Source organism: Prosopis cineraria, unplaced genomic scaffold (genome assembly GCF_029017545.1).
Source record: "Prosopis cineraria cultivar Desert tree isolate PC_DT_omini unplaced genomic scaffold, ASM2901754v1 PC2, whole genome shotgun sequence".
Lineage (NCBI taxonomy): Eukaryota > Viridiplantae > Streptophyta > Magnoliopsida > Fabales > Fabaceae > Prosopis > Prosopis cineraria.
The window spans coordinates 3608830-3670608 of record NW_026555333.1 but is presented as its reverse complement, the minus strand read 5'-3'; the positions used below and the strand labels follow the sequence as shown (position 1 = coordinate 3670608).

At 35.6% G+C, this 61779-nt stretch overlaps 5 protein-coding genes and 1 pseudogene across 14 annotated transcripts; 4 read left to right on the top strand and 2 right to left on the bottom strand.

Annotated features, from left to right (window-relative positions):
• Window positions 1–2624: 2624 nt before the first annotated feature.
• Window positions 2625–4909, top strand: LOC129304085 (probable glycerol-3-phosphate acyltransferase 2). 2 transcript variants are annotated; one of them, XM_054943724.1, is made up of 3 exons: window positions 2625–3354; window positions 3480–4372; window positions 4648–4909. In XM_054943724.1, the coding sequence occupies exons 1-2, from the start codon at window positions 2767–2769 to the stop codon at window positions 4365–4367; spliced, it is 1476 nt and encodes a 491-aa protein (XP_054799699.1). In that variant the 5' UTR covers window positions 2625–2766; the 3' UTR covers window positions 4368–4372; window positions 4648–4909. The 2 variants fall into 2 exon arrangements, with proteins under 2 accessions (XP_054799699.1, XP_054799698.1); XM_054943723.1 differs by having other exon boundaries at window positions 2625–3360.
• Window positions 4910–5671: 762 nt separating this feature from the next.
• On the bottom strand, window positions 5672–12388 carry LOC129301920 (uncharacterized; annotated as a pseudogene).
• Window positions 12389–13824: 1436 nt separating this feature from the next.
• On the top strand, window positions 13825–16948 carry LOC129304165 (RHOMBOID-like protein 8). Its single transcript, XM_054943854.1, has 6 exons — window positions 13825–14486; window positions 15397–15560; window positions 15669–15832; window positions 15915–16177; window positions 16294–16417; window positions 16556–16948. Exons 1-6 carry the CDS (start codon window positions 14095–14097, stop codon window positions 16676–16678), a joined length of 1230 nt encoding a protein of 409 aa, XP_054799829.1. The 5' UTR covers window positions 13825–14094; the 3' UTR covers window positions 16679–16948.
• An 8006-nt stretch (window positions 16949–24954) lies between these two features.
• Window positions 24955–27474, top strand: LOC129301962 (uncharacterized). Of its 2 annotated transcripts, XM_054940614.1 has the most exons (3): window positions 24955–26018; window positions 26136–26746; window positions 26847–27474. In XM_054940614.1, the coding sequence occupies exons 1-3, from the start codon at window positions 25662–25664 to the stop codon at window positions 26857–26859; spliced, it is 981 nt and encodes a 326-aa protein (XP_054796589.1). In that variant the 5' UTR covers window positions 24955–25661; the 3' UTR covers window positions 26860–27474. The 2 variants fall into 2 exon arrangements, with proteins under 2 accessions (XP_054796589.1, XP_054796590.1); XM_054940615.1 differs by having other exon boundaries at window positions 24958–26018; window positions 26136–27474.
• A 4623-nt stretch (window positions 27475–32097) lies between these two features.
• LOC129304091 (auxin response factor 17-like) lies at window positions 32098–37418 on the bottom strand. Of its 7 annotated transcripts, XR_008591593.1 has the most exons (4): window positions 35381–37418; window positions 33486–33793; window positions 33227–33369; window positions 32355–32492 (listed from the first exon to the last, which is right to left on the bottom strand). XR_008591593.1 is itself a non-coding variant. In XM_054943734.1 (3 exons), the coding sequence occupies exons 1-3, from the start codon at window positions 36446–36448 to the stop codon at window positions 32292–32294; spliced, it is 1836 nt and encodes a 611-aa protein (XP_054799709.1). In that variant the 5' UTR covers window positions 36449–37417; the 3' UTR covers window positions 32098–32291. The 7 variants fall into 7 exon arrangements, 6 of the variants coding, with proteins under 6 accessions (XP_054799709.1, XP_054799707.1, XP_054799708.1 ...); XM_054943734.1 differs by having other exon boundaries at window positions 32098–32492; window positions 33227–33793; window positions 35381–37417; XM_054943732.1 differs by having other exon boundaries at window positions 32099–32492; window positions 33065–33793; window positions 35381–37417.
• Window positions 37419–47723: 10305 nt separating this feature from the next.
• On the top strand, window positions 47724–59384 carry LOC129303488 (vacuolar protein sorting-associated protein 9A-like). Of its 2 annotated transcripts, none has more exons than XM_054942843.1 (5): window positions 47724–48029; window positions 48463–48610; window positions 50710–50769; window positions 51171–51350; window positions 58363–59384. In XM_054942843.1, exons 1-5 carry the CDS (start codon window positions 47938–47940, stop codon window positions 59170–59172), a joined length of 1290 nt encoding a protein of 429 aa, XP_054798818.1. In that variant the 5' UTR covers window positions 47724–47937; the 3' UTR covers window positions 59173–59384. The 2 variants fall into 2 exon arrangements, with proteins under 2 accessions (XP_054798818.1, XP_054798817.1); XM_054942842.1 differs by having other exon boundaries at window positions 47730–48029; window positions 50599–50769.
• The last annotated feature ends 2395 nt before the right edge of the window (window positions 59385–61779 follow it).

The window sequence follows — 61779 nt, the reverse complement described above, 5'->3', positions numbered from 1 at the left end:
TTCATTTGGTGAAAGTTCATTTGGTGAAAGTCAGTTTAATGAAAGTTAGTTGTTGTAATGAAATTTATGTTTGGATATATTTTTTCAAAAGTCAGTTTGATACATTGAAAGTTGTTTGGTTTGTGATAGTGAAATGTGCTTTTGAATGTACAATTATCAAAAAGGACATTGATTTATAATGATTTATAATTTTTATTATACAAATGTAATATATTGAAAATATTTAAAAAATGTAATAAAGATTATAAATAACATAAATTTTGATCTATAGTGCTAAAAATTTGATCTCTAATTATTTGTATTTTTTAATTTGTAATTTTAAAAGATGTAATAAAGATTTGTAATTTTTATTATACATTAATGCTAAAAATTAATATGATTAATTACTCAATTTATAATACTAAAAAAATTGATACCTAATTATTATTATTAAAAAATAATTATATTTTTAATGAATTAACTATTTTTTAAATAAAAAAATAAGAGATTAAACTTAGAGTAGTATGGTCAAATAACATCCTACTTTTCAAAAGTTTCAAATAGTTACGTTTCAGAAATTCACTTTCAGCTACTGTTTGAATGTACTTTCAGGATGTGCTTTTCTGCAAAATATTCTACCCAAACAACTTTCAACTTTCTGAAAGTGAAATTTTGCTTTCTGAACGTGAAACGGAGAAAAACCAAACGGACCCTTATTTGTACCGTGAAACTTGTAATAATGTGGCTCATATTGCATGTGATTTCATTTGGAATTGACGTTACCTCTAATTTTATTTCAAAAATTAAATATGCACTCCAAAACCACCAGTTGCATGTCCGTAACATATGATCATCGACATCAATCACCGAAAAAAAGAGACGCTATTTATAGGCGTGAGGATTCATATTCATATTATATAGAAGACCCAAAACCCAAGCCGCTATCAATGAATCTTTAACCAAGCATACTGTGTGCATAAATATCACTCGTATGCAGCGACAATTTCATGGCTGGGCCACAAAACCCGCAGTACCACTCGATCCAAACTCAAGTTACCCCCCAACCCCCCTTGTTTCCGTTGGCGGTTACAAACATGCGGAATGATTTTTGATTCAGCCGCTATTTTCTTACGGGTTATAATTCAGCATGCTGTTATGGGATTAAATTCTTGACCTCTTTGATTTTTAACTTTGGGCTAGTTCCCTCCTTTGTGATTAAAAAAAATGCAGGATGAATAATGTAACTTTTATTAGCTCTTGTCTTTGAGTTTAAAAAGTATTTATAGATATTTACATGTCATTTACTAACATTCTTATAACAGCAATAGAATTTGAACTCACAATTTTAGAAATTATGAATTAAATTTTTATCAATTAAATTAGCTTTTGTTAGTAAAATCAAATGAGCATTTATTTTATAGATCATATGGGGGGAAAATCTAGTTAAACTTATTTTGGGCCACTATGTTGAGTTTTATATTATATGGTTTGGTCTAAGACAACCCACAATACTATTTAATTCAAATATTCAAGCATATCCCAATGATAATTAGCAAACAACTCTGTGGCTAGCAGTGGAAGTCGAGAGCGCAAGATAATTTAATTTAAAAATTAATATTTTTTAAAAATAATAATTTAAATAATTTAAAATAATAAATATATTATGGCTAAAATTGTAATAACATAAATAGTTTGATCATCATATTTTGTAGAAAATTATATTAAACATGTTAATAAGGTTTTTTATATATGCTTTTTATATCTTATCCCGTTTATTGAAATATTAAATATTTAATAAGTTTTTAAGCATGAATATTTTTTATTTTAATTCAAAGGGTGCAAAATATTAAGAAAGGGGTGCAAAGTCTCAAAATTTACATACTTTAATTATGATTTTTTCTAAAATGAGGGGATGCACATGTCCACTATTACCCAAATGTGGTTCTGCCCTACACATAAGAGCATATGGTGTGACTTAAATGTTTGATTATGACCTTTGACCGAAAAAATTGAGTGGTAGCTAGAGTCATTAAGGAGAGAAGAAAAAATAAAAATAAAAACGAGAAATCTAAGGGACAACACCAAAACCAAACAGCATTAAAGAGCAACGCGAAAATGAACAATTAGAGGCAGTGTAGCCACCAAAATAATACATATATAAGGTTTTCATTAGGTTTGTTCAATAGCCTTGAACAAACTTAATGGGAAAACGCGCTCGTGCGCCTCGCCATCTTCAAGCGTCTCACAGTACTGATACAAAACAAAAATAGATTCATTTCTTTCAAATTAAATGAATGCCATTATTTGTTTGGTGACTAATAGTAAATTCCAATAGTTGTGAGTCCGTACCATTACTGGTAGAAAAGCTGGACACTTTAATTAGCAGGAAGCAAGAGTTGCGCGTTAGATACCAGCTTTACCCCTCACCCAAAAAGTTGCATTTATGAAAACTTCTTGACGCGCATTGGATTAATCACCTCTCTTTCAAATCCCTTTTTTCTTCTTTTTCATTCGTAAATTGAATTATGAAAAAAATCAGAAAATTGATTATGATTAATTGACAACATTTTTTAGGTGCTGAGAAGTGCATATTTATCTTCCTTACTCTGAAGAGGAAAAGAATTTCCACATAAATTGATGTAATGTTGTGAGATTTATGAAGCAAACTATAGACTTCAATGAGACTCGGGACAGCTGAAGAGTGTGATTAGCATTCATAAATGGGGCAGAAATTTTGTGACAAATTATAAAATCTACCTTCTCTTGGTTTCTATACCTTTCCTGTCAATGTTTTACCATTACACGGAGAACGCTGAGAGCGCCATGGAAACCATTTCCCTTGTTCACGAAACCGGAAAGCTGTCAAAAAGAGTACTAGTGTTCGATTTTCAGGGCACCATGTTGAGATCCGCTTCACTGTTTCCTTACTTCGCGCTCGTAGCTTTTGAAGCGGGCGGTTTATTAAGATATCTCCTTTTATTACTTTCTTACCCTCTGGTGTGGCTGGTTGGAGAAGAAAGCCAGGTGGGGCTGAACATAATGGTTTTCTTGACCTTCTTTGGGATTAAAAAGGACACATTCAGGATTGGATCCTCTGTTCTTCCGAAGTTCTTCTTACAAGATGTTGGGCGTCCAGGTTTTGAAGCTGTTCAGAGTTTTGAGAGAAAGGTGGCGACAAGTAAAATGCCAAGAGTTATGGTTGAATGCGTTCTGAAGGAGTATTTAGGAGTCGATGCTGTAGTAGCGAGAGAGATAAAGTCATTCCATGGGTACTATTTGGGACTGCTTCAGGAGGAGAAAAAACATAACAAATCCCTCCTAGATTCCAGCAGCATTGTTGGCATAGGTAGCCAAACCATGAACGCTGAGCAGGAGGTAAGGGTAATATACTTCTTCAGACGGACATTTATCAGCTCCCTCACTCCCTGTTATATGTATATATATCTATGACCCTCTCTTCTCTTTGGTTCTTGATGACAAGCATTAGATATTACGTGCAGGAGGCGAGTGATGCTGAGAAAACAACTTGGGAAGTCCTTCCAAGGGAGAGATACCCCAAGCCAGTGATCTTCCACGATGGAAGATTAGCCCTCAGGCCAACCCCTCTGTCTTCTTTAGCTTTGTTCATGTGGTTACCACTCGGGCTGGTTCTCTGCATGCTCAGATTCACGGTTGGCATATCACTGCCGTTCAACGTGTCAGGTCCAATATTGTCATTTTTAGGCGCAAGGACCACATTATCGAAATCCCACTACCCTCAATATCTGAACAAAGAAATTGAGCAAAGGGGCACGCTGTACGTGTGCAACCACAGAACTTTACTCGACCCACTTTATATTTCGTATGTTATAAACAAGCCCCTCTCTGCTGTCACATACAGCTTGAGTAGATTCAACGAGCTCGTTTCCCCAATCAGGACAATCCGATTAACCAGAGACAGAGAGAAGGACAGCGAGACAATGGGGAAGATGTTGAGCTCTGGAAGCCTTGTGGTGTGTCCGGAGGGAACCACTTGCAGGGAACCTTATTTGCTACGATTCAGTCCGTTGTTTGCGGAGCTGACCGATGATATTGTCCCTGTTGCTGTGGATGTGCAGGTTAACATGTTCTACGGGACAACAGCTTCTGGGAATAAAGCTCTGGACCCTTTTTACTACTTTCTGAACCCAAAGCCTAACTATTGTGTTAAGATTTTGGCGAGATTGCAGCCATGTAATACGTGTAAGGCAGGTGGGAAATCCAGGATTGAAGTTGCCAATTACGTGCAAAGTCAGATCGGCAAGGCTTTAGGGTTTGCATGCACCAGCTTCACTAGGAAAGACAAGTATATGACTCTTGTGGGACATGACGGCGTCTGCAAGCGCCCTTCAGGGGAGCCAGGTCACTAGACAAGGTCAGCCTCGCCCTCCCCCCCAAACACCCCTCTGGAAATTAAAAATCAACTCCAAGGGCAGGAAACAAAAATGTCATTGTTAAATAACATTTCAATGGATCAATTAACTTCTAGCCTATTTTACTCATCTTTAAACAGACCAAATTTGAATTAAGAAGTAGAGTATAATCTTAAAATAAAGAGTGTTAAATTAATTGTAATTAAATCAAATCGAAGTTAAATATGATCTGTTGGAGCATCCCTTTTTATTTTTTACTCACTTGATGCGAATGCAGGGAAGAATTTCAAAAGTCCAATGGAGTCGGGGCACGGGTTGCTTTTGCTTCATTCGTCTATATACGCCAACTTCAGCATGATATAATTAGTGAATTAGAAATGAAAACCGTGTTATGTGGCTATACCTATAGCTTGTAATGCCAACAGGGGCAACAAGACAATGGAAATTGAAACAAGTGGCCTTTCAGGTTTACACTAGGATGGTCTTTCAACTGCTTTCCTTTTTTATTTTTTAAACCTAAATTAAATTGAACTTTTATGCACTGTTATTGTTTTAGCACTAGATGGGGTTATTTAAAGTTACTTTTGATTACACTTGAAAAAGCAAGGAAAATTGTAAAAATGTCAAGTTATCTTTAATTTTTTAGTACTAATATTTTCACATGATAGATTACCAATTGAATATAAAATAAAAAAAATGAGTATTAAAAAAATAAAAAACTAAATGCTAACATTTTGAAATAAGTATTGACAAAATTAAAGAGAAATTTGATGTTTACGTCAGTAATGCCGGCATCAACAACGGTAGTTTTGCCATAGCAAAGCGGGGCATTTTTATCCACTAAAAATATATGCTATTTTCCACACAAAATCTTGGTCCAACTTTAAAACTTCTAAAATTTACCATTAGTAAGTGTAATTAAAAGTCCCAAAGTTTCCAAATGTCATTTTTTAGTATAGAAAACAACTGGTGGATTGTCTAAAATGATAAATACAACTACATTAGATGCGATTATAAAACACTAGTTTTTAACGTCGGTTGCAAAAGCAGCTGGAGCGCTTAATGGCATTGGCAGCCAGGGTAGATTTGAAAAACCATGAATTGCATTATTTAATTAATATCTACACCGACAACAGATTGTAGATACACAGGAGAGAGTAGAAATAAGTAATGAAGGCACGCGGGAAAAGAAAAAAAAATGGAGCATATGGCATTACGTTTGCATAGATGGATGAATCGGTACGAACCTATTATGTTGTATTGAGTATCGACGAAGTTGAGAGCCCACATTACTGTCCTACCTAGCAGTTCAAACCCCAGTCGTAAGTCTGATAAGCGATCTTCAACTCAGAAGTGGCAAGCAGGTCCATTAACGCTGTGGAGTCAGCTGGATTCATGTAATTGGACACATGCTTCAGCACCTCCGCCTCGTTATCACCAAAATCTGAACTAAACCTGAATCAATAAGCAAAATCATTTCCATAAGCCAAAAAAAAAAAAAAAAATCCCCAATATAACTTAAGATGTCGCTTCCACCTCCCAACACAATCACCTGTTTCGTTTCATAACAACATTGGAAAGATAACGAGAATAGTGAATGAATGCGGGGTAAAGTTTTTTCATACGTTGTATAGAAGTCCATAGATCATGAATATTCACCAAACACATGTGCATTTGAAATTGTCCATGATCCTTTATCCCCTACAAATTTATCGAGATATATTGGCACTCGTCTTACCACAAACGGAAATAATGCATTTGAATTTTGAATTAATTTTTTATACATAGCAAACTAAAAGGACAATTTTTTCTAACCCGCTCACAGTACATGAAGAAAATTCCCCCCCGGAGGGGGGTTTCTGATTTTAAAATAATAAACAAAATCAAGATCATATATAATCGAGTCAAAATAATCATGATTATCTGACTTTAACTTACAGCCAAAAATTTTAATACAAAAAATCTAACTTAGAATTCCCAAATAAAACAGCGGTAAAACTCGTAGAGCAAGATTAGCATTCTTATTACTATCTCAAATCTAATCTCCTTACAACGTAATTTGTCCCCTAAACGTTTTCAAGACTAGCACAAACTCTGTTACTTTTACTTCCTAAGCTTTGCCACCACACACTACACTGAAATAGCTACACTGAATTATACTTGCCTTAAGTCTGGTGCGTCTGCAAATTTTTTTTTTTTAAGTTATACGGGATTCAGGAAAATAAATTGACTATCGAACAAAACTGGAACTTTCAGTAATTACTCTAATTATTATTAGCATTATTTTATTTTCAACACTCACAATGTAATGACATCTCACCAACCCCCTAATGACTTGCACAAGCATATAGCTATTACTTCCACATACGCTCTGCCCCCTCGTGCTACGTGGCCATGCTCAATCTCGTTTACCCGGTCATCCACAGTCATACACGCGGTGGCTTGAACCTTGAAGCCTTTACAGCTAGATTAGACAAAAGGTGGGCAATTCTCATGCTTCACGATTTTTTAGCTTGCTCACGGCCTCTTCTAATAAAATGTTCATGTCCCTTCCGGATATTTCTGGTTGTTTTCATACATTTGTTTTAATCATTTTGCCTTCAGATTTTCAATCCAATTGCAGCAGCTTCATCTCCCTATATTGCTCCTTCTAAAACTTGCTAGAACCTCCTGCTTGATTTAGTGCAAATACATTTATGGAGATGCGTCAAGAGGAGTTGACTTCTAACAGTGGTCGAGGTTCAAAAATGAAATTAAATATGACTATCTAGAGAGAAGCCGTGGGCATGAATCAGGTTATCTGTTCCCAAATCCCAACCTTGTATAATATATACACTACGGGGATTTCTTATTCATATTTTAACGTGTTTTAGCCTAGGAAATGTGTTTTTTCACTAATGTTTTTAACATTTTCCCTCAATTTTTTTGGGTGTGAAACTGGAACAAAGAATATGTTCATAATATCTTTAAAATTTCAATTTAATTGCAACAACGAACAGCAAAATCCAACTTGTCTACTCGGTTATGAAAATTCTGGTATCATGTAAATCTACTTGCTGATATCTCCAAGATATTACTTAAAACATTTCAGCAGTTTGAAAATGTTTCAGCAAAGAAAGTATCTAATTAGTTATGAGGTGTGTGTTTAAAGTCCTACTCCCTACTAAATACCACGTCAAGTCAACAATCATATTCAGAATCTACATATAGAGGGGCTCACCACTTAAGGATCTTACTAGCATATTGTCACCATTCATGATTTTTTATGAGGTTAAGGAGCTCCGGAATGTTCCAAAATCCTCCAGAAGGCTCCCGAATAACCTTAGGAGTGCTAGAAAGTGCAAGAACATTTTAGAGAAGTATACACAACTCTAACATCAATATTTTAATATTGACTCTAGATATTTTCATATAAATATCTAGATATTTGTTGTAAATATCTAGAAGAAGATTCTAAAGAATTAATTGTAACTGTAGAATCGATTTAATCTCCACCGTCCATTAAGAAGGTGAGAACTTTCTAGATCCAAAGGAGAGGTCTATAAATACTTCACCCCTTCTCATTTGTAACCAATCTTAAGTTCTCAAAGCAATACCACTCTCACATTTTTCAAACTTTCTCAAATATCATTTGCTCTCAAGCTTTTCCTTTTCTCAATTTAGCCAAGTATTCTCTTTTTCTACGAGTTAGGTTTACTTGGTAACTTTTAGTGGAGATTGCCTAAATGCTGCAGGGGTCGAAAGACTAGCCCCTGATAGTATGCAACCTTGGTATTCAGGTCAATCGTTAGCCCTCCACTTCTTATGAATTTGCGGCCCGCATCCGTCAATTCTTTGTCTATGTCTCCAAGGGAATAACATCACAGCCCAAGGCCAACTCGGGTACTGCAGACTAAAGTGAAATGAACAAGAGGCTCAGGATAAGGGAGAGCTGCCTGAAACACATTAAAAAGAAGAATAAGAATAGAGCGTCAATTCAGTAGGCTTACTAATCGACGGACATCACGGTAGGAAGATATGGGCAAAAATAAAGCCCTTCATTGACATAGAAATGACCTAAGGCCCTGTTTGGTATGTAGGTTTCAATTTAAAGGGATTGAGATTGGGACTGGTGTTGGTATTGGTAGTAGGAGTGGGAGTAGGAATGAGACTTTAAAATTATGTTTGGTATGAAGTAATATGTGTAGGGAATACTTACTTTTATTTTATTTTAAAATTAAACATAAATTATGAATAGACTAAAATACCCCTTGCATTCAAAAAAAAAACCTAGCTTGTGAGGCCTGGAAGCAGTCGAATACGGCAATCATTATGGCAGCGCAGCTTTAGTTTCAGGTTTGAATGCAACAGATTTGGAAGAAGTCAACAACATCTTTGATTCTGATCTTTCCTTTTCCTCCATCTCCTTCTTCATCGATGTGCTGCGTCTCTCTGACTTTTATTTTTCCTCCTTCACCTGGGTCTCTTCCTCCTTCACAATGTCTTGGCAGCGTATAGATCGGAGCTTAAGGCAACATATAGATCGGAGCTTGAAAAGAGGATTTCATGGCAGCTGGACGGAGTGTACAGATCGGAACGTACAGATCGAAGCTTGCGATTTTGTTGCATGAAGAGAAGAGACACGAGAGAGAGAGATGGGTGCAGACAATTTGGTCAAGATATTTTCATTTCCAATAATGATTTTGCAAACCTAGGGGGTGGGTGGTACTGAATAATCCCATGTAAGGTGGGATTGGAATTGGGTTTAGATTGCTTAAAGATTCATACCAAACATAAAAAGTTGGGTTTTTTTAATCCCAATACCAGTTCTTAGCTTTCAATCTCATGTACCAAATAGGGCCTAATAGTCTAGATAACGACACCAATGATACACTCACGAAAACCTTGATTGAGCCAGTACCATGAGTTAGTTTAAAGAAACATCTCTTTCGAGATTGATAGCATTCAGAATGCGAGCAGGAGCATAACTTACCCTGAAACGTTTGTCTTTTGCACCAAATGGCTACATAAGGTTATATGGCGGTTGCTGGTTTCCTCTCAAAATGCCGTTTTGAATATATGAAAGTGAGTAGGTACACGCAGCTATGACATACTTGAAATCATCAAACATTTACCTTCTTTCAAGTGCTTCGGCTGGATGACCCCATACTAAGATTGCATGGATAGCCATCATATTGTATAGATTAATAAAAAAAAGCAAGCTTCTCTTCTCTAGACATCTCCCATATTTCCACTCTTTGGAGCTCCTCGACTATTCTCAGATACCTAAAGTGATAATTGTAGTCATAATAAATAAATAAGAAAAAAAATCACAGCAGTAATCTGTTGCGTGGTACGGCCAAAAAAAGGTTATGAAAACCTTGCAAATTCCTCACTTCCATGGAGACTTCTGTAATCAATATGACGTCCATCTTCAGAAGCATAAGCTTCAAACATTGCGTGGGATAGAAACCTCAGCCTTGATGCAATTTCTGCTATAGGCTTGGGCTTCACAGTGATTATGCCCCTCTGAATGTTGTGACACTGAGACGCCACAATTGGATCCTCGTCTAAAAATCGATACGAGTGATTACCATCCTCAAATAGATTTTGCTAATTTGCTTGCAAGCTTTCGTGCAAATTGAACAGCCTATACAACCGGATAAGAATTAGAATAGATAACAAACGTGTAATGAAGCTATTAATGGTATGAATCAATTCAGTTAAACTATTCAGTCGATGATTTGATATGTAATGGAATGTGGAAACTTTGAAGATACGACTAATATGCTTAACGGCGTTTAGCAAGGCCCACATTATCATATCCCCTTATAACAGAAATGTCCAACGCCCGAACCAAATGGTGTGCTCAAATTTATGTGAACCTGACTATAAACAGAGCATGCACATATCTGACAGATCAGACATGTCAGTTAATTTCCGGCTTCCGCGATAAGAATTAGTCTAACAGACAATTTTTTTTTTAAGAAGTCATAAAACAATCTGCATCCTTCTTAGTATTATCGGATGTCCCCAAAGGAACATTCAGGCATTAGTTAGTAGCTGAAAAAGAATTCAATATAAAATAATTGAACCAGCACGTGCAATGAAAATAATCACCACTGGAGAGACTCACATAAAACAAAAACAAGTAGGTCTATGACATCAAATTGTACATCAGACACCCTTCATATAACAAGAACCCCCCCTTGGCAACTAATTGAGAAATGGATGAAGAGAAAAACAAAACAGAAAACAAGCCATTATTCAATTATTGAAATCAAAAATCTTAAATAGAACAGAAAGCCGATGCTTGATAATAAAAATATTAAATGGAATTGTCATCCAATAGCTATGATCTTAAAGCTTGGATTAAATGAAACAATGTCGTTTTGCATTCCACATGATTTACAAGACGTCAAGAACTCAACAATTCTCAAGAATAAATTCCATATCCACAATTATTAACAAAGTTGCATATTTCGAGACATGCAATAGGCCATAAATTTTTATCATTGGAAACTATTGTTTTTGACTGCCAATTTATTCAACAAATAATTATGATTCAGGATGGGTAGTGTATTAGTATTAGATACATGGTTGAGAATTAATATCAGACTTGCCCCTCGTCTTTCCAAATATTGATCTTCTGATAAAAAGTCCACAGCTTCCGACCCAAGAAAACAGTTAGTGAACCTGCGCATTCTCCAAAATCGGTGCTTAACAACAATAGATTCTCTCATTTTTCGAACAATTAAAGCCATCTCATCTGGACCTCGACTGCTGGATACATCATCCTCTCCAAAAAGCGGTGGTAATGGTGCTTCAAATGATGGTGCTTCAGTAATGAGAAACTCAATCTTCTCATTAAGCTTGCCTGACTCACCCAAGGCCTTTAGCTCACTCAAGCCTCCAATAAGTACCTCACTGAAAAACACCTTTGGAACAGAAGCATTACCAGAAATCTTCTCCAGCTCCAGCTTTCTAGTAGGGTACGCATCAATGTTGATTTCAACATATCTGAGCCTTTTCATGTACAAAAATAGCCTAACCTCTTTGGACTCCACGCAACCTAATCTTGTGTACAATATAACCCTTGCCTTCATGGCTATGGGTTGTGGAGGCCCTTCAGTTTTGTTCTCCACACTAACATCAGAAGATATCTTAGGAGAATTTATGGGATTCAAAGCATGTCTCTCTGCTGCTTTCTCCAAAACCATTTTTGATTCACTGTCTTTTGGTGATTTTGAAACCCCCTTACCCTCATCACCAGAAATGCTCATAGAACCTTTGTCTCTTTTACCTGAAAGGTAACCCAGAAGAGTGGAGATCGCTATCAGACTCTTCTGACCTACACCGTGATTCCCTCGATCAGCTTCCAAAGGACAAGTAGATTTGCTACTCCTAGCCTCCATTTCAGTATCCTTTCTTCCATCAAATACAACCTCCAAACTTCTATCCTCACTTAGGAAGTCATCTTCCTTTTGCTTCATTTCTGTTGTTTCTAGGTTTCTAGTATCTGCCATCTCTCTAGTCAAGTCATTTTGTAACGACCTTTTATCCACATTTTCTTCTTGGATATCAGACTTCGCTACATTACTATCAACCTTGTAACTAGAGTAATCTTGTCTAACAATGTTGACAAATTCGTTTTGAGTTTCAGTTTTCAGGAAAGCACTCTCAGACACCTTGCAACATGAGTCATCTATAACAGTTCTGGTTTCTAAACTTTCTTCTTGAGATGTACATCGCAAATCCTTAACCTCATCAATTCTCTGAGCAACTTCAGACTTTCCAACCACATTGTCTGCCATTCCTTCAGAAGTTTTAAACTTCAAGTCTGCTATCTCACTTGTCTGAAAAGACATATCATCCTGTCTGTTGTCCAACTCAGGAGGACCATCACAGACAATTATTTGAGTTTTTACCTCATCCATTGGTTTGCCTAAATCTTCATTTTGAATTTTTAAATCATCTGCTTGCTGTTGTCCAACAGCTTGAGATTTTAGTCCATGTGTTTCCCGTGCCTTTTGTTCCATGGGGTGAACAAGAAGAGTTTGTACGTCAGGAAGACAAACCTCAGACCTTTCACATGCTATTCTCTCACACGTAATCCGGAAAATTGAAATAAATAAATGTCTTCCTCTTGATACTAATCATCAGAGCATCCAAACATCATCAAAATCATTCTCTTGACCAATGACAAATGGATCTGCTTTAATGACATTTAGAGCAGCTTTGAATGAGTATGCTGAGTACGAAAGCTTCTATGCAGAAAAAGACGTTCCAAATGTTATAAATGCTAACAAGCATATCCTACAAGAAATGGCACCCCAATTACGTTCCTTACACTTCCATGATCTGTCTTGTTTGTAAATTTGTAAATTAGCCACGAAAGAACAGGCATTGTGAAAGAAAAAAGCTTAAATAACCCTTCCACGTTTATTTAAAGGAGCGTCAAGGAACAGACATTCATACACCATCAGAGCGTTCGAGTAAGCACAGTAAGAACCAAAAGCACACGCTTACTTTTCTAAAGTGTGTACACCTCGTAAGTTGGCAGAATATGTTCAAACGGCCAGTACTTTGTACAGAAGCTGTGTGACAGGACTCGATGTAACTTTACAAGCACGGGAGATATACAGCAAAAAGGTAGTACAAATTAAAGGCGGTAAGATTTCCTTGGTCCATTTCGTCGGGTTTCTCAGAAAGAGACTCTAAGCTGCAGAATTGAAAGAGGGATGGAAAAGAATGTAAGCCGAATTCATCTGCCAAATGCCCCGTAGAGTGTAGAGCGTAATTGTAGACGTCAATGGTACAGAGAGAAAGGAAGTATAAAGCAAGATTTAGGAGAGCAGGAAAAGAAACAAACAATATGAAAATGAGAAGAACTTACGGATGTGACGTTATTTGGCGCTAAATTGAACAGCAAAGTGCAAAGAGAACTTGATCAGGGGAGGAATGGGGGAGAATGTGAAAGGAGTTACGGGAACGGGGTGTAATTGGTTGGAAGTTGTTGAGTTCGTAACTGAAAAAGGAGGGATTTATCGAGAGGTTTTTGTAACGAAGTTGAAACGCCAGCATGGCATGCATTGAATTGAGGACATGGGAGCCGGGGCTTCAGACGAGCGGGAATTTCGTGGGCCGAGTGTGATCATTTTGTACGTATTCCGCACAATACACTATACCATTTTCAATTTGGATTTAGGTTTGGGCCCTTATGCTTCATAGCTAAAGCGTATATGCGGTCTTCTAGCCCAGCCTCAGTATTATCTTTTTTAATTGTCTTTTATTTTATTTTATTTTTTACGGGGATCTGGAAGGGGACTTTGAAAAGGGCGTAGACCCACATCATTCGGTTCAAAAAATATCGACATAAGTTTACTTAAAAATAAAGCGAATGTTCTAGGGATTTGAACCGGACATGAACCGAACACGCAGAGTTCTGATCTGGAGTCAGACGCGCCTCCGCTGCACCTCAGTTCTGCCTGTGCAAGTAAGGAATATTGTAACAAATAAAGTAAAAAATGAAAAAAGCGCCTTTGCCGCCAAAACCAACGACTTCTTGTAACTAGTCTCCGTATCTAACTAAATAAATCGAACTGCCGAAGAGGCCCCCTGCCGAGTGCTGACAGCTGGACTGTATTTGCAACTGCAAAGGCAGCGACTTGTTGCTTATAGAGTGCGCACTTCAATCTCTCTTTCTTCACTCAAGTATACGATCTTGCATTTTCCTGAAAAATAAATGACAGAAAGTTCCAAGGCACGGGAGCACGAATTAAGTGATGTCAAGCTCTCGCTGTGCAAATCACATTTTCCTGGAAAATCATCGGCGGACAGTTTTAGGATGGAACATGAATTAATTGATGTCAAGCCCACACTCCCCAAATTGCCTGATGAAATAACCGATGATCGCCAAGAATGGAGGATTCCCTTTTTCAAATCTGGCTCTCGGCGCAGAGGCGACACTTGGATGGTTTCAGTCTTCGTAATCTTGCACGCTGGGGTTTTCATAGCCACCATGCTCGTCAATGACTGCTGGACTAACTCTCACGGTGATTGCATTCTCAAAGACCTCGGAAGATTATCGTTTCAGCCTCTTTCTGAGAATCCCTTGCTTGGTCCTTCCGAGTCCAAGTGAGTCTTTACGATCCTTTCAAGCAGTCTTTGAGTTTATTTAGCATGTTTAATTTGCGTGTACTTTCTTGATTTTGCCTTTTGCTGATTGAGCAAAATCGTCTCATCAGTTTTAAGTTCCCTGAAAGATTCTCTCTAATTTGTAGTTTTATTTTCTTTCCTTTTCTTTGTTCTATTTTTTTTAGCATTATTACGTGCAAGAGACCAAATTGCAGTTTAAATTTTTTTTATTTTCATTCCAGAAATCATTCGTTAGAATCTGGATTTGACACCACCACTTTGGTGAAGTACCGGGTACAGCTTGGCACGTAGTAAAAGAGTTGTTGCAACAATGATAAAGCAACAATTTCCTTATTCTCTAATTATTTTGCGCAACATAAACAATAAGACAGACGTTCAATAATCTGATCAACTGTATATTGCAACTTGTAAAGTCTATCATTTGCTTTTAATAAAAGGGCAGTAGTGTCTATTTCACCAAGCAGATATGCAGTTTTTAAAGGGGAGCACACTAGTACACTTCTTGCAGCAAGTTTCCTCTGCCCAAATTATTTGTTGGTACCAAGGGAGATTAAGGCAGACAAGTGTTGTTGTGAGGAACCTTATTCAAACTGCAGTGACTTACTGGTGTATTGCATTAGTGAGCTTGTTCGTTAGTTCTCCTTGTACGTACACTTGTCTCTCTCTTTTTTTTTTTTTTTCATCAAAGACGTACACTTGTCTCTTTGAAGCTTCAAAGAATCGATAGATATATATAAAGATGATCCCAGCGAAGCTAATCTTTTTCTCTTTGAAGTAGCTTTGGTAGTGTTCTTTTCCAGGGGACATAGTTTGTTATTTGAGTGCAAGATAAATTTTTCTTCATTAAAAATGTCTATGCTAGTTTTAACCAAAGCTAATGCCAGTGCAGGTTAGATGAAATGGGAGCCCTTCGACGAACCTTCTTGACAGAATATCGACAAACTTGGCGTCTTTTCACATTTCCAGTCTTGCATGCTGGAGCCATCCACCTTGTCATCAATATCTGCAGTATGATTCTTGTGGGAATTCACCTAGAGCAGGAGTTTGGACCACGTAAAATCTGCTGTTTCTTATAGTGTTTAATTCTGATTAAACTCACACAAGTAGGAATTTTTCGATTCAATTGCAATGCTAAATTTGTCATTGACCTTTTATGCGCAGTGAGGATTGGGATAATCTATATACTGTCTTCATTCGTGGGTTCCTTGGTGGCTTCTCTTTTTATCCAAAACATTCCAGCTGTTGGTGCCTCCGGTGCTTTGTATGGATTATTAGGATCCATGCTTTCAACGCTTATTTGGAACTGGAAATATTTCACCAATAAGGTTTTTGTACTCCCCAGTTCATTGTTTCTGCTCATTGGCCTGCAAAGGTTGAGAATTAATAATATTTTCTTTTTGGATTCAGATTGCAGTTAGTGCACTGTTAGTCTGTGTGTTTGTGTTCAATTTCGCCCTCGGCTTGCTGCCTTACGTAGACAACTTTTCAAGCACAGGGGGTTTTATATCTGGGTTTCTTCTTGGATCTGCACTTTTAGTCAGCCCTCAGCTAGCTCCAAATAAAGGAGGTCTCATTGATTATGGTCTCAAAAGTTACACTAAGCTAAAACTGAAGCAAAATCTGGATAGACCAATAATGAGAATTGTTTCTCTCGTTCTCCTTAGCCTAATGTATGCCGTTATTTTCTCTTGTTGTATTTCTATTTAGTTTGCATGGCTCTGAACCTTCTGTCACGAGTCATTTTCTCATCATAGATCGTGTCTTAATAAACTTCATCTGTCTGCAGAGTTGCAGGTTGTGTTGTAGCAATTCATTTTGGTATAAACATCAGTGACTATTGCGAGGGGTGCCGATATTTTGACTGTGTTCCTTCTAGGTGGCATTGCCAAAACATAGAAACTTCTTGCGAGGTCTGCGGATTTTACACTAACATTCACCAAACAAAAACAATATCAGATGCATTTCATTGAGATTAATAAAAAGTGTCAATTCCAGAAGCTCGATGCCTCATGCTAACGCTAGTTTATATTCTCCAATTGCAAATGCAGACTATGATGAACGATGCACAGTTGACATTGACTTGCATGAGGAATGGCAACTTCAGGATATTTCCTTATACCAATATTTCTAGGGCAAGAAAGAATGATCTGTGCACTCTGATATGCTTATAAGGCTATTTGTACCATATGATACTCTTTGGTCCCATATATACCGTACCGGTAATAGGTGGACAGTTGACGGCATCAGTTGAGCCCCGAGGGAACTTGCACTAGTTTGATGTAACAATTTGCTGCACCTGTCTTCTTGAACACGAATACCACATGAACATGAAGTCTTTTCATGCTTATTGTAAGTTGAAGTTGGAAGAAATAAACTCGCTTCATTTCTTTCTAATCGGGAATCCTAATGTCATTCAGATCATTGATTGCAGTAATGAAATTCCGATTCTGTCAGGTAACTAACTATGACAGGGACAAAAAACGGCCTGTATGGCTGCATCCTCCACCTAATTAGTTTGCAACAAGAAAAGGATGCCCTTGCTTTCCTCGACGTCTCTTCCATGATTTAATAAGTTTCAAAATATTTATGCCTTTATTATATATTGACCTCCAACCGACATACATTTAATTCTTGGTTTAATTGAAAGCAAAACTATTCATTTGGAACCCCTTATGGATCGGAGCACCAGCAGCTGTGAAGAGAAGCCGCTTTTCGTGTGGAAATAGTGAGCGAGCTGGAGTGGAGTCCGCGGCCTTTACAGTTTGAGGCAGGGTGCTGCAAATGAGTACCCACCAAAGTCCAAAACTTTACAATCCATAACGTGGGCCTATCTCCCACCCCCAAATCATTTGTACTGCCTTCACAGCTTCTGCGCATAAAGTTCCAAAGCATCCTTTGCAAATTCTAAGATCCATTATATAACTACAGAGTGGCGTCCCATTTTGTTAATCCTACTCATGGCCAAACCAGCTGCCCCGGGAAACAAAAAACAAAATAAATTAAAGCAATATTCTTTTCTAATTTTTTTTTAATTGTATATAGAGAAATAGGAGAAGGGGCTCCACTCTTGATTGATTTCGGCCAAAGCCAATCAAGTCTTTAATTGGTCCTTTGCACTGTCGGCTGAGAAAAATACACACTGGACCAGCGAACCTCCGGCCGAAAGGCATTAATAATAGCCCCTCAAATACTTTAACAGTGCATCCTATGGTGGTATCAGTCTCTGCCCACTTCCATCCTCCACTTTCTTAATGTACTGAGAGTGGACTTGATGAAATCCCCTCTCTAAACAATTTCAATGGTTCTAAATTCCCTGACCCATGATTTGATGCCATCGGGATCGCCCTTTCTTATTCTTGTCCTCATCCGTAAAAAGGAAAAGCCCAGAAGTTCCGCGTAAAAGCAACATACAACAAATTTAGCAAAATTGTCAATCAAGCTTAATCTCATGGTGTATTTAGCATATAACAAAATAAATAAGCGAGTGGCGGCCGCTTGTTCGGGAGCATGTGGCATCTCGTGAGTGGCATGCTATGTAAGGTAAGGGGTTGGGAATTGCAACAGTTTACAAGTTGAAGGAGAATTCAGATATCAAAACCACAATAATCATGATGAAAAAAGGGAGTTACAACACAGCTCACTTGGCATATAAAAAAATAAAAAGCCCCCATAAGATGCCCCAGTTCATAAAAGCCTACCCCCACCAGGCACCGTCCCCTTCCTCACGTTACTATAAATGCTGTGCTTAATGCTTTTAAGCTTTCTCCCAAAACTCTTATAATTATATGAGCCTCCCCTTTTAAGGCAGGAGATAGGGACTAAAAGGCAGCATTAGTGGGAGGGAATCCTCAAGTGCGAAAGCATTATTGCCCTCTCACCATCAAGGCTTGCCGGTCAAATAGGACCATCGTCTAAAGACTCAAACCTACGGAATACACTAATAAATTCGATCATTGGGTCCTTTCTTCTCATCATAATACTGATGTGCTACTTGCTTCCTCTCATGCTCACACGCGTTCTCGAGCACAGAGGCAAACCCAGTCCCACGTAGGCCCCTTATTTACATGTGTTTACAAATTTCCTACTGGAATTGACACGGTAATGCTGGCCAACCATTGCTTTTGCCGACTTACGTTTACGTACTTAGGAAACCCATCCCATTTAATACATCACTGTGGGGTATGCTCCTGTCTGCACGCCCACACTCGCTCTTTATTCCCATTACCCTCAAGTATTTTTGGAATTAATCCATCCATGTGTCTTTTCATTCTTTCCCGGCAAAATATTATAATGTATTCAATATAACATCTCTTCTTGTCTTTTCGCATTCTTCGCTACTGTATAAATACCTTTAGTGGCTTTCTTAGTTTATGTTATCAGTTGGGTCTCCAATTCATTATTCGTCAACATAATTTTTTAAGAGCTGGAGGTAAATAATCAAATAAATGCACAACTTGACTGTCTGCGGAATATTTACTATGGTTTTATGAATTAAATTACTTATTGAATGAAATAGGAAGTAAAACTTTTTAGTATGTAATTAGTAAGATTGATTATTAGGTGGCGCTAGTGAAAAGAAATATTTTGCTTTAGAAGGGTTGAGAATACAATTGTTGTCTAGTTGTTTAGTTTTAAGGTATGTTCCGGAGTATATAATGGAATGAAAGAGAATGATTATTAATAGAGTAAAATATGGTGAAATGAAATGCAATGAAATATTTTATTGTTCGGGAGTTTCACTAGAAAAATAAACGATCTTATGTAATCATTATTTAAAAATAATTATAAAGTTAATATATTTGAATTAGATATAATTATATTCTTCAATTTTAAGATAACGGTAGGTAGAAAGAGTGAGAGGAGATAAAAAGATAAGGATAATTTTATAAAAATATTATTTATATTATATTATTCTATCCTTGACCTTCTAAATTAGGGAGTCGAGGAAAATGGGTTGATGATGGGTAGAGATAATTTAAATATCATCCCAAACCATTATACTCTTTTTTGAAAATTTCTCCCAAACAATGATATAAAGCTGCTAACTATCTCATTCTATTCTATTTCATCTTAAAAAAAAACTTTCAAACATTACCTTAGAGTTAAAGGGTACAAATTTCCTAAAAAGATTTCAACACATGGTATCTTAATTTTTTTTTTGAAACAATGTCATCATGAATTTTTTAAAAAAAATGCAATTTTATCCCATCATTAACCAGACTAACTGTTTGACATGATCTTTTTTTTTTTAATTGTTCACTTTGACCGCTAACATTGACGAGAAATTTTTGTTTTTTTTAATTGTTCATATGCCGCAGAAAGTTCATGGGGAGTGGCGTGGAATTTAGCAAAAAAAAGTGGCCAATCGAAGGTGGGAAGAAAGTGGGAAGGTGTCGAGAAATGGAAAGATGCGTTAGAAATGGAAAGGGATGGAGTGGGAGGCGTCGAATCTTTGGCATGGCAGAGGGGAGAGTGGAATTGGAGGTGAAATACTGGAATTGCAAGGATCTTCGTTGCCCTGTCTCATTACTCCCAAAGTTGCTGTCAAGCGTCTCGTAGGTTTCGGATTATCATCATCTATTATGCCCTCTGTGTGAACTGCGTGTTTGGCTGAATATTTTTTTGCCAACGATTGGCTGAATAATTAGTTTTTGGATCACAAAGTAATTTCAAGGTTTTTGTTGCAAATTTTGGGCTCGATTCCATATTACTGTTGCTTATCAATAATTAGATGATGTTAGGAGGCGTGAAGTTTCGAGATTAAGTTGTTCTGCATCACTTTGCAAGTAGTGATGAAGTAGTGACACTATAAATAACTATTACCTGTTGGTGTTATGGAGGTAATCAAAAATTGCTTAAGTCATGCTAAAAAATATTCTTCTTAAAAATCATTTTGATACATTTGTATGGTGGGCCGGCAGTTCCTCAGGATTAAATAAACACGTCCTGCAAAAGGTAAGGGCATAGAACAACAAACATTAGCAAACTTAAATGAAGAAGAAGAACATCAGAGGAGGAAAGAAAGCCTCGAAAGCTCAAGAGACAAGCACACTATTCTGTCTGCATCCATAACTATATATAGGTTGAAGGCAAAGGCATGAATGTTTCAACTGTGATTGCCTTGAGTTGGCCTATTTCATACATGCAAACCCATTTTATTTCATTCCTTAATATTTATACACTAAGAGCACTATTCATTTAAATAATGCAAGACTTATTTTAACACACATATATAATTACTACAACATTACCTCCTTCATCTCATCTCAGTGTGAATGAAAGTGATTTTCTGTGAAACACTTTAGATGGCTTAATATGAATTGTAGGTAAGCTGATTCATGGATATTGGAAGCACTGGATGCTTATTTCTTCTTCACTGGCTTGTAAACAAAATGTGGAAATATGGAGGCAGTACCGGGGAGCGACAATGAGCGAGAAGGAGAGAGCTCTGGTCAACAATTAAAAAAAAAAAAATTCTGTTCTGTTTGTTTAGTTAACGATATGATAAAATTGCACTTTGTTTTTTTTTTAAGTTCTAAGATGACATTGTTTAAAAAAAAATTAAAATATCAAGCGTTCTTCACAAAGTATTTTGAAATATTTTCATCCTTTAACCCTTGGTTCTATGGGTGCCACTTGCCCCACGCGCTTCACTTTTGGCTTTGGCTCTAGATTTCTTTAGTCCTCCATGAGTAAGTTGTTCTTGTTTCTGACAGCTTGGTGGGACTGGGAACATCTTTCTCCTACAAATACAAATATGCCCTTTTTCCCTTTCGGTTTGAAGCCCTTTTATTAATTAATTCCCAAAAAGGTAAAACTCATCAACTGTATTGATTCTTCTTAATTTATTTCCACGGGTAAAAATCCAACATGTATACATTTTCCAGTCTCTTCTTTTTCTTTTAAATTTCTCATTTGGTTGGGGAAGGATGACCCTTCTCAATTTGAGTGAGTGATTAAAAATATTGATTACTGTGTTTGCATTCCCTACAAGTTATAACATTTGTTATTAAAACACCTGGCAATCTTTATTGTATTATAACAAAAGAATCAGACTGGAGGGGGGGTGCTTGTGTGTAGTCAGATCTTAATTTAGTAATTAGCGCTCTTTAGTATAAGATTATTCGCGTATCTAAAAATTATCTAATCAATTCCAGACTAAATGGGGAATCAGATTCCAAATCTTGGTCCTTGCTCTCCAATAGTCAAGAGAAAAGGCAATAATGCAGTACAAGTGACACTAAATTACAACACAGACAAATTATGGCTTAAAGTAGAGAATCATGCATGTGAAAAAAAGTTCCCAGCACTGAAACACTTGAGTTGTCTATGTTTGTATACTGTTCATCTTAATACATGTTTTCTCAGCGTAGTACTGATTATTATTATTTATTATTATTAATTAATTAATTAAAAATGAAAGCAGGAGAATAGAATCATAATGCTGAGTGTGATTTATATGTGCTGTGAAAGATGTCAAGCTCTTGTCATCAATCATCATTCATCATATGTTGTAGTTCTTGCCTCGACAATATTATTTTATGATAGCCTTTTGCTATAAAAGTGATCTTGAGTGGCGATTGAATTTCGCCGCCGCTAAAATGAAATTTATTTTTTGAAGCCCTATTCAATTGCCACCAGTAATTTTATGAGACTATAACTGAGGGCGAATCCATTAATTATGTTTTGTCTGATTAACCTAACGTTAAAAGAACGAAACGAATGCACGAAAAAATATGCAACACGTAGCTAAGGTAGCTTGCAATGCTAATTCATCGCAGAAATGCCCAAGGTGAAAAATTGAGCTTTTTATGGAAATCGTCTGACATCTCATCAGAATTAAAGAGCATGGAAAAAATAATTAAAGAATGTTAGTGGTCCCATATAATTAACACCATATTAATTGAGGATTAGTGGCCCGTTCTTCAAAATAATGTTGGCATGTTATTCAACATGCTGGCTTTAACTTTGCTTATTGCGAGTGTTTTTTCAGAGCAGCAGTCATTGGGCTGCTGGTCTCTTGTTTTCATTTGAAACTTTTTACGTTTGTTTGTTATGTTTGTAATGCCTACCTTAATTATAGTGGCCAGTGTGCTTTTTCTCTCTTGTTATATTTGTTGTTCCAGTATGTTGTTTTTGTGCTGATCCATGGAATTTAGGTTTTATGTGTTTTTGTGTTTGTAATTTTTTTTTGGTGATTTAATAAAATTTGATCTTTTTAATTTTTTTTTTTGAGAATTAATACGAGGAGCAACTAGTCAAAGATTGGACTTACCAAATTTTCTTGGTAAATAATCATTCCCGTCCCGTATCATTTTGATCATTTCTTGGCCACTCTTGTACCTATCTCATAAAGAGCATCCGCAAAAGAATGAAATATTCTTGTACGCAGACTTAATTTCCAGGTGAAAATCATGATGAGGATGCAATTATTAAAACAAATTATATCAAAGAGACGGTGATCGCATAAATCCATCCGTTCGATGGGTTTACTTTGGGTCTACGAATGGGCCCACAGATATATAACTGCAATGCATGCGCAAACTCGTACATAATAATAATATCATGTCACATATATATAGGCTCTTTAATTATTCTCAACCGTACACATATGGGATTGAAATTTGAAAGAAATTGCAATAACGACCCATCACCGCTGGTTTTGGTAAATTTCATTGAACCCCACATGGATCTTCATAGCTTTTGCTCAGCTGAATGAGGAATATGACACTCTTACTATACATAAGCAGGCAAGGGCTTGTGCGCCAGCAGATCCTAAATCCAGACTACCAATTCTGACTAGGCAGCGGTTGGATTCTCAGAAGCCATTTTGTTTGCTACTCAAGAATAGAAGGCATCTCGTTTACATTTTTGAGCTAGTTTGAAAGCGCCAGCCTTAATTAAATACGCCAACTTAATTTAACTATATTAGTACTATAGTGCATTTTATTTATTTGGGATAGTCGGCACACTCAGGTCTTGTGATCATTCCAAGCTCCATAATCATGCATGATATCCAATCAACAATACATTTTACTATATATCATATATGCTGTGTTCAACCCATCTCACTTTAGTGGTTGGATGAATGAGAATCAATTTGACTAAACCGGTCAGCTGGTTGAATCACAGCAACATTAAAATAAACAAAAAACTTCTATCTTTAACTAAAAACAATTTCACTTTTCCGTGGAGTGAAAAAAAAAATGCCATGTTGTTCTCTTAAATGCTTAAGGAAATATCTTAAAATGCTAATGTGATTAAGTTGCCCGAGCTTTTCTTTTTTCTTTTTTTGGCCAGAACGAGAAAATCAATAAAACTCAAGTTGTTCCATGCATCGAGCTTTTGAATGAAGAAAACTAAAAGAATAAAAGACGTCAGTCAAGAAATGGAAGATGATTTGTCTGACGTGAAGATTGAGGAATGGCCATATCAATGCGATGGAGCAATCTTTTTAAACCTATCCTTAATTCCAATCTTCACTTTCCGATGAAATCTTAAAAGACCAACATACTTCTGAAATGTCTCATTCTCCGAAAGCCCACGAGCACCCATCCATTTCCACATTTAATTAAGATGTTTACTTTGCCCAATGCATACTTTAGATTGCTTGGTCCCCCGCTTCCCCACTTCCTCAACTATTTGAATAAAATACTAATAAGTTGATAATCACTACTAATAAGAAAAGAAAGATAAAGAATCACACATATCGGGTATTTTAATTTCTCCAAAGAGAATAAAGGAAACACAGCATTTCGTGGCCTTCAATTGGTGAATAAAAACGATCAATCAATTAATACCCATTTGGTAAGATGCGCACATAATAGGACCCACTCACAATACCGAGCAATCATTGCGCAGAGAGAGCTCTATATCCCTTTTCTCCTACCAATATCTGTCGCTTGATGGGCAGTAAGGCCTGCTTAATCAATGACATGTAGCATCTGCACATAATTACTCTTATTAATTAATTTTGCTACTTGTTGGTTATTCCAGTTCATGATATAATTAAATTCAAGTAATTAATTAAATACGGTAAAAGGTGAGGGAACGCGAGAGCATGACGAGGCATAATCCTTTTTGTTTTTTGGGGTCACAAGATCAAGAGGTGGTGAAGAAAATTAATTTAGTGAGAGGATTACACATGGCCAAAAAAGACTGGCCGTATATGTTAGAAAATTACGAAGCACAAAAGTGGAAGCAGCCACATCATGCAACAAGAGAGTGTGTATCTAGGAATAACAAAACTGCAAATTCCAATATAATAGGGTGCGGGACGAAGAGCCAATTCAGAAGCTCGAGGGAAGAAAATAGGGAAAGAAGAAGCCAATGAACACTCAAATCAGATGGACGGGGAAGCTGCATGGATCAGGATGGGAAGAAAATGGAGGCCACGGAAACAAACCCAACGAGTCCAGTCAAACCTTGCATGACACAAAGTCTGAATCTCACATTGCACACGTTTATATACTCAACATCAAAAACCCACTTGCTGCTACCTCCTTTCGTAGGTTCTTCCGCTAATTATATAATTAATGTAATCAAAAGAAGCAGTTTGAATGTGCTCGGAGTGTTGATCTTTGTGTCATAAACTTTGAAAGGGCGCATAGCAGAGAACAAAGGGAAAATGAATTGAAGGATTTAACGTTGCGTGTCTGACTCGGTTCCATATTACTTGCATAGAATTGATTAACTATCTTCGTCCTCGCGAATAACTACTTGGTTTCCATTACAAATTCATTGTTGTTTTCTCCCTTGACCTCTCTTCCTTTCTGCTAATTGAAACAAGTAAATGGCATATTGCCAATCATCCTTCCCCCTCTGTAGGAAACACCCATCATTGCCCCCAACAATCCTTTTCAACCTTAGAAACCTGTGCTTCTGAAGATATTCCCTCCCTTCCATTCTTCCATTCTTTTTCACTTTTCTTGTTCTGCTTTCTCATGCCTCCCCCCCTCCCTCTCTCTCGCTCTCTCTCTCAATTTAAATATCTCCCCTCTTCACTACCTTTTCTCCTCCTCTCCCTTCTCCTTCTCCTTCCTCTCCTTGCTTCTCCGCACTTTTCTTTTCTTTTCCTCTCTTTTTTAACCCTTTTCCTTCTTTTCCTTTTTCTTTTCTTTTCTATTTAATTCACGTTACTCTCTTGGACTTATAATGGATCCCTCTTCGTCCAACTCTGTTAATGGCTTCTACTCCTTTCTCACCAGGGGACTTGACGATCTCGAGCGAGTCTTCCTCTCCAATAACTTCATGTCAATTCAATTCCTTCAAAGGGCGCTCTCGCTTCTGCGATCCTTCCACACCCAGCTGACCCTTCTCGTCCAGAAGCTCCACCTGCCTGTAGGTGATAAGTGGCTCGACGAGTACATGGACGAAAGCTCCAAGCTCTGGGAAGCCTGCCATGTCCTCAAGTCTGGCATTTCTGGAATCGAGAATTACTACTCTGCTGGCTTCAACATCACTTCCTCCATTGACTCTCATCGTCAGCTAACCCCACAACTCTGTCGCCAGGTCAGGTCGATCACAATTCTTTGTTTCCTCCCCGAATATATTAAAATAAACGATCAAACAGCCTTGGAATAGAGTTTTCGTATTGAATCATTAAGGTTTTCCCCCCTCTCTCAACAGGTAATAAGAGCAATCTCAGGGTGCCGCAGAGAAGCGGTGGGACTGGAGGAGGAGAATCGAGCTTTAATGGAAACGAGAATCCAACCGCTCTCCCTGCGTTTCGACGAGAAGGTGGCGATCGAATCGAAGCTGAACGGATTCAGCGGGTTCAGGGGAGTCCTGTACGCAATGAGAAACGTGAGCTCGTTGCTGCTCATGATTCTGTTATACGGCTCGGTGTACTGCTGGCCGGAATCGTCGAATTCCGTACTGGGGGGATACGAAGGCTGCCTGTTCTTCGGATCGGCGTTTATGATCTCGACGGCGAGATTACAGCAGCGAGTAGCAGGGGAGATCGCCCAGATCGACGGGACGCCGGGAATTCTGCTATACGAGTTCAGGAGATCGAAGATGGCGATGGAGGAGCTGAGAGGGGAATTAGAGAGAAAAGTATCGCAGGGGATGGTGATCGAGTGGGAAACAGAGAGCGGGATGAGAGAGAGAGTGGAGAATTTGAGAGGCTGTTTTGGGATTCTGAGATCTGGAGCAGAAAACATCATCGGACAGCTGGACGATTTCTTTGATGAGATTGTGGAAGGGAGGAAGAAGCTTTTGGACTTTTGCAGTAAGAGGTAAAGAAACATCAGCGAGTGCTGCAGAAATAACTCAATCAGCCGAAGCTGGACCTAATGTACTCTTAAACTTTCTTTTTTGTTTTTTGTTTTTTAACAGTTACCATAGTTGAAACTTCGGTGCCAAGTATTTCCTGCAGAAGGCGACGAAGAAGATTCTCAAACTGAATGTTGGTTCTAGGTTTCAAAACAAAGTTGACGATAGATCAATGATTTTGCAGGAGCTAGGAGGGCTAAATTTTATGGAAACTTGGGATTTTCCTGCATTGTATTGTATTGTAATATTAAAAGGAGAAAAGTTTTCTCAAAAGCAAAAGGAAGATGAGAACAGGGTAAGCGCATAGTCATGGACTGTCGTAGGAAGGTAAACCGGGTCGAATCGGATAACACTGTAAATTTTTCTTTCATCCGAGTCCAGAGCAATGAAAGACAGCCGTTAGTGGTTATAGTAGGAGGAGGCAAAGGAATGCGAGGGAGGGAGCACCGTGACATTCCTGGGCTGGCTGGCTTTAACATCAAAAGCATCTTCTTTTGCTCTCAGGAAGCTTTTGTCTGATTCGATTCACTTTGAAACCAACGGAGATGATGATTATGATGATGAAAACAAAACTCCTCACTGGCTCACCCTACATCCCGCAGTCCTGTGGAGTTGGCTTTCCAAAACGCTCCTCAGCCCTTCACTAAATTTAGACTATCCAAATTAATTGACAATTTAAAGTTAATTTTTTTATTTTATATTTTTTAAAATAAAAAATTATATAAATGATAAAAATTTTAATAAATATGTTCACGTGTCTTGACAATTTAATATGAATGATTTATATTTAATATCAATTTTTTATAAATTAGCAATATATTTTGAATAATGCCCTTTTCGATATTTATTATAAGATATTTTTAATTATTTTACACATTTTAAGAAAGTTAATTTTTTTATAATAAAAAATGAGATGCACTTTTATTTTTATCTTTAACTTTAAATAGTAATATAATTACATTAAATACCTTCATGCTAATTAAAAAAAGATAAAATTAAAAAATAATTTAATTATTATAAAGTATCTTATATTTTTTAATTAAGAAGTACTTCTAAAAATGTTTATGAATAGGATTGGGGAGTACTCACTACGTTTAAAAATGCAAAGCATTTCCAATCGAATTTCATCCATAATAAAGTAATTATGTACTTTCAATTAATTTTATTTTTTCATATTTACCTTTATTAAACACCCTTTAATAAATATAAAGTCATTATCAATAGGGGTACTTTTGAAAAAAAATAATAATTACATCTCGAAAGATTAAAAATATTTCATATTTTTTAATATTCAACTCTTTAAAAAATATCTTATATTTTTAAGTAAAGGAAATATAAATTTAATATTAAAAATTGTAATAATTTTTATAGATTAAATTTGCACCATTTATAACTTTAGTGGCATCAGATTTGATGCCCTGCCGATACTCAAACACCCCGCATGAGAGTTGCATGAGAGTTGGAGCTCGGGGGGGTTTACTTAAAGAATAGAGCATAGAGAGAAACGAAGGAATCTCCCGGCAAAACTTATTGGCAGTGTGCACGCAGATCGCAGATATACCCTCGTTATTTATATATATATAATATAAATCATATCACATAATTTAAAAAAATTAATTAAATATAATAATTATATTTAAAAATAAAAAATTTAGACTAAAATAATTTATGTTAATCAACATAAGCATACATTAATTATTTTTCAATAATATAAATTATGAGAGGTGATTTAATAAATATATAATAAATGTTTATTGAAATACATAATTTTATTTTCATAAAAAATAATGGGTTCTTTTAGAAATAGAAACAGAGGGAGTGCACACACACACACTCAGGTTCCAATTAGATGTCAAATCCTGGCATTGCAAAACTGCGAGTGGTAAGCAAATGTCTCCACCCAATTCCTCAGGGGTAGCTTCAGTTCAGCTCGATAATATTCTCATTATTCAAAAAGAAACCGAAAAAAATGTACAAACTGGAGCATGGAGGCTTTTGTAGCCTAGGTTGTTGAGGCAACATTATCCCGCTGGTCAAAATCAAATGGTCTTGCAACTTCATTTTTAAAATTTAAATACATACGAAACAGAATTGAAATTTGGGAATTTTATGAATAGAACCAAATAAGATGCAACAGCACACGTCCGCAAGCAATTTAAACATGGAGAAATCCAAAACTATTGCATACACTGCATATTTGCAATTAAAAGTAATATTTGCCAGAAGACAGGGGCCTAATCAAAGCGGTCTTTCTCACCTGCATTAGCAAATTGATTTTCGCTTACAAGAGACATGATTGGTAAATCAAGCCATCCTTAGCTATCTTCACGAACTGTTTCTTAGACCTCTACCCTCGGCAGGAAAAGAAGAGGGGGGCATTGAGCAATAGTTTCAATATTGATCTCCTGGAAGTCCGAACAGTCATAATAATTCTAACTTCGAAATAAAAAAAAAAAAATCAATACTGGAGAAATTGAAGACCTTGACTGCCTCGCGACCAGTAATATAAGCCTCACATCAAAACTAGCAGTAAACTACCTCACATAATCTGCAAACTGCCTAATAAATCTAGCCAGTCCGGAAATGAAATAAAAAGTGAGAGAAAAGAAAAGGACCTGAGTTGCCACCAGATCACTAAAGGGACATGTCACACCACAAGCTAACTCGTGTCTAACTGCATTCTGCAAAAAATTTGCATGATCCCAATCTCTGGCATACGAACAGCTGCGGCCCCACAAAGAGGTATTATAGGGTGAAAATCATTTTCCTTTTCTGAAAGCATTTCATGCTCCATGTTGCCCGTTTGGGGAATCCAGACCGATAATTTGATCTCCCATTTGCTAAAAAGTAAAAACAAAAAGATGGGAGAGAATGATAATTGAGGACACGTAAGAATTGTTCATGTAAAATAAGGATCTTGAAGTTATAAATTCCCGGCAAATTTTGAAATTTTAGCGGTAAACAAATCCTTATTTTACATTAACATCCTTTCTGGGTCCTTAATTGTTATTCTCCAAAAAGAAAAGAAAAATGTCACAAAGCAAAGTTTGCATGAGTGTATGGGTAAAGCTGAATAATCACGCCCATTTGCGGGGATCAAGAAAAAAGGAAAACCAATGCAAGGTGACATCAAAACAATTCAATCTAATCATTTTGGTGATCCCTGAGGAATATGTGTTTCCAGGCATTCCTTCAGAATGATTGTTCCCTTGCATGTTTAATGCCATGGTGTGATGGCCTTGCAATACTCGAGTGCCGTTGGAGGGATTGAAGGCGGGGCATTTACTCGTTTGGTGAATTGTGGCAAGTCATTCCATCTTTCTATTTGGCTTGGGGGAAAATACGAATAAATAAATAGCTAATATAGAAATAAGAATAGAAATTTGAAAGAGAGAGAGAGAGAGAAGGGGGTTGGTCGAGAACAATAATTCCAAAAAGTTTCTTTTTGTTGAATGAAGGAAGGGAAAGCAGGTGAGAGATGTTTAAAGAAAAAAGAGAATAAAATAGAGCGATTTTAATAATTTAATTTATAAATGGAGGAAGAATTTTAGTTATTTAATGAAACGGGAAGGCAATGTGAATTTATTTGAATAGAAATAGTCATTTTACAAACTATTTTAAAATGGAAGTAGTCATTTGCTACTCAAATGATCATTTATTTTTGAAAATATTATGGTTATTTTTAGATATGTTAATTCAACCAAGTTTGACAAGTTAACCCAAATAAACTTAAAAAAATTTAGAGCCAAACTTGGTAAAATTATGTTTTTATTTTTTAATGTTCAAGTCTATTCAGGCCAGTCTAAATAGACCCAAAAAACTCAAGCCAATCTTGATCAAATTCGAGCTTGGCCTTGAATATTTAAATACAAAAAATTCATTTAAAAAATATCTATAATATATTAAACATTAATAATTTTTTTTAAGTTTTAAGTCATTTTATACTAATATACCATATATTTCAGTACATTATTATAGATATTTTTAAAAAATTAAAAATATTTATATTGTCATATTTTTTTATTATTTTTAATGTATAAAATATCTTTCTTGTTTTTTTATGAAAAACAAAGGCAAGTAAAAGCTTGAAAGAAAGACTAGAAGAGAAGCTCCTAGTCACAAAAATCAAAGAAAAAACTTACAATCCAACTTGAGGTTTGTCTTTGAGGTACTAATCCAAGTAGCCAATAGGAATTGTGGGAATCATCAAGAGCCCCATTATAAGCATCATGACTAGTTCTTGCCAAAAAATCAGCACAAGTGATGTTTTCCCTCTTAGTATGATGAAGTTCAACTTGCTAATCTACATAGAGTAAGTTGTGAATTCTGTTAAGTTCGCTATGCAGTGGATGGTTGACTAGAGAATCTCTTTTTAGCAGGTTTAGCACTTCAAGTGAATCAAAGTATATGTAGATCTTGGTAATGCCAAGCTATTTGGACACTAGGGGGCTCATCTTGATTGCACTAAATTTTACTTTAATGATGCTGGATTATCCTAGAGCTTGTTGAAATCCCATAATCCAATCCCCTATTGAGTTCCATAACACCCCCAACATGATGCTTGATACTCCCTACAAACAAATCTATAAAATATCTTGAAATTACATTTAAGATGTATTTCAATATTAATTTTTAAATTTTAAAACCCATATATTTTTTAAAAAAATTTGAGTTTTCTACATCATTTTAGCATCCCAAAAAATAAATTTTATATTTTTTATAAAATAAAAATAATTAATTTTAAAAATAAAAAATTGATAATTTAAATATTTAGGTCAACTCGAATCCTGAAGAGGTTTAAACCTAATTTGGCCATTTGGACTACTCAAGAAATTTAGACCTATCAAGTTTGGGTCAAATCTGGATAAACCCAACCTACTTGAATCACTGACTCTAGTTATTTTGTGAAAAAATCTAGTATGAGACAAATTTCTAGAGACTTCAAAATAATTACTATTTTGTGATATTCTTTTGTCATTTATCTATTTAGATGAGATTTATTTTCCATTCTTTCTATTTTATTCCATCCTTGAAAGTTATTTTATTTATGGGTTAATTTCACACGATCAGCGACGGTCATACTTGTGTCAACAAAAGACTAATATTATTTTTAGGTTTTATTTATATGAAGAAAATTACATATGATTCCCTTCAAAGTTTCACTTGCCTCCTCCCCGAAAAAATTTCATTTTGCCCCCAACCCCAAAAAATTGTATTTTTGATCCCATTTAATTATTTAAAAATACGAAACATAGATATCTAAAAATATTGTTGTCTATTAAATGATTATAAAAACATACTTGTTCTTTAGTAATTAATTTTAGTAAATATTTTTATATTAATTTAATAAATATTTAAAAATATAATATAATATTTTCATATTTATACTTGGTCCAAAATTTGCCCCCATTAATTAAATTTTCTGGTCCGTTACTGCATACAATCATAGTACTATATTAAGATACTCTGAGCTGTTCATTCACCACAAATACTTAACGATTCTAACCTTTAAACACCCCCCCCCAAAAAAAAAAAACAGAAGAAGGAGGAGAAGGAGGAGGAGGAGGAGGAGGAAGTGGCTGACACATCCCAAAAGAAAGTGTACTGTATCAACACAATGCCATATCCCTCTGTCGTAAGACTTATGGTTCCAGATTCCAGATATAACACTACCACCACGACACCAAGAGTAGTCAGTTTCCAGCTAGCCTGCACAAAGGCAAACTAAATTAAGCAAGAATTCATTGAACTTAAAAATTAATCTCAAAATGCTGCTGCAACCTTAAACAGACCAACTAAATCAAACTAACCAGCATTTTGAGTGTAATTGTATAAAGTTACTTTATGCGAAGAATTACATCTTGTCATTCTCATCAATATCAAGAATTAAAAAAAAAACATATAATTCAATAATTGCCAAACTCATGGCTAAAGGAAAAGAAAATCCACCAAAAAGAAGAGGATCATAAAATAGCCAACCCTTGATGGGGTAAAATAAATCAACAGTATCAATCGATTTGTAAGCATATAAGGTTATCAAAATTAATCTACCACTTAAATGGAAAAACCCCTCCTCCATGAATTGTTATGAATTGGAGATTGTTCAATAAATGCCATAAAGCGAGTCACTTTTTCAGTAAAAAATTGGTTTCTGAACAGAAGTTTTAACATTTGAATCATTTATGATTATGAACTCGATGCACTAAGATATAAAATACCTGTACAGCTACTTATCTGCACGACACAGACACGACTATACTTCACAGATAACATGACTCAACTAGTGATGCTTTTTGGCGCTGAACATCAAACCTGTTGACCAATTTTGCGTAAGTTGAATGATCCAGCGGCTTGTCAGTACATTCAGATGCATTGCAAACCTTATTTCCAGTTAAATCAGCACCATGCAAGCCACTTTCAACCGGCTGATTCATTTGAATTACCTTACCAAATAGCTGAAATGAACCAGCACCAAGTTTCGTTGAGTTGCAGCAATGGGCCCCAGCAAACTGTCTGCCAATGGAGTGAATTCTACTCTTACTATCAGGTGACAAGTTGCCTGACTGAGAACTGCCAATGTGTAAATCTGTTGACACGGTTTTCAACTCAGGCACTGAGCACTTCACATAAGAACAAGCAGCACAAAGATGAGTGTTATCATTTAGTAAGTTTGAAAATCTCCACACAGAAGATAGATCATGCCTGGCTCCCTGCATGCCTGCAGGAAAAGTATTGTCCTTCAACAATGAGTGATTCAAGCGTGTCACTGCTGAATTAGTGAATCTAGTCGTGGTAAATGAGGGGTCTTCCTCTCTATCAATTGGCAACCCAGCATACTGAGAGTCTTTAAACTTCTTTTCTGGGGGAAAAACTATGTGAAGCAGGGGTGAATGGGAAATATGTTCAACCTGCCAAGGGCTGACCCGCTTTGCATTCTGCAACGCTTCAGACTCATCCCATGTAATCTTGTACGCGGACATAAAAAATGAGTAGAAGCAAACGGTAGTCCACTGAGAAATAGATAACATTCAGAACAATAACTTGCATGCGTGTGTGAAAAGGGAGGGGGGCAATCATTAGAATTCCAATTATGATTGCTGACGCGAAACTAGACAAATAAATGAAAAAAGTAACACCAACTATCTGTTTTTGGTGTTTTTTATCTTTGGGAGATTTTGACATGACAAGCACAATCAAAAACAGAAGCAAAAAATAGAAAAGATGTGTATTGCTCTTCTAGCATCGAATTTACAATTAAGGCCATTTATCTTGGAAGTTTTGAACAAACAATGAATAAATAAATATCACAGTTAAGCTTGTTGGTTTCAATCATGAACATGATGCGCATCTTGTGTCCATAAAAAATAAGAAAAATAGAAACTCAGAACACTTCTCAAGAGAGTCAGCAATATACCAATATTATAGATCAGAGAACCCTAAACATATAATTGCAAAAAGTATAAATCAGAAAATAAGCTCAACCACGTTTCAGGAATCACCCAACTTCTACACATGACCATGAATGGGAAAAAAGAGAGGCAGAGCCTCTAGTGCATGTCACTTCATTAATTCAAAGAAAAAGCAAAATAAGGCAACATGGTATTGGTAAATAATAGATTTTACTCCTTTTCTATCCTTCTCTTAAATAAATTCAAATAAAGCGTCTAATCTCCATTCTCCCCATCCTCTTTCAGTTCCACCAATGGAGGGCATCCCACCACTACATAACAATTTACATATTATAAACTATGTATGTATGTCCAATTCTCCATCAATATTATTGACCACAATCAATACACTAAATACTAATATATATATATATATATATATAAAAGCTATAGCAAATCGCACCATGCATGGGAAACTACCGAGTTATGAAAAATGAAGGGGATAGAAAGAAAGACACAATGTCAAAGCCTTCAAAATGATAATCACATTTACAATTGGCCATTTCTCCTCTGTTAGATACTCTCAACTTTAGACCCAGAACTAGACAGGTTAAGTGTTAGTACTGCCTTAGATCTCAAAAGAACAATATGAGCTAATCCTTGGAAGCTAAAGTCGGTGAAAGTTATGTGACAAGATCCGTGTTAACTAGGGAGTAATCGTAAATATAGAACAAAGAAATTTGTTTTTGCCAAAGATGATATCCCGACTCATCTTAAATCATACAAAGACAAATGCATGCAATCTAGAATTCAAAAGATCGCCCGGGAAGTAAAATCTAAAAGTCACAAATAGTTCTACTCCAGTAATTTTCTATTTCCCATTGATGGCGTCATTGGTTTACGAGATTTTACCAATACCAAAACGTGGGTCTTAAATTCCCTTCCCTTTACTGCGAGAGAATCCCGAGCTCTTGGAAGTTGAACATGCCCCATGCAAACAAAAGTCTTTAAAACATTCGGTGTAATATTTCAATTTCCATGCACAATTTTCAGCTCGTCAATGTTCATCTGAATTTGAATCTCACACTACAAAGCTTTCATATAGGCTATCAGTTGCAATATTTGCCAGACCAGTTAAATTCACAATTCCAGTAGGAAACTATCACGAAGCAAACTATATTAAGAGGTGAAAAGAGGCTGCAAGCACACCTGAAGCATGCGCCAAGGAGAACCTGGCCGATGCCCGTGATCTACCGAATAGACCGTGCCCTGAAACAAGGCCGTCCTGGACGAATCCTCAGTATCCATAGCCATTTTGACTCTCATTCCAGGAGTCCATCTGACTTTCAGCGCTTCCTCCACGGCCTCCGCCTTCAACACAAATTCCGACGATCCTGCCCGAGGATAATACACAACCACGAACGGCTTGTTCTGTGCTGCCGATTCTGCTGCCTCCGCTATTGCCTTGGCGGACAACTTTCCCCTCCCATTCCTCGAAAATTCTCCTAAAACAGTATAGCAATCTTCCTGCTGCTCCTCCTCAACCTTAGTTTTCACGCCACCGATCTCGGCGCAACTTCCGGCCCAAATGCCACGGTTCCCAGCACCGAATGGCAGAGCTCTACGAATCCCAATGAACATATCCCCCGCGGAATTCTTCATGAAAACCACGGAATCACCGGCAATCAACTTCTTGTGATCGACAAACTTATTCCATCCAGTAGTGAGCAAGTGCTGCCGAGGTGTCACTCGATAAATGTGACGAAACTCCCAGTCGGCGCCGTGAACGTCAGTGACGGCTGATGTCTGGTTCGGCCGATCAGATTGTAAGTTCAACGGCGGGAAGATGGAGTCAGCACAGAACCTTGGAACAGATAATCCACCACCATTGTTAGCATCAGAAGGCGTCAGAACCTTGGCAAACGACCCGACATTGAAATCGCCCTGTGCTTCGGCTGATTCGCCGACAGGACGAAAGTGGTCGCGAGTGGCGTCGAAATCACTGAGCGGATGGAGGACAAGCTTGACAAAGACATCGTCTGTAACAGGATCAGCGAGATATTCAACACAGGAGAAGCGACAATGAATGAAGGGCTTGGACAGGAGAAAACGGGAGAGGGATGGGGGAGCCGAGTAGGCTTGCTCCAAGTGGCCTTGAGAGAAGTAATAGACCCTGGAATGCAGCGTAGGTATTTGAACGGAAGTGCCAGCGCATGCTAGCCAAATCTTAGGGTGAAGACGGCAAGCCGGCGGGTGCCGAGACGGTGGTAGAGGCATAATTCACAGTTCAGGTGTTCAAAGAATGAAAGAGGCGAGTAGAAATGTTGTCTTAGTTCTGTTCTGGAAGAAAGATTGAAGAATTGATGAATTTTATACCATGGGTTGAGAGGAGTCTGAGTTTGTGCTCGTGTGAGAATTTTGAAACCGGCCTGTCCGATTCATTCGCGGCTTAGCTCAAAAAGCTTATGAAAGAGAGAATAAAAATAAACTGAGAGAAACTGAGTGGAGAACAAAAATGCCTTAAAATTTTTTGTCCAATAATATATTAAACTTCTGTTAAAAGTAATTTTACCTCAAAACTTCGAAGGGGAAAAAACAAAAATTTTGCCATGTTACCACCGTTAGTAAGTGTGCATTTGATTTTGGCCGTCATGTGGTAGCCAAATGGCGTTAAAAAAAAAAAAAAAAAAGCAATTACATGTATCCCAGGTGCCAATGTTTTTGGAGTCTACCAATTTCTAAATCTCCTTCCACAAGCGAAAAAACAGCTTTTCTTCTTTAGACACCAAACCCTGTACCCAAATATTCAAGTTCATTCTTCTTCGTCAATCTCTCTCTCTCTCCCTCCTCTCCGCTATATCCATGGAAGACCCCCCACGCCCAACCATCGCACCACTCAGCTTCTCCAAATCGTCCAAGCTCTCAAAGAAGCTTCCTACAACTTACAAGCCAACCCAAATCAACACTTTGATGACTCCTATACCTTCATCATATTGAGTAGTCTGAAGGTCGTGGTGGAATTGATCGACTGAACGATGGCGACGAAGGAGGGATTGCGGCCGCTAAGAATGTCATGCTAGCAAAATCAAAAGTGGCTGAGCTTTTCTTTCTTGAGATTGAGGAGCTTTCAATCGATAGAGAGAACGAAGTCATGTTAAGCGACGATGGAAATGAGAAGAGGAGTAAATGAGAGGTGAAGAAAGAGGAAGATGAGGGATCAGGTTTTTTTCATTAAGTGAGGAAAGAAGATGAAAACGCTTGAGCAAGGAAGAAGAAGGAGGAGAGGAAGAAGAAGAGGTGGAGGACACGTGTGTCTGCTTTTTTTCTTAATTTTTTTAAAATGCCACCCAGCAATTACAGTTAAATACAAGACCAATTAATGGTCAATTATCAATCAACTCTGATATCAGTGTAAAATTACTTTTTTTTTTTTAAGTTTGAGCAAAATTGTCCTAAATAAAATTTTAGGATATCAGACTTTTTAAAAAAAAAAATTGCAGCCTTCTAAAGTTTTTTTTTTTTAAAGAGAATCATTATGAAGTATGAACACAAAACTAAGGTGAGAAATTAAGATGGAGGGAAAATGTGGACTAAGAAGTTGTTAAAAAATATCATTAGAGAGGGAAAAAAGACCTACCTAAGGTGTATAACAAAAAATATATAGAATGTGTTTTGTTTAAGAGAAAGGGAGGGATTTTTAGTTATCATTTATTTAGTTTAAGAAGGGAGGAGAACAATGATTAAATTACCATCACACCTTTATACAAAAAGATTTTAATTTTTTAACTTCTTTTGCCCAGTTAAGTGACACTTTTATTAACAATTATATTTAAAAAAAATTAACACATTGGATAAAAAAATTTCATAAAAAATAATTATATATGTTGGCCATTAACAATAAATTCCTTTACCCATGTCAAAGAACACGCATAAAAAATTTAATCCTTTGATACAAAAAAATCACCCTAATATAAAAAATTGATTTTAGAAATGGATGGTGCCTAAAAAATAATATGAAAACAAGTAACACCAAGATACAAAAATACCTACCAAGAAAACCAAAATACAAATATTAATATCAAATTTTTTTTACATGAATACTAAGATCAATAATTGTCATCATTCTAAGCTCAAGAGCTACATATTTAGCATCTAATAAAATATTCAAAAGTCATTAATAATATTCAAGAATTACACTTTGAGCATGTAGCAAACAAAATATACAAAAGTCATCAATAATGCCCAAGACTCATATTTTAAGCAACTAATAAAATTCATCATAAGTTGTTAAAAGACAATTTAATTAGAACTAAAGAGCATCCTTACTGTCACTTCCTTTCACATTGAAGTTGAACATTAAATTGCTGCCCTAAGCATATCATCATTAGTCATAAAAAACTAATATATCTTGGATAATCTTGCAGCATCACACCCACATTCTTTAAATATTTTTTAAAGTTCTTCATCTAACAACCATGGCATCTTCTTGAAACTTTGTTCTATGATCACATTTCCTTGTTGATTTGCCTCGACCACAACTAACACTACTCATGTTAGGTCATTCACATTAGTATCCTTCTCCTTAGTCACCTTCTCTATCCTCTATCCAATGGCTACAAGCACTATTATTAGTGGGTGAGTGCTCATGGTTAGGTGAATTTTCTTATCTCAATGAGTTATTTTGTCCATCAAACCCAACAAAAGTACTGACAATATTAATTGTAACTCTATTTTATGAGAGAAGAGTGTCAATGTCATTACAATTTCAATAATTTCTTCTAGAGCATGATGCCTCTTTCTCCACTCACATGCTATCTCCCCTTTATCTTCACTAGCTCTATCTACTTTATATAATATCATAATCTTTTTATGGTTTGAAAAAGGAGTAGTCCTCCACAATGCTGCTTTAAGCTTAGCTTAAAAGAAAGTGAAACCTCCTATTTACAACAATAGCAATGGCATATTTACAGATATTGGTTTTATGGCTTCATGTTACTTTCCTTTTTCCTTATTTGATCAATTGATGTGTTCATTTCAGGATCTATGCATCTAGATTTAGTGTTTATGTGTTGACAAATTTTGCACACATGAAAATTGAAAACATTGGCTCTTTAAAATCTGCAGAAAACTTGATGATTTCATAAGCTTTGCTTCTTAAACTCCTACAAAATTCTTATTGTCGAGTCATTCATCCTTATGACTCACTTCACTTCTTATTTGATATTGCCGTATTCAAGAACATCAAGAAGTACTTTTGCAAAAAAAAGAAAAAAGAAAAGAAAAGAAAAGAACTTCAAGAAGTATAACTTTTCATATTTATGCAATCTCAATAGATTGGGTCGTGAATGCACATAACTACATGTTATCCTGTTACAATATTGTCATGCATCCAGGTGTGGTAATATACTTCAGACAAGTGCATCCTTTAAATGTACTCTGTTGAACCCTAAACGATGTAATTGTACAATGATAGTGTAACATCAAATTCTTACCCTTCAATTTAATTAGGTTAGTAATATTTTAATGTAGTTTAAGAGTATTTAAATATATTAAAAAATAACTTATAATCAATGAGGGCTCGTAAGAAGATAAAAAATGAATTATCTTTATAATCAAAGATTTTCAAAGGGAAATGGTAATATATTTTTAGTAATTCTTTTTAGATTAGAAAATAAATATCTAAAGCTTTTTATAAAATCCTAATTCATAATTTTTAAAAATGTGTGAAATTAATTATAAATTTTTGAATTTGAATCAGTGAAGTGGAACTGTTGGCTACGGCTCATGGCTCTTTTGCTCACGGCAAACAGCACGTTTTTAGATTGAAAAGTTTGGTCATTGAAGTGTTTTTCTATGGGTGGGACATTGTATATTCGTAATAAGTCTAAAGGGACACTGGTATTTCCCAGTAACAATGCAAATGATCCTGAAGACTTTGTTTACTTTTAGAATTTTTGTTGGAACTCTCAAGGGTTTATGGTGATGGAGACTTCACGTGGCACTACAGGTATGTTTCTCATGGAAAATGAGAATTCAATACTTGTTTTATTGCAATACTGTATTACATAATTATTTGTTATATCCTCCATATCTTTCAAATATACACTTTATGTTTATTTTTCTTAGGAAGTTTATTTATGCTCCTGGAACAAAATCACATATTCTGGGTGAAAAAATAGCATTCCTAAGTGGCAAGAGTTTTTCTCCGCTTATCTAAATCGCAGATCGAGCAACAGCTTTCTAACGTTGGTCGATCAACTTCTACGCCTCGAGACTCAATACATGTCATGACCAATATATGACTATGAGGACTCAATGTCCTGCCCATTATAAACAATTAAACATAGATGAGAAGAGGGAGATTATTACTATGTTCTTTAAATTAAAGATGTATTCAAATAAATCAATAGAGTGGTGCCTAATGATATATAATTATGTCTTATAGTTTAATTTTTATTTCCTGGACATGGATGTTATTCCAATTCTAGAACTATGTTTGTTATGCACAAATATTATTTAGTAAGTAACAATCATCAAAATAATATATCAGAATTAATTGACACATTTTAGATGACTTTGCTATCCAAGTACTAAAGACATAAATTATAACTAATTGATGATTTTTTGTGGGACATGTTGGATATTATAAAATATTTTTCAGTATTTCAAAAGGAATTATTATAAATTAATAATATTAATTATTATTTAAGTCTATTTATTATTTTGTAACGTATAATTTAAACATCATTATTATTTGAAACTGTTTTTAATTGTGATTAAGGTGACTTTATGACCCAGAATTATGAGATTTGCCTATAAAAGGCAGTGCTTGCCACATGTTCTGGGGGAGCTTTTATGCTCTTAGCCTTTCTCTCCTCTTTTACCACATTGTTTCTTTGTGCATATACCTGAGATTATTTTATGAATTTCTGTTGTTTTGTGTCCTTACTTTTAGTAGGAAGAGTCTGTTTAATTCTGGGGAGTTGCCGTGCGATTATCCCGGTGTGGTGGAATAGCTCTTAAGGATAGTGTCCTTGGGCACGACTCAGACTAGATTTCACTAGCTGTCGCCATCAATCTTAAGAGCTATTAACTAGATAATGAGCCTCGGATGACGGTTATCTGCTCCCGACCTCATTTTATGGTAATGCAGCTTGGTTTTTTGCTACATACAGGTATGCATATGAACTATAATTTTGCCAATGATTCTAGTGATGAGTGGACGTGTATGAGTATGTATACATTTAATTGTGCAGTTTGTTAGTTTAAGGTGAGAATTGCTTGATGAGAAAAGAAATTCTCTCCATATGCTAATTTAAAAGGCAAAGGTAATATTTGTCACTAATTAGCCTAATCAATTTGAAGCTTTATATGCAAATTTTTGTTCAACGATCAAGGTTTTATTTGGCAGTTAATGGTGTTTATAACATTAAAGAATCTATATGGCTCGTGTGGAATTTTTTAAAGAAAAAAATTGTGAATGAATTCCTTCAAATTATATTTATGGCTAAACATTTTAATGTTCAATAGAGAGTTTTTTTTTTGGCACGTGAATGATGAGAATTTATTTGCTTGTCAGTTGTTTGAAAATGTTGAAATTAAAGCTTGATCCTTGATGCTTTCGTTATGTTGATTGGCAAAAGTTGCGGTTTTCCATGATAATATACTCAATATATGTCATTTAGTGGGATTAACATTTTTTTTGTGAATTAAATATTTATCATTAAGTGAATGTTATTTACAACTGAGGATTATGATTCCCTAATTATAATACATTTCAGTTATTTAGACATTAATGTGGTGTTTATTGTATTTTAAAAGTGTATGAATTATTATAAAGTGGTTACATGATAATTTTCAGTACTTACTGATGTTTTATCTAAAGCATAAATGGTATTGTGAAATTAAATTACAAATTACGGGCTTTGTTTGGGGATGGCAAATATGCCTCCTCTCTTGGAAAGGAAAAGCAAATTTACAAGAATTTTTTTTTTAGACAATTCATTTATGTACACTTTGAGGTCATGAAACTGATGGTAGTATTTCTATGGATATCCTATTTTGTTTATGTTTGGATACATATACTTTTATATCAAATGTTGGACAATAATACGCAATTATCATATGTGTGGTAAGAGTTGCTTGGATTAAAGGAAAATTAAATGTCCACTAATCTAAATTTTTTGAGACTAGTGTATAATTGATAAATTGACATATATGTTTAGCTTTCAATTACTTGGGGACACATAATTTGATAAATTGCGCCACTTGAAATATATTATTTCAAGTTATGGAGTTTACATTTAGTATTTAATGCATTCAATATTCTTGGCTATAAATGGCGCGTTGCTTTCATAATATTGCACGACAAATATAACATATTATAATAGTGTGCATGAAAGTTATATATATATATATATATATAGATTGGTATGTCATGTCTATTGGTATGCAAATAATTTTTATTTTTTATTGTGCCTCATCCACAAGTTTTAACATGTGTGGATTATGTGTTAATAACCAAATTATGGGGCTATGTGCATGGGTTCATGCATGGTGAGTTTAAATTATGAGAAATTCTAATTTAATTAGAATGAGAGGAGACTATATGATGATATTTTAATTTAATTAGAATTATTGTTGTTAAGGCATGAAAAATATTTTTCATGTAATTAAAATATTTGAAAGTGTGGGGGTGCCTAATGTGTGGAGTTTGTTGCAAAAATGTTTTGTGCCAAAATATTAGTCTATTTTTATAATTGTCCAGTTGTAGTTTAGAGAAAAATTATGTGGAGGCTTTATGACTTGCATAAATGCCAAAAAAAAATTGTGATTTATCAAGGTGGTGGCATAAAAATTAATCATTTGTCTAGTATAGATAAATGAATTTTGAAATAGGCGCATGACCTATTTAATAATATATCTTGGCAGGAGTATTTATTATTGTAAATAATGATTTGTGTTGTGATCTCATGAGATAACTAATTGAGAATAGTGGATTCCCACTATATAAAATACGTGAATATTTACTGAGTTATAAATTTGTGTGAGAAAATCCACTAGTGATTATCCACTCTCGGTAGTGATGATATCAAAATATAATGATAGGACTATGGTGGAGTCTAAGCTCATTTATTTGAAACTAGATTGGAGGCTAAGTTGCTAAAGATCATCTAAGTAATTATTTTGTTGTGTAAAACTGACACATAGTGTTGATGAATTCTTATAAGCTTGATACGTCATTTAAAAAAAATGATATGTTTTTGTTGCTTAATTTGTGTATGCACAAATTTGTGAGAGTTTGTTGCATTAATAAGTGTTAATCCCATAACATAAGTTGCATGGAGATTAAGTCTTATAAAAGTATGAGACAAATGAGTATTTAAAAGATACCATAAATGGTGGTATCATGTATAATAGACTTCCATTGTATTAAGACAATGCAATGATGTTAACTGAATTTTATATTCAGATGAAGAAAAATCTATTAGTAGCTAAATAAAATATTATTTGAGCCAGAGTTTATTACTCTGAAGTTGGCTAATAATGAGGCTAAGTAGTTCAGAAACTTCTTAGTTAATAATAATATTGCATTGAGAGTAAAACCGACACACATTATGTCGATGATTTGTGTAATTGGCAAATGGTGATAGTCATTGCAAAGAGAACAATGGCCAAATGGTGATAGTCATTGCAAAGAGAATAATGGCATAGGTAGATATCGTTTAAGATATAATTAAGCATGCTAAAAGCGGAAGTTATCTCAATCAATTATGTAAGATTATATGTAAATCTGACGGATCCGTTAACCAGCCCTTAGGGAAGAATTTTAATTATTTAAATGTCGAGGAGAATGGGACTTAAGCTAATTAGAAATTAATGGTGATGGCAACCTAACCTTTGTGATTGGAGATCCCATGAAGAAGGTTCAATAGGTAAGAACAAGTCACTTGTTAGTTCTGCTAGCACTAAAATTTTTGTCCCTTCCTATGGCTTGAGAAAGTGCTAGAATGCATTGATCGGAGGCTGAACGAAAGCTCTTAATGTTTTTTATAGTTCTTATGGATGGTGTATTCATTGCAGATACACTTGATGAAAACACCTATACAAATGTGGAGTGGGGCCGCTTCTATGAGATCGTGGCGAAATCTCTAAAGCATTTGTTAAAACCAAGCACGCGCATGGCCGATAATGTGCAAAACCACGATAATAATGGAAATTGTGGGGGTATAAGTCAACTAATAAGACCTCTAGCACACAACCAAGATTTGTTAGTTCAATAACAAAGTTACACCAACTTTTCTGTACGTTAAGTTTTATTGGTTTAGGGGTTAGTTCAAGTCGAAAGACACCAAATTCGAAGTGATTATCTTTCGTGAGAATAACTCAGATGATATTAGTCCTTTTGACACATGTGGGAGATTGTTACAATTGTGTCAAAAATGAAAGTCCCATGCTACTCAAATGAATGAAGGCCTTAGTTTATAGATACTAAGATGTGAACTTGGGCTAATAAATGGGCTTAGAGGAGATATGAGCTCTCGCATACAATTGCGCATGAGTTAAACATGGTATTGGGCAATTTTTAAAAATTTTAGAAATTATTTTTGGAGATACAAAATTATTTGTATAAGATAGTTCATCAAAAATTTTCTTCCTTTTGAAGTATGTAGGGGATTGTTGGATATTATAAAATATTTTTCAGTATTTCAAAAGGAATTATTATAAATTAATAATATTAATTATTATTTAAGTCTATTTATTATTTTGTAACGTATAATTTAAACATCATTATTATTTGAAACTGTTTTTAATTGTGATTAAGGTGACTTTATGGCCCAGAATTATGAGATTTTCCTATAAAAGGCAGTGCTTGCCACATGTTCTGGGGGAGCTTTTGTCCTCTTAGCCTTTCTCTCCTCTTTTACCACATTGTTTCTTTGTGCATATACCTGAGATTATTTTATGAATTTCTGTTGTTCTGTGTCCCTACTTTTAGTAGGAAGAGTTTGTTTAATCCTGGAGAGCTGCCATGCGATTAACCCGGTGTGGCGGAATAGCTCTTAAGGACAGTGTCCTTGGGCACAACTCATACTAGATTTCACCAGCTGTTGCCATCAGGACATGGATCAAGGTAAGAAAATATATGTCCTCTTCAATTATCATGTTATGCTTTTAAAATTGAAATTTATTTGTCCTAACATTTTTCTTAATTTAAAGGATATATTAAAGTAAATCATAATCATCTCTCTCATTACAATTTTTTATAATTTTTAGTTTAATAACATGTTAAAAAAATCCTCTTACATTTGTATGACCTCAACTCTTACATTCGTTACGGTTTCATTTGAATATATATCCAAGAACAAATCTAGAATTTGCAATGTCACCTATATTAACCATCTACTTAATTATTTTAATGAAGCCTTACCATAGTAATCAAAAATTCTTTTATTCAAAATAAGATTTTAAGTTTAAAATTAAAAATGGATAGATTTAAGCCAACATCAAAATTAGAGATATAAAATGTATGGAAGTATGAGATGCCAATTAAGTTTGAAAACATTTATATAAAAGGGTAAAAATGTCATTTTTCAACAATATAAGTCATCTACCATGGCATAAAGAAGGTGCACCACAGTTGGAACTCTCTGTACCACACATCACAGCCTATTGCACAGATCTTGACAGCACCGAGTTGTTGTTTGACAAATTATGGAGGGCCAACTTCTAATATATCCCAAATCTTTATTTCATGCTCGATACAGGTGATTTAAGTATTTACATAAAACTCATTTAATAAATTAGTTAATAACACTGGTTTTATTTTCAAATCCTTTCACATAGAGAAGTGACACCTAAACCCAAATTAACCATGCTTTAAGCTTTTCATAACAAAAGAGTGTCCAAACCCCATCCAAAGTGCCACAAGCTCACATAACTGCCTTGATCAAAATGAAATAACTTAGGACGACTTATACAATACACTACAACATATAAATGCATTCAAAATAAAAGTTATAAATATCATTATGGTAAATATATAAAATAGGCAATTTATTCCTCCACGTGGCTTGACCTGAGAAGTTCATGGATCCTATATGGCCAATACTAAATTGAGAGACAGCATTCATCTCGCCTTCATGCAACTGAGATGAGAACTTCAAAAGCAAAATTCAATATTCGTGACAACATGAATACAATCACCCTAAAATGGACATACAAACATCACAAACAATTAATATAAAATAAAATAAAAACCAAAGGAAACAACCCAATGAAAAAGCCATACTACATTAACATATTGAAAAACCATCTCCCATCATTGGGTTTTATTGAGTAGAAGGTAAACCGACCATCCAGATGCACAGCACTCAAATCTTAATCTTTCAATAATTTCAAGGTGGGTTAATAGCTTGAACGTCACTAAATTGTGGAACCATATCCTGCAAAACTCTCAAGCATGTTTAAATCTTTTTAGATGACAATGAAAGGAGAATATGTAAAGAAAGAGGTAGCAATTGAGTGGTAATCGAGGTGATTTGAATGGAATGATTAAGCTTTTGGACCCATCTCTTTAAATAGACTAAACACACCATGGTTGAAGTTTTTAGAGAGAAAGGCCCATTTTTCGCAAATTCCTCATTAATTAAAAGGGATCACATTACCTCTTTCATTCCCTCACTCTTCAAACTATTTAGAGAGGATTATACTATTCATCTTTATTTTCCTTCACTAACTAGGTAAATTAGAGATGAACATGTTATTCCTCACTAATTTTGCTTGCTAAATTTTTCTTCAGAGACAAAATAAAATGTCTTCTCTAAATTCCTCTTCAATGCCGCCATTTAGAGATAAACAATTAAATTCGTACTAAATTTCCTCGCTAATCCAAGTGGTGTACATTAAGGCTTTATTTATCATTTTTTAAAGCAATCTTCAAAAAATTTAAGAGCCATACTAACCTTTTTTTTTTTTAAGGAAGAGATGAAAGTTGTCCATATCATGAGGGTAATCATATAAATTCATTATTAAATTTCGCAATAACACATGATCACTTAAAGAGTTCATGTCAAGTGTGCGCTATAAACATAGGAATGACAGTTCAAATTACCTTCCGTAGTGTTAAAGCAGTAGCTTACCACGGACTTTATTCTGGTCTTTCATATGAGATCTCATTCCCCTTTGTCTGCTGCCACAATAATTACCTTTGCCTCACAGTATTCATATCCAATGCACCATCTGTTTAAATGTGATATTCAAATCCAAATGATTACAAGTCAACAGTCCAATTTAACGGAAGGGGTATTTTGGGAATAATGCCACAAATTGCTAAGATTGACATTAATGAACAACGAGCTTAACTTTTATTTTTAATGGGTGTGATGTGAAGTCTTTTACTGTTCTACAATTAGCACCAACATAAGTATATTATTGTCGGGCTTGGGTTCGAATTCATGTCTTACAACAGCACCACTAAACCGTGCACCTCGGCCCATACACTCGCGCCGTCGCATGCGTTCCACGACCACGACCAGTAGCATAGCTTATTTTGGTTCGCAATGTATAATAAACCATAAACGGCAATATTGCGATGCAATTTCTTAACACCCGAAATAATAATCTACGCCAACGCCTAATGGGGAGGATACACCTTCTTTCAACGAGAGCCGATACTGTCCAAGCGAATTGCAAGATCCAGCTCAGTAACTCCCAGTGTTAGCTCAGTTTGAAGTGCTACTATCCGACGGTGAAGGCGGCAAAGAATGGAAAGCGCCGACGTTTTCTTGGGCTTACATGATTTCCTGGAGCGCATGCGCCAACCATCTGCCGCCGATTTTGTCAAAGCAATTAAGAGGTTTTTACTTTACAACTATCAACATCAAAATTTCCATCTCTCCATGTTTTCGATTCGACTCTCCGACGTTTTCCGTCTCTGTTTATCACCGTCAAATTCCAATGTTCTTGCGTTTGTTGATTTCTCTTCGCAAGTGACATGTTACGTTTTTCCATTTTTTGGGTAGATTTTCCCAAGTGAAATGCTTCGTGGAGAAGATCTGGACTTTGATTTGATGGTTTCTCTGAGGTTTAAAAACTCAGGCAGTTTTAGTCTGTGATTCAACATTCAAAATTATGTTGTGTTGATCAACAGAGTGAATAATCATAACTTATAGAACGCTTTTCGCAAAGTATATCATGATAAGAAGTTGGCACCAATAAAAAGCTCTATCCTTTATGAGATCATGGTACTGTCAAGGAAAATCTTGTGAGTGGGAAACTTTATTTTGCAGCTTTATTGTATCATTCTCGAATAATGCTCCAGATCCAGAGAGGGATAGTGCCGCTGTACAGCAGTTCCTTGCCAATATGGAAGCAGCTTTCAGGGCTCATCCACTATGGGCTGGGTGCTCTGAGGAAGAGCTGGAGAGTGCTGGTGAAGTATGTTCCAATTTAACTTTACTTTCTTTCTGAATTACTGTGAAGTATTTGGTGGCTTTGATTTGAGGCTTTCTTCGTGATAAGCATTATTGTTGACATAAACTGCCATGGCCAAACATTGATCCTTCTCTTTCCATTTCACTTTCTTTTACTACGCTATGAAGAGTTTGTCAGCCTATGCTCAACCAAAAGGAAAGGAGCTTAAAAATGAAGAGAACAAAATATAGATGACTTACAAATAAGGCCTTTTGTTTTCACACATCTTATCTAGTTCATGCTTTATTGGTATTACAGTTTTATTTTCACTCCCTTTGTTGGGATGATTGATTTGAGTTAATTATACAATGGCTACAACTGACTTCCCCTCCTGTGTTGCTTTCTGTTAGAGATCATTTCTTGGTTTTTCTGTATTTTATGATGGACAATTGCAGAAAGATCTAATAAATTGACAACGTTGGATGTATAAAATTTAAATTTAAGACAGGCTCTAATCTGGCAATTTGGATACAATGCTACACAGTCATGGGGGGTGCAATAGTACTTGTACAAGCGCTAGAGGCCTTTTCATGGATGTTGTTAGAGGAAGTTATGGTTTTCTGTGTCTAATGCTTAACCCCTTATGGTGAGTGTTGGACTGCACATTATGCTTCCATGCACCTCAACCTCATACTATCTATCACTGGTCAGAGAGACATTCTGAGGATGCTTATTTTCCAAAGTTTAAAGTGTTTTTAATTATTAGAGTGAAAAACTATTCTATAAAAAAATAATAAGAGTGACAATTTTCTAACCACTTCTTTTTTCGGCCAAAAATTTTGCTAACCACTTTTAAAAAAGGCTCTATTCTGTTAACCTTTAGTTACAATGTGCCGCAGTCATCCATAGCAATCTCTTCTTTTCATTTGCTAATTAAAATAGATAAACCATGTCCCCTCTTTTCCCCCTGAATTTGTTGATGCATTGTGTATATATTGCAATTGACAAGTACAACAATGATGACAACAATAACGAGTCTTATCCCAATAGATCAGGTCAACTACATGGATTACATGATGTCATTGTACTCTATGTGTTAAAATTAGTATCTCAATATATATGATTTAAATAAGATAAGAAGTTAACATGTGCACCTGAAGAATTCATGGCTTATGATTCCTTGATTACTTCGAGTCTAGGCAGACACACAACCTATTAGGCCCCTATGGTTTTCAGAGTGCAGAGAAAGTAGAGAGAATAGAAAGAGACTGGTGTTGGCTATTGACCAGTCATATCTAATTATACGAATCATATTAGTAACCACCTCAATAATAAATAAATAAATAAATTATATCTTTTAAATATCTTTGATTTGGTTAGTTAAGAGATAAGAAATAACTATGTTGCAGAGTTATAGGTTGGGCCTTTAGGCTCACTTACGTGATCCACAAAGGATTATAAAGACCAATTTATTTTGGATGTACTAATTAATGCTAATCCATAAATATTTTATAAATATTCCAACACTATCATCAACCAAGCTTTTAGGAATATTATTAACTAAGAGGTCTTGTTTAACGACTTCCATAAGTATTCTCTTTGATTTCCTTCTACCACTCTTTACAAGGCTTAAGACTATCTGCTCCACTATCCTCATATATCGTTTTAAATTTCTGATAATTTATCTTGTTTGCCTACTTGTTAATGTCTATGTACTTCAACAGTTAAAACCCAGCCTTGAAATCTCTATGAAGGAAATAATTTCAAGAGGACTTGTTCCCTCTGGTTCTATTAAACTGTAACAGTTGTACTGTTAAAATCAGTTTCAGCATTCATATGGCTTTTCTGGCTGAGATGACTGCTAGAGAACTGAAATTTTGCTCTACCTCTGTATACTTTATTCGTTTTGAATTGAAAGCAATATATATGGCTTCTCCCTGTAACTTGTTCTGATACTGCTTGGCTTCATCTATTCTTTTATCTCTTTACCCGTGGGCTTCACTCATATACAGGGGCTGGAGAAGTATGTCATGACGAAGTTATTTACCCGTGTATTTGCTTCACTTCCAGATGATGTAAAACTTGATGAACATCTTTCTGAAAAGATTGCTTTGATTCAACAGTTCATTCGACCAGAAAATTTGGATGTCAAATCAAATTTTCAGAATGAAACATCATGGTTGGTGAGTGTATAACTACAAATTCAAAGTGGGTTCATTCTTATCTTTGTTTTCTATTTAGACATTGAATGTGTTCTCATGTCACAACATTTAGTTGTATTAAAACTTACTTCCAATAAATGCTGTATACATACTGGATTTGATTTTCTTATTATTCAGTATTTTATATAAATTATATTTATATATATATATATATTAACTGGAAATTGTATATGCTGAATTTGTTAGCTGGAGAAAAATTAATTTCAATAAGTGTCCTTGAATTGGGTTCTATCTTTGGCAACTGAATACAGCATTTAACTTGTTTATGGCTTTCCATGTCCCTGCACTTAGCTAATTCATGTTTTTTCAATAAATTCTCAGACCTTACTGCTGTAGTCTTATTTGTTATATACTGTTTGCAGCTTGCTCAGAAGGAGTTACAGAAGATCAACATGTACAAGGCACCCAGAGACAAACTAGTGTGTATCCTGAATTGTTGCAAGGTTATCAACAACTTACTGATTAATGCTTCTATTGCTTCAAATGCAAATCCTCCAGGAGCTGATGAATTTCTTCCTGTGCTGATTTACGTTACCATAAAGGTAATCTCAACATTTTAGCATTGAATGACTGCTAAAGATGATGATTCAGCTTCACACAACATGCTTCCTAAATATTTATCAGTATGCATACCTGTAGCATTTATTTTTAATTTTTTGTCATTGTGTCTTATTTTACTCAATATGCACTAGATTTGGAACAAATGTTGCTTGCAGTTTTGTAAAATTATGTGGAAGTGTTTAGAACAAATGCCAGGACCAATGAAAAGTAAGAAAAATACACAATAATTCTATTCAAATTCATTGATAAAAGGGTGAACGTATGTCATGAATGATATGCCTCTTCATAGATGGCTTAAACAATCTGTATTCCTGACTATGCTAGTAGAAATAACTCACATAATCCACCTAAGCTATTTAGTGTGTTTAGTTTTTAGTTTGTCAAAAGTTCATTTAGTAAAAGTTAGTTTATTGAAAGTCAGTTATTGTAATAAAATTTGTATTTGTATACATTTTTTCAAAAGTCAATTTGGTATACTGAAAGTTGTTTGGATTATGACAGTAAAATGTTCTTTTGAATGTACAATTGTAAAAAAGGATATTGATTTATGATAATTTAAATTTTTTATTATACAAATGTAATATATTTAAAATATTTAAAAAATGTGATAAAAATTTTAAATAATATAAAATTTGATCTATAATGCTAAAAACTTTATCTCTAATTATTTAAACTTCTTTAATTTGTAATTTTAAAAAATATGATAAAGATTTGTAATTTTTATTATACATTAATGTTAAAAATTAACATGATTAATTATTCAATTTGTAATCTTAAAGACTTGATATCTAATTATTATTATTTAAATTATAATTATATTTTTAATGAATTAACTATTTTTTAAATAAAAGAATAAGAGAGCAAAATAACATCCATATTTCAAACCCACATTTGAAATCCACCAAAAAGTAGAGTTTTAAAATCCACATTTCAATCTCATTTCAACCTACTTTGTGGAGTCATTTTGCTCCCTAAAAAGTTACCCAAACAACTTTTAACATTTCAAAAGTTCAAAAGTCCATCCCAAATGTTAAATGAGAGAAAACCAAAGCACGCTTAAAAACTCCAGAAATCGTAATTCCCAAATGGAAACAACCCCTACCCCTAACCAAAAAAAAAAAAAGAGTGGAAAGAAACTTACTAATCTATCCAAAGATCTAAACAACTTTGGTAGCCTCAATGGAATGGGAACCTTGTTCTATTGAACAACAATCAAGATTGTAATGTCTTTGACACCCTAGTTAATAGTTATCATACTTAATGGTAATTTTTTTTTTAATTCATCCAATGGTCCAAATGACATTTCACATTTATAAAATCACATTATTACTTTTTTCTTTTTTAATTTCATTCCATTTTGTGCATCAAACTGGGTTTAGAGCTTAAATTCCCAAAGTACTGATTATAAGTCCTGAATTACTGTGAAATAGAATTAATTAGGAATTATTTCAGAATTATCTTGCTCCTAATTTATAGGGATAGTAAGGCGAGATTATGGGAGAAAATAAGGGGACTTAATCATTTTTTTTAATCTTTCCGTGTTTAGCTGATCTTGTAACCTATATATAATCATAGTATTATTGAAATAATACATATACTTCTAATCAATGAAGCTATATGGTGTCAAAACTGACCTTAAGAACGCTAAAGTCGACAATCGACCAAGAAGGGAGTCATTATCAAGCAGTTTGAGAACTCGTCCTATGAGTTCTGGCGCCGAGACTTCCCAATCTAACACCCATGGCGGAACTCCCCACAGGTTGAGTTTTGCAGAAGGGTCACCTGTCCTTATCGTGTCTGATAGATTCAACGGACACAACTATCGCAAATGGGCTCAAGCTATAAAGCTTGCCATTGGAGGTTGTGGCAAATTGAGCCTCATCACTGGTGATTCCAAAGCTCTAGACGGGTCAGACGCAAAGGCTGTAATGAAGTGGGAGACCGAGAACTCGATGGTGGCTTCATGGCTAATCGCGGCTATGGCTCCACAGATCCAATGAGCATTCATGTTCTTGCCGATAGCAAAGGATATTTGGGATGCAGTTTGCGAATCATATTCTGATGGTGATGACTATTCTCATATATATGATTTAAAAACAAAAAGTTGGCAAGTGAAGCAAGGTGATCGTGACCTTATAGAATTCTAGTTAGAATTGATTGCAGTGTGGCAGGAGATCTACCTTAACACTGAAGAGGAGTGGTCATGTGCTCGAGATGTTGCAAGGTACAAAAAATGGGTTGAGGATGAGCGGGTGTTTCAGTTCTTGGTTGGCCTTCATCAATCTCTAGATGATGTTCGTAGTAGAATCTTAGCTCACTCCCCATTACCTTCAACTCGTGATACATTTGCTGAGGTCTACAGAGAGGCTTTTTATCGAAAGGTGATGCTTATTGACTTTGTTTCAATTTCTTCTTCATCTGAACCTTCGGCTCTGGTAAGCAGGAACCTTGATCAAGGATCAAAGGAGACAAAAGGGAAGGTTTCATGTGATCACTATAAAAAGACTGGTCATAGCAAAGATAAGTGTCGGGATCTTCATGGGAAGCCTCTTGACTGGATACCACACAAAGGGGAAGGCATGTGGGTACCAAGATGCTCCTGAAAAGGCCCTAGACAAGTTTGGGTCTATGCCCATAATTGATAAAGACCAGTTAGTGAAGCTCCTGGAGATGCTACATACACTATAGCAATTTGAGTTATCATCTCAAACGTCACACAGTGCTTTTGTTGCCAAGCAAGATAACCATTATGCCTTGAATACTTCCTTTCTTAAATCCTAGTGGATTATTGATTTTGGAGCCTTAGATCATATGACTGCGAACTCTACTTTGTTCACATCATATTCTCCATGTAGTGGGCGCAAAAAAAATTGATACTGCAAATGGCACATCTTTTTCTATTGCTGGAAAAGGAAGCATTACTATTTCTGATTTCTTACACTTGGATTCAGTACTTCATGTACCATATCTAGCTTGTAATCTATTGTCTACAAGTAAGTTGACCAAGCACTGTAGTGCTCATTTCTTTTCTACTCACTGTATTTTTCAAGATCTCTCATTGGGGAAAATGATTGGCAGTGCTAAGGAGTATGATTAGCTTTACTATCTTGATGAATCAACCGTGAGTAATCTTTGGTCTCAAATTCGGTGTAATCTTGTGTCCACCTCTAAAATAATGATTTTTTTGTCTTGGCATAAAAGAATAGGTCATCTTATTGTCCAATATTTGAGTTGTTTGTTTCCTCATTTTTCATCAAATAAAATCTCTAGTTTTCATTGTGACACGTGTGAATTGGCTAAGCACCATCGTTCTTCTTTTTTGCGCTCTGAATATAAATCTTGCAAACCATTTTCTATTATTCATAGTGATGTGTGGGGTCCCTCGTGTGTTTCGAACTGTACTCAAGCCAAATGGTTTGTTACCTTCATAGATGATCATACTCATGTATGTTGGGTATACTTAATAAAAGAGAAATCTCATGTAACCCAAATATTTGTTGAATTCTACACCATGATTCTTAACTAATTCCATACTTCAATATAAATTCTTCAAACTAATAATGACACTGAATACCTAAACCAGGCTATGAGTGACTTCTTGAAAATGAAAGGTATAGTTCATAAAACCACCTGTGCAAATAGCCCTCAACAAAATGGCATAGTTGAGCATGAAAATAAACACTTACTGGAAGTTGCTTGTGCCCTTATGTTCACAACTCATGCCAAAAATTTTTTGGGGAGATGCTATCCTTATTGCAGCTTATCTTACAAACCACATGCCAAGCAAAATCTTAACTTATGTCACTCCACTCGATTGTCTTCATGAAACTCATTCCTTTAATCACCTTGAAACTAATCTTCCATTGTGAATATTTGGATGCTCAGCCTTCGTTCATCTCACACCCCCCTCCAAACTTGACCCTAGGGCAGTCAAATGTGCGTTTATTGGGTATTCCTCTTCCCAGAAAGGTTATAAATGTTTTGATCCGTCCTCCAAACGCTTATTTGTTAGTCATGACGTTACTTTCTCCGAACATGAATCCTTCTATTCCACTCCTTCAATTCAGGGGGAGAGTTAGAGTGAATTTCAACCGTTCTTTGAGTACTCTTCTATTCCTATTCTCGATGCCCCTGAGCTTACGTCTGTCGCTGCCTTTGAGTCTTCTTTTATTCCAAAAACAAAAGATCATGCTAGTACAAGGGATAATAAGGACACAGATGTCACGGAAAAAGAGACCATCATTACAAACGAAAGAGTAGGTAAGGTACTAAGTTTATCGCACCTAAGGTTGGCCATGATTCAAAACTGGTGAGAAATTCTGTTGAAGAAAATGAGAATATCATAGAGATGCCTGGTGAAAATCATAATACAGGGGAGGATCCAGAAGAATTGGAGAATGATTTGAATCTTCCTATTGCCCTCAGGAAGAAACATCATTCCTGTACACAACATCCAATTCAAAAGTATATGTCATATGAGGCATTATCCCCTAGGTACCAAGCCTTCATTGCAAATATTGATGATGTTAGTATTCCAAATAACATCCAAGAGTCTTTAAATTCACCAGAATGGAAAAAAGCTGTCTTAGAATAAATGAAAGCTCTAGAGGAAAATGGAACTTGGGAGGTTGCGAGTAAGCTCGAGAATAAGAAGCTTGTGAGTTGCAAGTGGGTGTTCACTCTTAAATACAAGGTCGATGGGAGTTTTGAAAAACTAAAAGCTCGGTTGGTAGCAAGAGGGTTCACACAAACATATGGTATTGACTACTAGGAAACCTTTGCACCAGTAGCCAAGTCGAACACCATCAGAGTGTTGTTATCTATAGCAGCAAACCTTGACTGGCCATTACACCAGCTAGACATCAAGAATGCCGTCTTAAATGGAGATTTGAAAGAGGAAGCCTACATGACTCTTCCTCCCGGATTTGATGATGGGAAAGGTGATTAAGTGTGTAAGCTAAAGAAATCCTTATATGGATTAAAGCAATCACCAAGAGTGTGGTTTGACAGATTCTCACAAGTCCTTAAGTCTTAAGGCTATAAACAAGGACTATTGGATCACACCATGTTTGTCAAAATTGAAGGAGGTAAGAAATATATTCTCATTGTGTGTGTTGATGATATAATTATTTCTGGTGATCACAGTGAGGAAACAATAAGGATAAAGTTGATTTTGAGTCAAGAGTTTAAAGTCAAGGATCTTGGGAAGTTAAAATACTTCTTTGGAACGGAAGTTGCAAGATCAAAGCAAGGTATTTATGTATCTCAAAGAAAATACATACTTGATCTCTTAAAGGAGAAAAGGATGTTGGGGTGTACACCTGTTGAGACACCTATCGTTGTTCCAAAGAAGAGATAGAAGACCAAGACGACGGAAGAAGACTCCAATGAAGAAATTGAACTAGTTGAAGAAGGAGACGAGGAGACAGAGAACCCAGTAGATAAAGGGAGATATCAGAGACTTGTAGGGAAACTCTTCTACCTCTCTCATACACAACCTAACATAGCTTTCACAGTAAGTGTAACTAGTTAGTATATGTGCGAACCAAAGGAAAAACATATGGAAGCAGCATACAGGATTCTAAGATACCTAAAGGGTACCCTTGGTAAGGGTTTGTTGTTTAAAAAACATGATCGAAGAACTATAGAAGTATACACTGATGCAAATTGGGGTAGACACCATCTAGATAGAAGATCTACTTCTGGATATTGCTCATTTTTGTGAGGAAATCTAGTTATTTGGAAAAGTCAGAAGCATAGAGTTGTCTCCAAGAGTAGTGCTAATCTGAGTTAAGGGCACTGGCTCAAGGCATAATGGAAGAAATATGGCTAAAACAAGTACTAGAAGAACTTCATGTCAAATTGGATCTACCTCTAAGATTGTACTGTGATAACAAAGCTGCTATAAGTATGGCCTTAAATCCATTACAACATGAGAGGTCAAAACATGTAGAGATTGACAGGCACTTTATCAAGGAGAAGGTAGAAGATAGGATAATTTGTTTGACCTTTTTACCAACAAATCTTCAAGCAGTAGATATGTTGACCAATGGATTACATAAGCCCGCCTTTGAAAATTGTATGAGCAAGTTGGACATGATTAGCATTTATGATTCAACTTTAGGGGGGTGTGAAATAGAATTAATGAGGAATTATTTCAGAGTTATCTTGCTCCTGATTTTTAGGGATAGTAAGGCGAGATTACGGGAGAAAATAAGGGGACCTGATTCATTTTTTTATTCTTTTCGTATTTAGCTGATCTTGTGACCTGTATATAATCATATTATTATTGAAATAATACATATACTTCTGATCCACGAAAGCTACAATTACAAATTAGAATAACATCATAAATTAGTAAAATAAAAATAGTTTTATTACATCATAAAAGAATAGTTTTACACTCAAATAAGCATGAAGAAGTCTTTGTAATTTCCGTGACAAGGGTTAATTTGGATTTTGACATGTTGCATTCATCAATTAGTTAGTAATGAGAATACCATTAATCATGGCATGGATCTTGTTGTCCAGAAATCTTTATATTATAATTCATTTGATGCTGATTAGGTGAATGCACTATTTTCTGCTTTAAAAGAGCTTGGGTTGAAGTTCAGACTACTAATGGAGCCAGAGTTATTCTTATGGCCTTATTTTTTACATGTTTAAAAAGTTCTCAAGTTTTGTGTTTAGCACTGAAGATTGAAGATCGGTGAAGCTTGGCAAATGAGAATGAATGCCATGACATACTTGAATTATAATTTACGATTGTATATTGCTCTGGTACATACTTGAATGTTTTATTCTCGCCTGCCAACTTAAAAGTAAAACACATCATCTAATTTATATGGTACCATAGGGTGGCTAAAGCATAAAAGCTATGCATACCTGATATTCTCATAATTTTTTCCTTCCTGGGTGCCATTTAATGTGGACATTGATTGTTTTTTTGAAGCTGTATATCCTTTTCCGTTTCTCATCAATGTTACTATGCAGGCAAATCCTCCACAACTTCACTCCAACCTACTATACATACAAAGGTTTAGACGTCAATCACGATTGGTTGCAGAAGCAGCTTACTTTTTTACAAACATGCTCTCTGCTGAGTCCTTCATCAGAAACATTGATGCTAAAGCCGTTTCAATGGATGAAGCTGAGTTTGAGAGAAACATGGAATCTGCTCGTGCTGTTCTCTCTGGGCTTTCAACTGATCTGCAAGATCAGCCCAGATTACCTTTTCAAAATTCTGGAGATCATTCAAGAACAGAACCATTTAAGGAGTCTGCATCACAGACCAAGCCATCTGAATCGAAATCTGAAAATAAGAAAGTAACTTTTGAAGATCAGTTACCATTGACAAAGATTCCATCCCTCTCAGATTTGGAGAATAAAGGGGCAAGCATGCTTTTGAAGGAGGATGGAGTGAATGAAGTTTTCAGGGAGTATCCATATTTGTTTGCTCGCGCTGGTGATCTAACAGTCAGTGATGTGGAAGACCTGCTAAATAGTTACAAGCAACTTGTTATCAAGTACGTATGTCTTTCCAAGGGGTTAGGTGTTTCTCCTACATCTCATCCTCCATCTGATACACAAAATAATGTACAAAATCTCGTTGAAACCAAAATAGATTCTTCAGATAGTGGACCTGTGGATGCAGATGAAAAAACAGAAAAATCTCCGGATAGGACAGAGGATACTTCTGAGGGAGTATCACTTTCTAGGGAGAAAAATCTTGAATGCGATCTGCCGCCCCAGGATGAGGCAGCTGCACCTCAGGCTGGAGGCAGTTTAGAATCCTCTAACTAATAGCAACTAGCATCTAGATTTTTCTTTATTTTTATTTTAGTTCGCATTTTTCATGTAATATTAGTTTCTGTTTTCCGTTCTGTGATGGCTGCCATAGCTTTCCTTTTCATACGGGTTGGCAATGCCACCCTTTGATACTAAATGAACTCCTTTTCAGAATTTTGAGATCCTATGAGAAAGTTATCGAGAACGAGTGTGAGATTTGGCATTTATATTGCAATAGATGAAATGAATGCTTGTAAACTTGCAAATTAGTTTCATTAATCAATGTATAATCATATTAATGCCGGGAAAAATGCCTGTTCGTTATGATACTATTTATGAATTCTGCATGTATTTATAATCCAAGGCAGATTATGTTTCTAATGAATAAATTCCCTCGTTAGCTTTAGGTTGCCACATTGATAGGCCTATTATATATAAAATGCCCATGTTTTAACTCCAATTTGTGCCGAAGGCCGTTGAATTGGACTTTGCAATCATGATTTTACGTATGTTTGCATTGATTGGGCTGAAACACACTGAGATTACACTGGAAGAGGAGCTCATGATGCTAGTAAATAGTAGTGATCATGGTCGATGATGGATCCACAATGCACGGCTCCAACCGACCCTCGCTATTAATCCGAGGTAAATAAACAATCACAACTGGTGCCAGGCTACAGGCTATCCGATGTCAGTTTCGTATATTGCTGGGAAAACAGTGCTTTGCGAGCACAACTGACATTAGTCGTCAGTACGCTCCACGAGTAATATGCTTGTAGGGCTTGATTTATTCGCAAGGCATGAAATCAATGTTGGCAAGTTTTGCACTAAGATCAATTAATTAGTAATCGGATATTCTGCTGGATTTGACACCTGAAATCCTCCAAACAATTTCGTTACAGTAATTGACCATATATACTTATAGGGTTGAGGCGTTAAGCCAATCAAGTTTTTGGTGTTATTGAGAACATGTTAAATTTTGTCTTGACTAATTGTGGAGCACGCTATTCATACTTGCAAATTTGTAAAGAACCAACCTAGTGACATTAATTTTGCGAATTTCTTGTGTTCAGTTTGCGGGAATAACTCTAGATTTAGCAATTTGTTTCATTTCCTTTATGTGTAAGGTGCTGCATGGCCATTGGAACTGAATGTACAGTTACACAATCTACAAATCAGATTCGACCCGCATATGAACCAAAGCGTGAAATGTAAAGGGCATATAATTAATTGGAAACAGATATGGTTAAGAGTTGTTTCTTCCACATATTCAAACTCAAGAGGAGCTTGATTGGGATAGATACGTTAAATCATGCATATCATATCAAGAAATTATCTTGTGCTTTTTTTTGACACCGGTGGATAGCACCACTCCCGTGTCCCTTCGCTCTTGTATTCTTCTGATAAGTCTTATTCACTTAATAATGCAAGTATCATACTGGTAATGCTGCCTCCCCGTCCAATTTGTTGAACCACATAAATTAGCCAGTATTCATGCTTTCATAAAAATTTGCATACATGGTGCCTTGGTTGGCTGTGAATTTCAGGATCTGGGCCAATTGAAAATTTGACTCGTCAATAAAAACTAAAAGCAAGGCCGTGATATGAGGTCTCTCAGTTAAAGTCCATCCTTAAGCTCACTCGAGGGAAGAGATATCTTTAGAACGTAGTGAAATAAATAATCTAAAGGGCGTTCAAATTAGAGAGAGATAGATCACAGACAGGCATGTCCTCCTGTTTGAAGACAATCTTTGGTGATAGCTATGTTTTTAGGTGGTTCACTAACCAGATCTATGCCCATTTTGCTTTGTTTATTGTACTTCATCAATTATTGTTGGTCATCTTTATGGGCACTTTCCCCTGGACACGCCTGCTTTATAAAAATTTCCCACATGAAATCCTCTGTTCTGTTGTTTTCCCCTTTTTTTGTAGATATAATCACCTAAAGTGTAGGTTTTCCTAATCCTGTACCTTCAAATAGATGGTTCCAGGAGCCAGAGTTATGATTTTAGAATCATGACCAGGTGCATGTGGATGTTGGAAAAGGTTGGTTCCGGAAGCGAAATTCTTTTGCTTCTTTTTGAAGTTATACGATTATGATTAAAGAAAGCCCCATAGAAGTCAGGAGGAGGAAATCAGGAAACTGATAGTATGAGCAAAAATATCCAGATAATTATTCATTATCTCGTGCCAACCAAAACCTTCGTGGTTTTTTAAAAAAATGGAATTGATTTATTATCGGAAATTGTAAATAATGTAACTTATTTTAAACTCTGCATAAATATAAGATATCCACTTTAATTTTATTTCAATCTTTATCATCTGAGTTATAAATAAGATTCATGTATAAACAATATATGTGCGTGTGTGTATTAATATTTAGCTTGAGGTATCAAATATGTCTATTAATGATAGAAAAATGGAGGTAATACTCCCGTGAAAATTGTCTACGTGCAAATTATGGTTTATTTTGGCAACAACCGACTAGTTTTTCAAAGCTAACATGTAGCACCTGTCCTTATTGGAATAATGCGGAAGTTAAAATAATATATTTGTAAGACAAAAACTAAAATAATGCTTTATCCAACGGAATTTCAAACTTGTACTGCAACTGTGCAACAT

Bases quoted from the DNA above. Each gene is read 5' to 3' on its own strand.
- LOC129304085 (XM_054943723.1), top strand. From the start codon at position 2,767: ATGTTTTACCATTACACGGAGAACGCTGAGAGCGCCATGGAAACCATT. The intron at 3,361-3,479 runs GTAATATACTTC...TATTACGTGCAG, and splicing joins ACGCTGAGCAGGAGGTAAGG to GAGGCGAGTGATGCTGAGAA.
- LOC129304165 (XM_054943854.1), top strand. From the start codon at position 14,095: ATGACAGAAAGTTCCAAGGCACGGGAGCACGAATTAAGTGATGTCAAG. The intron at 15,833-15,914 runs GTTTTTGTACTC...TTTTGGATTCAG, and splicing joins GGAAATATTTCACCAATAAG to ATTGCAGTTAGTGCACTGTT. The intron at 16,418-16,555 runs GTCTGCGGATTT...TTGCAAATGCAG, and splicing joins ACATAGAAACTTCTTGCGAG to ACTATGATGAACGATGCACA.
- LOC129301962 (XM_054940614.1), top strand. From the start codon at position 25,662: ATGGATCCCTCTTCGTCCAACTCTGTTAATGGCTTCTACTCCTTTCTC. The intron at 26,019-26,135 runs GTCAGGTCGATC...CTCTCTCAACAG, and splicing joins CCCCACAACTCTGTCGCCAG to GTAATAAGAGCAATCTCAGG.
- LOC129304091 (XM_054943732.1), bottom strand. From the start codon at position 36,448: ATGCCTCTACCACCGTCTCGGCACCCGCCGGCTTGCCGTCTTCACCCT. The intron at 33,794-35,380 runs GTGTGCTTGCAG...TCTATTTCTCAG, and splicing joins CTCCTTGGCGCATGCTTCAG to TGGACTACCGTTTGCTTCTA. The intron at 32,493-33,064 runs GTTGAGTCATGT...GCCTTTGTGCAG, and splicing joins AGCGCCAAAAAGCATCACTA to GCTAGCTGGAAACTGACTAC.
- LOC129303488 (XM_054942842.1), top strand. From the start codon at position 47,938: ATGGAAAGCGCCGACGTTTTCTTGGGCTTACATGATTTCCTGGAGCGC. The intron at 48,030-48,462 runs GTTTTTACTTTA...TTTATTTTGCAG, and splicing joins TTTGTCAAAGCAATTAAGAG to CTTTATTGTATCATTCTCGA. The intron at 48,611-50,598 runs GTATGTTCCAAT...ACTCATATACAG, and splicing joins AGCTGGAGAGTGCTGGTGAA to GGGCTGGAGAAGTATGTCAT.